Source organism: Perca flavescens, chromosome 2, assembly GCF_004354835.1.
Source record: "Perca flavescens isolate YP-PL-M2 chromosome 2, PFLA_1.0, whole genome shotgun sequence".
NCBI lineage: Eukaryota > Metazoa > Chordata > Actinopteri > Perciformes > Percidae > Perca > Perca flavescens.
Window position 1 is genome coordinate 3,923,275 of NC_041332.1, and position 72,089 is coordinate 3,995,363.

Genomic DNA, 72,089 nt, shown 5'->3' on the forward strand with positions numbered 1-72,089 from the left:
AACTGCTAACGTTGCCGGGAGGACCAGGCAAGCAGCACATGGCTGTTTACAGCGTGTAGCCTCTTCAGCGGCTGGAGCCGACAACGGTGAGTTATTTTAAGCCACGAGAGGGGGGCTGTAAATCGGAAAGAGAGGACTGTGAGTTTGCAGTGTGTTTAGCGATTGTTGCCGTAATTCTAAGCCAATGAAGTGTGTTCCGTCAGCAAGGTAGTGGTATTTTTAGCGTTTCGTATTGTAATTCTAAGCCGAGGAAGTGTGCCTGACTGGCGTGTGGAGAGGACAGTGAGGTTGTTGTGTTTTTAGCGGTTCATACTGTAATTTTAAGCCGAGAAAGTGTGTCTGCCAGTTGGTTACAGAGCTCCGCGTGAGCACGGGCTTTTATGACTGTCAATATAGCCAGCATCTACCGTTAGCTACTCTGCTGTGCTGTGGAGTAATGTCTGGCTATGTGAGAAAAGGGTCTAGCAACATTGTTGTGAATGCTGCGGTCTCAGCCTGGCAACCCCCGTGAACTTCGAGTCTGGGCAGTAGGGGGCGGGGGAAACGACTCTCCAGTATTTTGAATTGGTAGTGCAGTAACTATTTTAACCGCTAGCTGCCAGTATTACATACAATATTACATATTGCACCTTTAAATTGAATAAGGCAATGCCGAGAATTAACAGAGCATTTATGAATATTCTCTAACACATTAACCCATAACTTGTCACTTATCTCCACCCCCATTTCCTGCTCCCACTGTAATCTCATACCCTGTGTAGAAGGTGGAGTTTTGTATAGTAAAGTGTTATACAGCAGAAAAATCAAGTGACTGACCCCACATCCAAGCCCTAAAAGATCATCAAACTTTGCAGAAGAAGCCTCATCAAGACAAGGCAAATGCTTTCTTACATAGTCCCTGAGCTGCAAATATCGGAAAAAATTGTTTTTATGCAAACCGTATTTTGCCTGCAGCTGACTAAAGGAGGCAAAAGAACCATCAATGAATAGGTCACCAATATTTCGAATACCCAAGTCTCTCCACTTTGTGAAAGCAGAATCGATTGTAGAAGGAATAAATGATGGATATCCCCCAATTGGTAAGAGAAAAGACAAGGACTTTATTAAATTTTTTTATTTAATCTGCTTCCAGATGCGACTAGTACTATGGATTATACAATTATAATTGTAAGCCAATTTCCCTATCTTTGTAGGAGACAAGATCACTGCCCCAATATTATGGGCTACATGCTTCTCTTTCCATTTGGATCCAAGTGGAGTGTGCAAAATTGGGATCTAGCCACATTATAATAGTATGAAGAGCACTGGCAAAGTAATAAAGAGAGAAATTAGGGAGTGCCAATCCGCCTTCAGCTTTAGGCTTACAAAGATGCGCTTTACTTATTCGATGGGCTTTGTAATCCCATACAAAAGAAATAATAATTGAATCCAATTGCTTGAAAAAACTCTTTTAAAATATTGGGATGTTCTGAAAAAGATATAGAATTTGAGGAAGAAAAATCATTTTAATAATATTAACCCTACCTACCAAGGAAAGAGGAAGTGATCTCCAAAACTGAATATTATTTTTCAATTTAGATACTAGAGGGGGAAAGTTAGCCTTAAATAATAAATGAAAATCCTTTGTAACCTCAATTCCTAAATACATAAATTTTTGCTGTGTTATTTTAAAGGGGGAATATTGTATAACAGAAAAATCTCGAACCTTTATAGGCATTAATTCGCTCTTAGACCAGTTTATCCGGTACCCTGAAAATGTACCAAAATGAGAGATAATTTCCAAGATTCTAGCTATAGTAAAATGGGGCTTAGTAATATATAACAAGATGTCATCAGCATACAATTAGATTTTACTTAATGTATTCTCTGTGCTATATCCATGTATATTTGGGTCGGAACGAATAGTGTGTGCTAAAGGCTCGAGTGCCAGAGCAAAGAGTAAGGGAGATAAAGCGCAACCTTGTCTGGAACCTCTGTGTAGTAGAAACGTTGAAGAGAGCATCTTATTAGTCAGAATTCTCGCAGAGTGCTTACAGTAGAGAATCTTTTCCACTTTTCAAAACTATCACCAATATCAAACTTTCTTAAAACTTTAAACAGATAAGACCACTCCAATTGGTCAAATGCTTTCTCTGCGTCAAGAGAAACGATAACCAGGTCATCTGCATGTGCGTTGTGGGAGTAAATTATATTAAAAAGACGTCTAAGATTGGAAAAGGAGTGCCTATTTGGAATAAATCCTGTCTGATCGGGGTGAACAAGTTTATCAACTAATTTTTTGGTCACATGTTAAAAGTGATATTGGCCTATAGCTGTGATAGCGTTATTGAAGGCTAGCTGTAGCTCACGCTTGGAGCAGCTGCTTCATCTGCCTGTTGTCCCTGTGTCTGTCTGGTTCTTTACAACTCTTGTGAGTCTAGTTTTTCGTCTGTATACTCAGGTTTGAATTAATAAGGACGACCATCAAACTCAAAAAGCTCTTCCGTGTGTTGTATATCTGCTATATTCTCCATAGTTACATTACGCCAAGCTTCTTCCCTTGTGAACACCGCTCTTCACTCTTCACACTAAGCTTCGATCTGCACACTAGGCTACCTTTTCCTGCTACAACTGAATTCCCACGGGACAACGCAAGGCTACAGCTAGCCTTCAGTAACTCTATTACTGTGCAAGCCACAGACATCAATTATCCCGTTTCTATTACATTTTCACTGACATGGTCATAACCACTAAAGTGCTCAATTACCTATTTCTGACTGGGAAATGAACTACAATTTTTTCGCTGGGAAGGCATCATCTGTCCTCTGGAGGACATAACCAGAACACCGGGCTCTCTGTTGATTGTTATCAGCAGCAGGAGGCGAGGAAGGCAGGGACATAAGAGAAAGTGGAAGCAAGAATGCCGGTTTGGCTTGCTAGCCCGGCTAAGGGAACTACCACACAGATCGCCACTGCCAAGTCTCCTACTCACCAACGCCAGATCGATCGCACACACATCGTCCATGTTGCACAGACATTTTAATGGCATTTTGTGTCTGTTAAAAGGCACAAGGGCTAGCCATTTTAGCTAAGTGAGAGCTCTACACGTAGCTGCAGCAACTCTGTTGCTTGCACCTATCAAGATTAATGCAAAAATTGGCTGGAATTCTCCTTTAACTTAAAACTGTATTTTGAATATGATGATTTTCTTTTCTTTCACACTATGTTTAGATATGGCTGCTGCAAATTATCTGTCATCTGAAGATCAGTTTCTGTGCTCCATCTGTCTGGATGTGTTCACTGATCCTGTCGCCATACCATGTGGTCACAACTTCTGCAAGAACTGCATCACTGATCACTGGAATATTAGTGACTGGTGCCAGTGTCCCGTATGTAAAGAAGCCTTTACCAGAAGACCTGATTTGAGGGTCAACACTTTCATCTCTGAGATGGTCGCTCAGTTCAGACAGTCAGCTCAACAGAAAGCCAGTAGCAGCAGCTCAGATCAACAAGTGTCCAAACCAGGAGAAGTTCCCTGTGACGTCTGCACTGGAACCAAACTGAAGGCCCTGAAGTCCTGCCTGGTGTGTCTGGTCTCCTACTGTGAGACTCACCTGGAGCCTCATCTGACAATGTCAGGCCTGAAAAGACATCAGCTGATCGACCCTGTGGAGAACCTGGAAGGCAGGATGTGTACGAAGCACGATAAACCTCTGGAGCTGTTCTGTAAGACCGACCAGACATGTGTCTGCATGCTCTGCACTGTTTTAGACCACAAGACACATGATGTTGTTCCTCTGACAGAAGAATATGAAAGAAAGAAGGTCGAGCTGGGGAAGACAGAGGCTGAAATTCAGAAGATGATCCGGAAGAGACGACTGAAGATTCAGGAGATCAAACACTCAGTCGACCTCAGTGAGGAAGATGCAGACAGAGAGATAGCAGAAGGTGTTCAGGTCTTCACTTCTCTGAAGGAGTCTGTTGAGAGAGGCCTGAATGAGCTCATCAACACCATCAAAGAGAAGCAGAAAACAACAGAAAAACAGGCCGAAGCTTTCATCAAAGAGCTGGAACAGGAAATCTCTGAGCTGATGAAGAGGAGCACTGAGGTGGAGCAGCTCTCACACTCTGAAGACCACCTCCATGTTCTCCAGAGTGTCCAGTCCCTAAACATCCAACAACCTCCACCCACCAAGGACTGGACAGAGGTCAGCGTCCGTCCATCATCATATGAGGGGACTGTGGTGAAAGCTGTGGTTCAGCTGGAGGAGACACTCGTTAAACAGATGAAGAAGCAGCTCCCTGAGTTTGAGCTGAAGAGGGTCCAGCAGTATGCAGTTGATGTGACTCTTGATCCTGATACAGCACATCCTGAACTCATCCTGTCTGATGATGGGAAACAAGTGAATCATTGTGATGTATGGAAGACAATTCCAAACAGCAAAAAGAGATTTTCTTATCGTACTAGTGTTTTAGGAAAGCAGAGTTTCTCTTCAGGCAGATTTTACTTTGAGGTCCAAGTTAAAGAAAAACCTAAATGGACTTTAGGAGTGGCAAGAGAGTCAATCAACAGAAAGGGAGACATCACACTGAGCACTGAAGATGGTTACTGGACGATATGGTTGAGAAATGGAAATGAGTACAAAGCTTGTGCTGTCCCGCCAGTCCTTCTCTCTCTGAAGTCTCGGCCTCAGAAGGTGGGGGTGTTTGTGGATTATGAGGAGGGTCTGGTCTCCTTTTATGACGTAGATGCTGCAGCTCATATCTACTCCTTTACTGGCTGCTCCTTCACTGAGAAACTCTTCCCATTCTTCCATACTGGTAATAATGAAGGTGCTACAAACTCTGCCCCTCTGATCATCTCTCCTGTCAGAATAAACTAATCACTGATCTCATTTCAGGTATTGATTTATTTTCAATCAAGTGACCAAATGTACATATTCTTATATTTTACATCTTATTTTCTACAGAATCTGTTTCCTGTGGTGACTGATTTACACTTTATTCCATTTATTATCATATGGTTAAATGTGCAGCAATTCTTTGCAAACTGAATCAAACTTCACCTATACATATTGGGTGTCTTTAGAAACTGATTTCTTCTGGAAGTTATAATAAATTTCTGTGGGTTTAACAGAGGTTTAAATAAATATCGTCCACATAACGTGTGTCATGATGCATCAAATTACTGCGTTGATTATGTAATCAGATACACATTTATTTGTATTTTATGTGCAGCCACAGAAAACATAGTGCTGAAGATTTCATTGTGTCATGAAGCTTGATTTAAGAGTAAGGCCTATTACATCCCATAGTGTCTACAGAACACAGTATGTGTCATTATACCGGGTATAAACAGTTAATGGATCTAAAATGGAACGAAAAGTGTTTTGGACAATTACTGGTCACTTTGGCCATTTTTTATTTGTTTAATGAATTCTGTAAGATGGTTTATGAATCAAAGAAATCTGCAAATATGTGATTGTAGAATAAAAACTGTAAAATAAAGTAGTTGTTGAACACAAGGCCTGAGTAAGCAGTGACTTGAGCACTGGAAGAAATGCACAGTAAGCAGAGCTTTGTTAGCTTTGTTGTTTTTGCTGTTCTTTAAAGGTCCCATTGCATGTAAATTTCCCCCCCCAGTGGCTAGAAATGGTGATAGGTGTAAACTGAGCCCTGGGTATCCTGCTCTGCCTTTGAGAAAATGAAAGCTCAGATGGGCCAATCTGGAATCTTGCTCCTTATGACCTCATCAAGTCACAACTCATGTTGTGTTCCTCTGTTGAGAAATAAACTGCTCCAACATTGCCGATAGTGGGAGACATGGGATGGGAATCATGTGAGGCTCGTTAGAAGATATGTATGGCCCAGTTATGGAATCGTTTATTAGATATGGATGCAAGTACAGTAAGTTGACGAGGAAAATATTTCTCTGGGATAAACACATTCTTGGTTCTTATCTGAAGATAAATGCAAATTGTTGTGTAACTATTGGTTTGGTGAGTTTTTTCATAATAATATTGAACATTGGTTTATATAAAGAATCTGTTTGCTAAAGACAAAAAGCAGTGGGCCGACAATATATGGGCTAAGCCAAAATTGTGTATTTTGTGATGATAAAACCGGAATATGGCACAGAGAATGATGTTGTATATAATTTGTCAAAAAGGCAAAGATCTCTATGTGCTCAAGTGAGATCTGGGGTTTTACCTTTGACTATTGAACCAGGATGATATGTTAGTTTAGAAGAAGAAAAACGGATCTGTCCCATGTGTTGTTTGAATGATATAAAAAATGAGTTCCATTTTTTTTTCTACTGTCCATTTTATTATGAACAGCGTGACGTTTTCTTTCGTAAGATAAAAGAAGTGATTGATTTGGTAAATATGGATGATGCTCAAAGACTGAGATGGCTGTTCACATGTGAAACATATAAAGTAGCCAGTTATCTTGAGAAAGTCTGGTAGAAGAAAAAAGCTCTTTATCGAGATGATCTGTAGATGAGGATTTGTTGTTTGTATATACTGTGTGTGTGTGTGTGTGTGTGTGTGTGTGTGTGTGTGTGTGTGTGTGTGTGTGTGTGTGTGTGTATATATTTGTATTCATGTATTTCTCCAAATGATTTGTATATGTGACCGGAAGACGTTTTTTAAATAAATTTATGGTGTCTTGTAATAATGTGGGATGGGTCAAAAGGTTTGCCATGACACAGAAATAAAATATAACTAATTATAATTGTTTTGCAGAGTTTCTTCTTGCAGGTAACGTCTGACAATAGCAATAACGTTAGTTTTCTATGTTGTAAGTTGACATTACTGTTTAAAGCCACATTTCAATACTGACCACAAATGTTGCTGACAACAATAATTGATGAGTGCAGGGTATTAATTTAAACTCTGAACATTTCTTGAGAGCTGACAGCCTTCCAATGGAAAAAGGAGGACACACTGTCGGTCATGTACAAAATAATCACTCATGATGGACGAGGACACAACCAACAACCTCACGTATGTTTTCCTTCAGGAGGAGACCCCATCTCCTCCATCTTCACCAGTTTATAAAGAGAACATCTACTTGTTTCAAGAATTTTCTGGAAGTCTCATTTTCTTGATTCTCGTCTTGTTTTAACACAGAAGTTTATTTCTGAAAAATCCCTGAAACAAAGAAATCTGGTGAACTGGTAGAAGTAGAATTAATCCACATATTGTGTTCCTCTTTTGAGACATAAACTCAGTTGCCAGTTTATTAGGTACCCCTGCTAAAACTAATGACATACTACAGTAAATCAAACTAACATCAATGAGGGTAGACTAAATAACAGAAATAGGTCAGAACTATAGTAACTTATCTAAAACATTCTCATTTTACACATTACATTATATCACTTCTGTTACAATATAAAATACTATATCGCTGCTACAGAGGCAGATGTTTAAAACACCTTTATTTTCTATCTTCATTCATGCAAACTGTGTGGAAGAATAAAAGAATCCAGCAAAACACTTTACATACAACATTAGAGTAAACGCTATGAACGCTGAGCTGCCAGAGATCCCTGTTAGCTGCTTAGCACTTCAACTACAGGCTGCTGTGTTGCCGAGGCTAAAAATCCTGAGTATCGTAACCATTGCTGCACGCCTGTGTTGCCTTCACGGCTACTGGGCCAATGTCTGAGCCACCTGTTTTACATGAATGAATGTAGCTGAGGGTTTTGGCTCCCTACATTAATTTGGTTGATTTAGTTGTTTCTTTCTTTACTTTCTATCTATTTTTCAATTAAGTTAAAAGTTGTAGTCATATTTTGTTTTGTTTTCTTTTCTGAGTGTTCTACTTAAAGCTTGAGTTTCTTTGGTAATGTTAATGTGCTAATTATAATTAGTGTTTTGTTTCTTTTGAGTTTATTGGAAAGTCTTTTCTTTGGAATTCTTGTTTTGTACGGCCTCCTGGAGCCACTAGTGGTTCTGGCCTTTATATTGTATTTATATTGTCTCCAATTTCTTTCAATTTGTTTCTTTATAACCTTTTTATATTGATTTTTGATCTTCCTTTTGTGGAGCGAACCCCTTTAATTTTGTGTGTGTGGGTTTCCCATTTCTCTCCCCATTTTTGTTGCTGAGAGCCGAAGGTGGTGGTGTCTGGGTGGTGGTATCTCCTTCCCTGTGTGCTGTGTTTTCCCGTTTTCATTTGCTGTGTTCACTGTTGTGTTTTTGTGTGTTCACGGGTGACTTTCCCTGGGATCCCCCTTACCGCCCTCGTACCCCCTTTCTCCACCACTGGTAAGCCTCAGCACAATTATTTTCTCCCTTTTTGGTGTGAATGTGTTTTAAATTGATTGCTTTTAACTTTATTGATTCTTATTTAAATAAAACTGTATTCCTCGTCTTTGGCGCCTTTTTGTATACTGACCTGTGTGACCTTAAATATATCAATCTTGCAATTGGAAGTAAAATCATTCATTAGTAAGTTATCTCATTCTCTGGGTGAAATTCCCAGGGTGGCGTTGTCGGTGTTTTTGAGGTGGGCTTAATATAGAATACCATCTTTGTTCTATCAGCTCTCGTGCCGCCACATATAGTTAATGTGTAAGTATATATTTTATTTCTTGATATTCTGTCTTGTTGATGATACATATTATATTTTTTGTACGATTTGATGCAAAGTTGTCAATGTGTGTGACGTCTCTCTTTGTGTCCAATAAACTATAAACTAAACTCTTCTGGTTAAAATAAAGCTGAGGCACATTAACGTTGCAACACCCATAATAAGTTGTTAGTTATAGCATGACCATTGCTCCATATCAACCAGACAACACCCTGGTATTTCACGATAAGAGTGCACATGAGAGGGAGGAAACAAACCACAGAGCTGCAGTAAGAGGAGGAGCAACACTGTCAAGAGGACAGATACAACGTCACACTCCAGAAATGAAAGTGAAGTTTGTCAGTGTCAGCCACGCTGCAGTAGAAAAAAAGACTTTGTTTCTCTCTGAAAGAAAAGTCAAACTGACTTCATCAGGTCTTTCTCAACAACACAGCAGAGTCTCTGCCAAACACTGGTGAGTACAGCTGATCACATTTACACTTTCTACAACCAGGATTAACACTAAACTTGACCTCTACTCAAAAAGGAAGTTCCACTCTTTTGAATTACTTGTGAAATTGCTAACAATATAACTATGGCTGTTTGTCTGCAGGCTTACTATACAGTAGCCCACTTTTACAGCATTACTCTTTTTCTTTATATAATGGCTATGACAGCTACATACGAAAGGGGAAGACATGCAGGAACTTGTCACAGGTCGGACTCAAACCCTGGACCTTCTGCATCAAGGCATAAACCTCTGTATGTATGCGCCTGCTCTACCAACTGAGCTAAGCCGGCCACTTCAAGACCATTCTTACCAGCAGTGTTCCAAATTTGCGACCGTTAATAAAAGCATTTGAATATTGGTGCCAGATCAAGTGCATATACAGAAGCTAGAGTCTGCAGTTTGAGCTCCACCAGACCATCTGAGGTCTCCTGTCTTGTTTCCCCAGCTGCTGAGTGGAGTGACGGGGGGGTTAGCTCTGCAGACTCCAGACCCGCCTCCCCCTGTGCTGTCCGACCACAGCCTAAGCTACTGCAAGTTATTTTAATGAGTTTCTTTTTAGCCAAATACTCTGAGTAAATGTAATTCCCTCTGATAAACAGTGTAGCATATGTCAAGAGCTCTTATTTTGAAAGGTAAGAACAGAAAGTGTCTCTGGTAAACGCTGCCTTTGTCAAAGTTGAAAGCAACATTTGGACAGCAGCCTCTGTGTTTTTCTATTATGATCCTCATAAGTAAACAACACAACATGATTGGTTATGATGCTTATATTCGCAGTGTAAACTCAGAAAAACTGACCTTGTTCCATTCCATTCGAGTTGCATGAAAGTATTCATGACAAAACAACAGTTAAAAAAATACTGATTATTAATAGCACGAAAAAAACTTTCCCAGTGTGTAAAGACCTTAACTCATGGGTACAGTGTTTGATTATCCCAGAAATGCACAGCGACGATGACCAGCAGCTCATCAGTACCCCCGACATGCAGAAGTGTGCGAGGGCCTGTTCACTGCAGCTTAAATTAAAACTGTAATTTGAATATAATTTTTTTTTGCAAATTATCTGTCATCTGAAGATCATTTTCTGTGCTCCATCTGTCAGGATGTGTTCACTGATCATGTCACCATACCATGAGGTCACAACTTCTGCAAGAACTGCATCACTGATCACTGGAATATTAATGACCGGTGCCAGTGTCCCTTATGTAAAGAGGCCTTTACCACCAGAAGTGATTTGAGAGTCAACACTTTAATCTCTGAGATGGAGACAGTGAGCTATACAGAAGAGTTGTTGCAGAGTTTTTACTCTTGACATAACGTTATAACGTATAGCGTTAACCGTAACTTAACGTTAAGAGCAACGATAACGACCAATAAACGTTAAGAACAACGATAATGACCAATACCGTGGCTAGCAAAATTACCGACTCCCCGTTGCAGAAGCAGCTGCCGTGAGGTCAGAGTCTAGCGGATCAGGGTCTGGCTCTGCTTTGCGTTTTCCTGCAGTTTGTTTCCTTGCTGTTATGTTAAAAAACGCAGCAGTATCCCACCACGGGACACCGTCGTTATTGTAGCGTCACATCACTCTGACAGTCAATACTCGGGGTGACCTCGCCGTTCATTGTAACATTTGCAGTTTTTCGTTCAAATACTCTCTATTCTTTCAACCGCCCAAATCCGTCCCAAAATTAATTTTCATCGTACCCGACCCTTTTATTATTGGCCCCCGGGACGAGGGGAGGTCCTTAAGCTCAAGCCCTGGTATCACGTCAAAGAGCCACTTCAAAATGACATTAGGTCCAGCCCGCAGAGCAGCAGCAGGAGCTCTAACTGACTAAACTACACATAAATCACATCAACACAGCTCCTGTGTTGGCCAATGAGAGCTTCTGCTCTGATACATTTGTGTTTCAGTTTTCTTTCAGTTTGACAAAACTTTCGGATTTTAGCAGGAAGCCACGATGACGGCAGTGGACCTTTTTAACACTTTGGAGGATTTAAAAGAAGAGGAATTTAAGAAATTCAAATGGTGTCTGCAGCAAGACATCCTGGATGGCTACCAAAGCATCAAAGTGTCCAAGTTGGAGAACGCAGAAAGGCAGGACACGGTGGATGAGATGGTGAAAACCTATAAACTTCAAGGAGCTCTGAAGGTGACCAAGAAGGTTTTAGAGATGATCAACAGGAATGATCTGGTGCAGAGTCTGCCAGACACCAGCTCAGGACCAGAAGGTCAGTCAGCCTTTTTAATTTGTATTTTCAGGAAGAGAGGGTGGACATGAGAAACACAATACTTGTAAGGGAACAAGATTGTAAACAGATAAAAACCTATTTTATAGATTAAAAAAACATTAACATGTATGTCCGTGTAGTCTCTATTTGTTGTAACATTACTGTAAAGGAATTTCAAGCTCATGCTCTGTAAGTTGAGTTAGTGGTACCCAGGTCTCATTCAGGTCAGTGGCCAATATAACCTCATAACCTTTCCAGGTGGACAAGTACTTCAACTCTGTGTCTCTAACAGTAACAGCTGTATGATAAGACTGCCAAGGTCACGGAGGAAGTCAACACATAACACATTCTGCCTGTCTGTTTTAGGCACCCATACTATCTTTCAGGTCTTTAAATGCCTCCAGCATGAGTTTAAATAAACCTTCAGGAAGACAAGAACTTCCGAATGTTGGGATGGCAATAACACTGTAATGTGTAATCCTAAATTCTCCTCAATTGAGAATTCATTAAATACTTCTGTGTAAGTAATCAAAGTCTCCTCGAACCTCCTTCACGAATGGGAAAGGAGTTGTGCTGCGCCTGAATTTTTCTTTAACAGTTATGTTTGTATACCTTTAATTGTTTTTAAAATGAAATGTGTACACACCAGAGGTTAAAATGGGTCGGAACCTTGGATTATTGCCAGTTTCATCAGTGTTTCCTGTCCATTTAAAATAACGCCAAATATCCATTCCAGCGCACCGCTGTGAGTCCATAAACAAGGCAAGTGTCTGTGGTGAGTTCACACTGTAGTAAAAGCAGGACAGTTGCGTACTATCTGTCAGTTAAACAGGTGAATATCATGTTGCCGGTAGCCTACCGGTTACAAATAGGCTCGTTATCGACATGGTAACGTGTTGATAATATATATATAATGTGTCCCTCTTAAAAAATACAAAAGAACCCAGTCCATAAAGATGTAAAAAAATAATAATATATCCTTCTTACATGAGCTGTCGCTGGTTATACACAAGCCAGTCTCACAGCAGATCGTGAAATGGTCACGTTATTCACCCCGGAGGCCGAGCGTTTTGTTTCCCCGTTAACCGTCCCGTTATTGTCGCGCGTCCCCCACAGCTGTGTCCCGACATATGAGGCGTTCTCCCCTGGGGTGTGACGTTTACTTTCCCCGGTAATCTCCGTATAAACCATGTTGTGCTGGGTACCAAGAAAAAAATTAGAAAAACGTCCCTGTGAACATGAATCAATAGATTAAATATAACGTGACCATTTAAAGAACTGCCATGAGACTGTGTTGTTATACATGATGTGTAGGTGAACTAGCTGTTACCAAGATGTTAGGGTTCCCCCACCTGCCAGGTCCCACTAAAACGCAATAACAACTTTAAACCAATGGAGTGGTCAGTGCGCCTATCCAAGTGTCCAAAGGATAAACTACACAAAATAAAATAATAATACAAATAATAAAAATTTTCTTTTTATTACATGTATTTTTTTTCTCTCATACTGCATGCAGTTATGGCTGCTGCCAGAAATGTGCCATCTGAAGAAGTGTCCAAACCAGGAGAAGTTCCCTGTGATGTCTGCACTGGAACCAAACTGAAGGCCCTGAAGTCCTGCCTGGTGTGTCTGGTCTCCTACTGTGAGACTCACCTGGAGCCTCATCTGACAGCTTCACGTCTGAAAAGACATCAGCTGATCGACCCTGTGGAGAACCTGGAAGGCAGGATGTGTACGAAGCACGATAAACCTCTGGAGCTGTTCTGTAAGACCGACCAGACATGTGTCTGCACGTTCTGCCCTGGTATAGACCACAAAATGCATGATGTTGTTCCTCTGAAAGATGGATATGAAGGAAAGAAGGCAGAGCTGTGGAAGACAGAGGCTGAAATTGAGCAGATGATCCAGGAGAGACGACTGAAGATTCAGGAGATCAAACACTCAGTCGACCTCAGTGAGGAAGATGCAGACAGAGAGATAGCAGAAGGTGTTCAGGTCTTCACTTCTCTGAAGGAGTCTGTTGAGAGAGGCCTGAATGAACTCATTAAACAATCAAAGAGAAGCAGAAAACAACAGAAAAACAGGCCGAAGCTTTCATCAAAGAGCTGGAACAGGAAATCTCCGAGCTGATGAAGAGAAGCACTGAGGTGGAGCAGGTGTTACGCTCTGAAGACCACCTCCATCTTCTCCAGAGTGTCCAGTCCCTAAACATCCAACAACCTCCACCCACCAAGGACTGGACAGAGGTCAGCGTCCGTCCATCCTATGAGGGGACTGTGGTGAAAGCTGTGGTTCAGCTGGAGGAGACACTCAGTAAACAGATGAAGAAGCGGCTCGCTGAGTCTGAGCTGAAGAGGGTCCAGCAGTATGCAGTGGATGTGACTCTTGATCCTGATACAGCATATCCCTATCTCATCCTGTCTGATGATGGGAAAAAAGTGAATCACGGTGATGTGAAGAAGAATCTGCCAGACCACCGAAAGAGATTTTCTAACGATTCTTGTGTTTAGGAAAGCAGAGTTTCTCTTCAGGCAGATTTTACTTTGAGGTTCAAGTTAAAGGAAAGACTGATTGGGATTTAGGAGTGGCCAGAGATTCGATCGACAGGAAGGGAATCATCATACTGAGCCCTCAAAAAGGTTTCTGGACTATATGGTTGAGGAATGGGAATAAGTACGAAGCTAATGCTGGCCCTCCAGTCCTTCTCTCTCTGAAGTCTCCTCCTCAGAAGGTGGGGGTGTTTGTGGATTATGAGGAGGGTCTGGTCTCCTTTTATGACGTAGATGCTGCAGCTCTTATCTACTCCTTTACTTGCTGCTCCTTCACTGAGAAACTATTCCCATACTTCAGCCCCAGTAGTAATGACGATGGTAAAAACTCTGCCCCTCTGATCATCTCTCCTGTCAGAGTAAACTAATCTCTGACCTAATTTCAGGTATTGATTTATTTTTTTATCAAGGGAACAAATATATATATTTTACATCTTATGTTCTACAGAATCTGTTTCCTATGGTGATTGATTTACACTTTATTCCATTTTATTATCATATGCTTAAGTCAAACTTCATCTTGACATATTTGTTGTCTTTAGAAACTGATTTCTTCTGGAAGTTAAAATAAATGTCTGTGGGTTTAACAGAGGTTTAAATAAATATCATCCACAAAAAGTGTGTCATGATGCATTCAATTAATGTGTTGATTATGTAATCAGATACACATTTATTTGTATTTTATGTGCATCCACAGAAAACATATTGTTGAATATTTTCCCATAGTGTCCACAGAACACAGTATGTGTCGTTGTTCTACCGGGTATAAAAAGTTAATGGTATAAAAAGTTAATGGATGTTTCTATCTTGTGTGAAAAGTGTTTTGGATAATTACTGGTCACTTTGGCCATTCTTTTATACTGTAATACAGTTTTTGAGTCAAAGATATCTGTAAATATGTGATTGTACAATTCAAAACCGTAAAATAAAGCAGTTGTTGAACACAAGGCCTGAGTAAGCAGTGACTTGAGCACCAAACACTGAACAGAAAAGCAGGTTTACACACAAGTTGTATTTCAGTCGAGGATGATCTTTATTTATTTTTTGGAATTTCGAAAAAATTCATAATGGCGAGAATGAAGTTGAACTTTCAATATAAGTGCCAGGCATAAGAACAAAAGGTTTGTTTTTCATTTTCAGAATGAAGTCAAAATGTTGAAAAAGAATTTGAAGTGAAGTCTAAATCCCATTTCAAGAATAGGGTCTACATATTTTAGGAATAACTTTGAAATATGGAGAATAAAGTAAAAATGTTGAGGATAATGTTGAAAATTCTCAACATTTTGACTTTGTTTTCTAAATGCTAAAACCAATCTGAAGCTCTTCCTCCTCTGATGTTGTTCCCTTATGTCTGGTACTATGTGGGTAGTCATCTTAACATTTAATAGCTAGACTGGATATTTATTAGCCTGACGTGGTCATACTCAGATTCTAGTCAGAATGTGAGTCTGAAACCCCTCCATTGGGCTGTGATTATGGGGCGTGTTCCAACCGAACCAGGAAAAAAAATGCCTCTGCATTCATTGGATAGACCTCCAACCAATCAGAGCAACGGAACTCAACTCAACTGTCAACAGAACTCAACACTGTGTATCGTAACCACTCTTTGTACAATACATTCGTTCTAACTTCCGACTTTTAGACTTTTTTGAAGCTATATATATTTTTTTGCTTGTAAATATAAATGTGGATAACGTTAGTGATAGTGACATACTCGCTAGAGTCGCATTTCTAGAGATGGATCGGCGAAAACACGCTTTATTTCTCTGATTCACGGCTTTGTTCTAGCGCCGCTGGGCGCACCCTCTCTCCGGTCTCTCTCTATGTCTCTCCACCATATAACGCTCTCTCTCTCCAGTCTCTCTCTATGTCTCTCCACCATATAACACTCTCTCTCTTCAGTCTCTCTCTGTCTCTCCACCATATAACGCTCTCTCTCTCTTCAGTCTCTCTCTATGTCTCTCCACCATATAACACTCTCTCTCTTCAGTCTCTCTCTATGTCTCTCCACCATATAACACTCTCTCTCTATGTCTCCCCACCATATAACGCTCTCTCTCTTCAGTCTCTCTCTGTCTCTCCACCATATAACACTCTCTCTCTTCAGTCTCTCTCTATCTCTCTCCACCATATAACACTCTCTCTCTTCAGTCTCTCTCTATGTCTCTCCACCATATAACGCTCTCTCTCTCTTCAGTCTCTCTCTATGTCTCTCCACCATATAACGCTCTCTCTCTCTTTCAGTCTCTCTCTATGTCTCTCCACCATATAACGCTCTCTCTCTTCAGTCTCTCTCTGTCTCTCCACCATATAACACTCTCTCTCTTCAGTCTCTCTCTATGTCTCTCCACCATATAACACTCTCTCTCTATGTCTCTCCACCATATAACGCTCTCTCTCTCTTCAGTCTCTCTCTATGTCTCTCCACCATATAACGCTCTCTCTCTTCAGTCTCTCTCTGTCTCTCCACCATATAACACTCTCTCTCTTCAGTCTCTCTCTATCTCTCTCCACCATATAACACTCTCTCTCTTCAGTCTCTCTCTATGTCTCTCCACCATATAACGCTCTCTCTCTCTTCAGTCTCTCTCTATGTCTCTCCACCATATAACGCTCTCTCTCTTCAGTCTCTCTCTATGTCTCTCCACCATATAACACTCTCTCTCTTCAGTCTCTCTCTATGTCTCTCCACCATATAACACTCTCTCTCTTCAGTCTCTCTCTATGTCTCTCCACCATATAACACTCTCTCTCTTCAGTCTCTCTCTATGTCTCTCCACCATATAACACTCTCTCTCTTCAGTCTCTCTCTCTATGTCTCTCCACCATATAACGCTCTCTCTCTCTTCAGTCTCTCTCTATGTCTCTCCACCATATAACGCTCTCTCTCTCTTCAGTCTCTCTCTATGTCTCTCCACCATATAACACTCTCAATCTTCAGTCTCTCTCTCTCTCTCTCTCAACCATATAACGCTCTCTCTCTTCAGTCTCTCTCTATCTCTCTCCACCATATAACGCTACCGTGCTTTCGGGCAGTTGTTGAGGCTCCTCCGCTGAGGATTTTAAAATGAATGCGCTGTCGATATCATCTGTAACAGACACGATGGTGGAATCTACACATCTCAGTTCTCCAGCGGCAGCCACCTGTTGTAAACAAATTCAACCCAAGCGTTCTTTGGTGACGTGGTTGATTCAGTTACTGTTGATCATCTGTCTGACAATCTGATTGGCCCGAACAGATCCTGTTCGGGCAATAATTGCTTCTCAACGGAGCGAGTCCAGACCGAACTTCCCGACCTCGAATGTTGTTCGGCTGACATCCAGGCTAGATATTTATTGCAGATTGTATTTAAAGCTTTGTTAGCAGTGCTGTTCTTCAATAAAAACTGATCTACAAAACAGGATGTGGACATTTTCTAATAAAAACTATTGCAGATATCTAGAAAGTTATTTCTAACTAGGAAAAATTAAATACAGATATCTACAATAAATATCAAGTTTTGCTACTAAAGGGGGCTTTCAAACGTATTTTGTTTGGTCTGGACTTTCATACTTTTCAGTTTGATCTGAACCAAAATCTCAGGTGTGAAACAAACCCCGGACCACGGACCGGGACAAACAGCTGAAATTTGGTACGCCCAAAAGAGGTAATCAGTTGAAAAAACTACAACACAGAGAGAGGATATGAGAGAATGGGGAAGCCCGTCTACAAACCAATCAGTTACAAGAATCGGTAGACGTAGCTCACGTATGGGATATTTTTATCATGGATAGTTTTTTAGTGCGGTTGCATAACTGCAATGTGAAACCAAAACTTACCGGAAGAAAATGTTTGCATTGTAACAAAAACATGAACTTTGGTCCAGACCTTGGTTCGGACTTTAAGGTGTGAATGCCCTCTAAATGTTAAAATGGCCTTAAACCTTTTAAGAATGTAAATTTAGTTTTGACTAGTACAATCAAAGTTGTAGATGTCTTGAAAAACAATTGCTACAAGTAAGAATGTTATTGTGGATATCTTTAATTACCATTCTGACTAGTTAGAATATAATTTTGACTAGGAGAAATGCTATTATAAATATCTTAAATGTAATTACAGATAGGAGTGTGGTTCGATTAAATGTTAAAATGGCCTGCCATAGTACCTAAGACATTTTTCCTGTTTTCATCTATAGTTGTTCTGCAGAGCTTCTTCTTGCAGGTGTCTGACAATAACAATAACTTTAGTTTTCTATGTTGTAAGTTGACATTATTGTTTAAAATCACATTTCAATACTGACAACAAATGTAAATTCTCTCTGAAAGAGTCAAACAATAATTGATAAGTGCAGGGTATTAATTTAACTGAACATTTGAGAGCTGACAGCCTTCTTCTTATCCGAGTATGTCTCCATGACTCCCTGCTACACTGAAGCAGCAACAACAGGCCTCCATGTAGATCACTAACTGGTGTTGTGACACAGAACAACCACTAGATGGATCACAACACAAAGGAATGATGAGACAAAGTTACTGTACTGCTGCCACACTGACCACCAAACAAACAAAATCACAAGTTCATTAACCTTTTTTGTTTCTTCTTGTTTTTGGGCTTCAGTGTTTCTGCAGTTTAAAGTCTTTGGATGTCCCACCTGTAGTAAATTGGTAAGGTAGTCAGAAATGTGTTTTTATATGCATTTCATTAGGGCTTGACATTCCCCACTCTGGGTATTATTTAGTTAGTGACGCAGCATTTTTGCTAGCCACTATTTTGTGGGAAATTACATTATTATAAATATAGTTTTATTTGATTAGAGTTGACTGGGGTGTGCTACAATTCACTTAAACTAGAATTACAACCTTTTTAAATGTAAATGACCACCCAAATGTAGGCTGTAACAGTGATGAAATATTCAGCTGTGATAAGGTTGTGTTTAAAGCTCCTTATGTATGAAAACATGCAACTGATTAAGACATTAAAAGCATAGCTTCTCATTGCATAAGTTTTGTAGGGGTGGAGAAGATTAATTGTAGGAGGTTTGCAGCGTGTGCTTACATGTCTCTCAGCAGAGTCAGCAGCTGGCACATGTTCCCCTTAACGAGAAGTGAAGCACAGCAAAAGTTCTTTCCTACTGCGCGCAATCTCGACTTCTTTTACAATCGTCTTGTAAAAAGGTTTTTCTGCCACAAAAAACAACCCTTGGCACAGCAGCATATAATGCATATAATGCCGCTGCTGGCTGGTCTTGTGTGCAGGTCATTGGAATTTTTTTGGAAAAAGGAAGGCACTTTCAAAAAATACTTAGCAGGTGAAGTGGATGAAGCATCTCTCTATCACTCTATCATGGGAGCAGCGGTTGTTGTTGTAAATGTCCAATCGCCTCTCTGGGTTTAAACAATGCTCGTAGCTGCCATGGGCAGCGCTAAGCTCCAGACGCAGTGACGTTGGCTCTGCTAAATAGTCTCAGGAAGGAACTTGTTTTGGTGGAACATTTGCACCTGCAAAAGAAAACGCCTCATCCAACATTAAATGAAGTAAACTGTTCACACAATACAGTAACATAAGATATTTCAATTAGCTGGTTAAACCATAGTTTACCTTAGTTTAACCTGTAGTTTACCTTAGTTTAACCTGGAGCACCTGCTTGTTGTGTTTCCAGGTTGTTTAAGCGTGGCAGCAGTGCAGCTCTGAGCTCTCTGCCTGCCTGCCGGTTGCTGCTGTTCCAGCTCTCTAACTCAACACTCCCACATTGTTTTGATATTCAAACTTGTAGTCATCAGCCCCCCAATGACACTGACTCAAGTCACATGAGGCAATTTAATTCAAGACTTCACATAGCTCCCTCTAAAGCCATAAAAGGTTCTACAACTGTTTCCACATATGCAGGAGTACTCCCCAAAACCTGCAAGCAGACCTTGATGCGTAAAAGAGTTCCCCTTTAATGGACTAAGCATAATGCCGTAAACCATGAGATTTATGTTGAATGTCATGATTTATTGGAGCATGTCAACAATGTGGCTAGAATGATTGATGATGTGGATGTCAAAGGTCACCATGATGGACTGTAACCGCTGGTTAAATTAGTTAAAGTGAAACTAAGCAACTCTTCAGAGAAAGAAAAAAAAACAATTATTTTACTTTTACAAATGAAAAGCACAAATGATATGCAATAAAACACATCCTTTCTCAATTACAATACACTAAGGTGTTTTACTGATACTTTTCATGGTCTGTTATGACCAGTAGCTTATGGTGGCTAATGTTAGTGTTTTGGGCGCATGTCTGTGGGAAGTTGGGGGGTGGCCTGCTCACAAGTCACCCTTCAAACCTGCTGGTTTACCGTGCATAGAAACCTGCTGCATGAAGACGAAGGGTGAGTTGTTGTTTTAGGCTAACCATGTTTCTGTACATCTGGAAAAAGCTATACAGTATCATGTTTTCAAGTGCCTTAGCTTGTTAACACAAAGCTAACATTAGCTTACCAACAGTCCTTTTCTAATGACCAGTCCCAACGGGGTCAGTCAAAAACAAGAAATTCACACCTCACAGTGTGTTTCCCCTCAAAATTACCTCACATAGAAGTTACAGGTACAGTACAAACTTCACCTTAAGTTAAGCCAGGGGTAAATCTGTACTTTACTAAAGTAATAAAAACGTACAAGGAAACAAAACCTAACAACCAGTATTGGTCATTTTGCTTTAAAAAAGTAATTAGTTACAGTTATAAATTACTTCTCCCAAAAAATTAATTGAGTTAGTGACTCAGTTACCACATTGAAAAAGTAAGAAGTTACTCAGCAAAGTAACTGTGACGTTATTTTTTATGTTCTATAACGCTATTATGTTCTATAACATCTTTAACGTCAAAGCAAGAAAAATCGAGGCTCCGTCTCCTTCGCTGGAGCTCATGCTGGCTGCATTTGGGCTTGGGGGGGGTTTGGGTTAGCAGCAGCAACAAGTGTCCTGTTAGCATGTGTTGATGTGAGGTGCTTCATAAGATTGGAGTTGCTTGAGGCAGACGTGGATAAAGTCTTTTTTTTTTTTTTTGGGCGTAGCGTGCATGTTACATAAACATTCTTGTCTTTAATTTCAATGAGCGAGAAGTAGAGCCGGTACTTCCAGTTCGAGAACGCTACCTTTAAATGTCCCTGGCTCAGTCGCCATTGTCGCTGTCTTGTGTTTAGTGGTAGTCAGAGTATGCAGTGAGACCCCCCCCCCCCCCCCGCTCTCTCCAGGCAGCTGGTGTGCAGCCAAAGCCCGACAGCTCACGCTTCAACCAAATTGTAGTAATGCGCCAACGATAACGGTGTTGCAACGATGGGAAAAGTAATTAATTAGATTACTCCGTTACTGAAAAAATAACGCCGTTAGTAACGCCGTTATACTTAAACGCCGTTACTCCCAACACAACTATGTTTCTGTAATAAATCTGGATACATTAAAAAGCTATACAGTATCATGTATTCAAGTGCCTTAGCTTGCCAACACAAAGCTAACATTAGCTTACCAACAGTCCTTTTCTAATGACCAGTACCAACGGGGTCAGTCAAAAACAAGAAATTCACACCTCTCAGCTCAGTGTTTCCTCTCAAAATAATCTCACATAGAAGTTAGGTGCAGTACAGACTTCACCTTATGCTAAGCCAGGGAAAAATCTGTACGTAACTAAAGTCAGAAAAACGCACGAGGAAACAAAAACCTAACAACAGAGCTGCAGTAAGAGGCGAGCCAACGCTGGAAGGACAACATTCCTACTTCAGTTTCCTTGGAATGAAAATCGAGGTTTGTACATGTTGTTATGAGTTCAGAGTGTTCCTCCCACATTACATAATTAACCTGAAAACTGTCCAATCAGAGCGCTGACTGGCAGCCCTACAGGTGTGAGTGGGTCCTGCTCACATGTCATATGACACTTCTAGATATAAAGGTGTTAGGAGGAGTCAGATGAACTCAGACAGCAGCAGCATCTGTCAGAGTCTACAGACGACATCATCATCTGAACGGGACTTTAACAGCGGATTAGCCTGACAGGTAACATTACACACCTTTGATGAAGAAATGTCATTTGTGATATTTCGGGGCTACATAATATGATTTAAGATGACAGCAGTATTACATTCTTTCAGCACTATTGTAAACTGTTTCTGATTTTAAGTATCTCAGTAAGTATTCTATGATGTGTGACGTTTTGGCCAAAATGAGCCTTTTTATGTTCAGTTGAGTCAGATTTAATCATCACCAGGAAAGAAGTTAGATTTTAATCTCCGCTGACTTCACTGCTGAGATATGAGGGAGTGACAGAACATATCCATCAGCCTGAATACTTTATTCTCTGAAATTTGGATCAGCTGTTTGTTCTCTGACTCTACAAAACTACTCAGAACCATTTGTGAGGGCAGAGAGTCTCAAACTTCATCCCATCAAAAGTGTAAATCTGTCTTGGTTTTGATTTGTGGACACACGTCCTCAACAACAAGATAAAAGATATTTATTATTATTATTGTTGTTGTTGTTGTTGTTGTTGTTGTTGTTGTTGTTGTTGTTATTATTATTATTATCAGCAAAGGAGTCTTTTAATCCTGAAGTACAGACAGTAAAAATGCATCCAGAGGTTTCTGAAGGGACAAGTTGAAACTTGCAGTTTGTCTCTGTCAGTTACTGGAGCAGGATAATCCTAATTTTGGCAAAGATGGCGTGGCTAGTGTGTGACTGCCACATAAATAACTTCAGTCAAGAATCTGGCAAAATGACAGCTGGCAAACGGAGGGTTGTCTCAGTCAAGATCAGATGCTCCTGCCGTTGTGCCCTCAGGCCTCCGGGTACTGGTGCCATTTATCTGCATGTACGGCAGTACAGAAAATGGGCAGACTTTCCCTTAAATTACCAGCTAACGCTATTGCCAGCTAGCTAGCTTGGTTTACAAGGTGCTACGAAGGACATTTTAAAGTTTAAATAACATTAACAAAGTGAAAAACATACAGTGAGAGGGTCAAAGTTAAATTAAATCATTCAATAAAATTTTGTGTCTTTAAGGTCTTTAGATTGCACAGAATTTTTTTGAAGTTGATCAGAAATAATCTGTTGGAGGACTTTGTTTAAATGCAGCAACTAAAATATAAAACTTACTTCCTGTTGACAGCAGGGAACACTGCAGCAGCACCGCCACACCCTTTGATTAAAACTCAAACTTTGAATAACTTCATTGTTAAGGGTTAGATTGCACAGCAAAAATGTTGAAGTCGATTCAAATTAATCTAAAGGACTTTGTTAAAGTACGACTCCTGGAAATGGTGATAAGGGGAGAGTCTTTTTCAAAAATGAGTCTACAAGCTAACAGCAAAGCCTAATTTTACATTTGTTGTTATTGAACTAAGAGAAATGCTCTCCTCTCATCCTAAAATGGTCATAAACCTATTCCAAATGCAATGAATGAAATGCAGAGGAGGAAAAAGTGCCCTTCTCCCCAAAATCATCTTGAGTTAATGTTAATTTATTTGTAAATTAGAAGTTAACGCTGAGAAACGATCTCATTTATGGGTCGGAATCACTTTCTCACTTTGCTTGCCCAGGCTCAGAGCGCAACATCTCACCGTGACAACAACAGGACTGTTCTTTCTTAAGAACAAGATGGCCCTTTTGGGGGCCCTATGCAAAGGAAAAACAAGTTTTACACAGGGCCTCCAAAAAGCTAAGAACGGCCCTGCTAGCTGGTGTTTGTAAAAGTTGGAGGAGCAGATGCGTAGCGTGTTGCCAAGGATTAAATATAATGGAGAGATCTGTTCGCAGCCTTCAATCCCATAGGGGATGAAGAAGAGAAAGTAAGTAACGTTAAGTGTTAACGTCAGTGACATGATTTGAGCTGTTGCAGAGTTTTGACTCTAAACATGACATTATAACATTATCGTCAGCAGAGGCGTGGGAAGACATTTTTGGCAGGGAGTGCTGGGGTGCTGGGAGTAGGGGGGGAGTCCACGGTAAATGTTAAGTCTAAACAAACTTCGTTACACAGGCTCTGTGTATATATGTATCTGCCAGTATTCTGCTCCTTCACAACCGCGTCTGAGAGCAGGGCACTGATCGGTGTACTTCAGTGTACTTCGGTGTACTTCAATTCAGCACAGCAATTTTGTTCGCAGCTTCTAGGTGGAAGGATGACTTCTCGTAAATTTTTCTGTGGCTATACGCCAATTCTGCTAGATTTGTGTTTCAGTTTTCTTTCAGTTTGACAAAACTTTCTGATTTTAGCAGGAAGCCTCAATGACGGCATTGGACCTTTTCAACACTTTGGAGGATTTAAAAGAAGAGGAATTTAAGAAATTCAAATGGTGTCTGCAGCAAGACATCCTGGACGGCTACCAAAGCATCAAAGTGTCCAAGTTGGAGAACGCAGAAAGGCAGGACACGGTGGATGTGATGGTGAAAACCTATAAACATCAAGGAGCTCTGAAGGTGAGCAAGAAGGTTTTAGAGGAGATCAACAGGAATGATCTGGTGCAGAGACTGCCAGACACCAGCTCAGGACCAGAAGGTCAGTCACCCTTTTTAATTTGTATTTTCAGGAAGAAAGAGTGGGTGGACATAAGAAACACAATACTTGTAAGGGAACAGATTGTTATTAGTGACCTGCTGATACAACTTGTGCACTCGGCAGCAACACATTCTCCAGCTGTAAACAACGCCATGAACGATGCATCATTTAAGATTGTAAACAGATAAAAAAAACTCTTTTATAGAGAAAAAAAAAACATTAATTTCAGTGTAGTCTCTATTTCTTGTAACATTACTGTAGTGGAATTTCAAGCTCATGCTCTGTAAATTGAGTTAGTGGTACCCAGGTCTCATTCAGGTCAGCGGCTAATATAACCTCATAACCTTTCCAGGTGGACAAGTACTTCAACTCTGTGTCTCTAACAGTAACAGCTGTATGATAAGACTGCCAAGGAAATGGAGGAAGTCAACACATAACACATTCTGCCTGTCTGTTTTAGGCGCCCGTAATATCTTTCAGGTCTTTATAAATTAAACCTAATGCCTCCAGCATGAGTTTAAATAAACCTTCAGCAAGACAGGAACTCCAGATGGTTGGGATGGCACCTACACTGTACTGTGTAATCCTAAATTCATTGAGAAGGCATTTAAGGTTATATTTCACCACTGGAAAGATAAATATGTATTAAATTGGGTCATTGATGTAGTAGAAATGTGACATTTTTTAGAAGTTGGTGCCTTCTAGATGAAGAAAAGTCAGAAAATGTGTTTTTGGCTCATGTGGATGAACGACAACAACTCCCAGAATGCACTTGCTTTGCTTCCCTACGAGTCCACTCCCAAGCCATGCCTACCGGTTACAGACATAGACAGTGAGGCAGTCAAGTCAACTCAAGTGTGTTTTATTGTCATTTCAAACATATACACGAAACAACATTTCACCACGGCTCAAGTGGTGTTACACATTCAAAATATATAAAAACGACATTATATAAAAACGACATACGAAACAGGCTACATTTAGTGCATACAACTTATAGGCTCCGTAAAGTTCAGGTAACGCATTGGTAGCATTTAGCGCAGTCGTGAATTTGCGTGGAATGTGGAATGGTTGGCATTTAACAATCACAAACTCTACCAGCGGTTAGCAGTAGTTGGATAAAAAAACAAAACATTTCTGCACCAGTCTATGTCTGTGTTAACACAGCCCATCTCCACGTGTCTTACCCAACAGAGAAGGCTAGCAGGCCTGGTAGCTGGATAGTGGAGTCCGGTACACTGTTGTTCAGTCATGTTTCCACAAAAACAAAATCACAGCAGTCTCTGAACTCGCGTTGGGAGTTTCGTTGAAGTTGGATGTAGTCCAGTCTGTTGTCTAATGAGCGGACACTTGCAAGCAGGATGGATGGGACAGGTGCCTGGCTAGCGTTAGCTTTCGTCCGAACTGCACACCGCTTTCGATGTCCCGTTGCCCAGCTAGCGGCATCGAGCAACAACACAGGCTGAGGGGCTGGTCTCCGTAGTAGGCGAAGCTCGCGTAGTGTGTTGAGTATTCCGTCTGTAATAAAGTTTCCTGCATTCTCCAATCAGTACCAATGTATCCTGGTTGTAAAACATGTGTGGTAGTTTGAATGCACATAATTGTTTTGAAAGTTTGCTGCTGAAAGGGGAGAGCCTGTTATTAGCTTAGCGTCAAGATGGCTGACACGCAACTCGCATCGGGTAGTGACAGTCGCACCCCTTATGGGCGGGTTGAAAACATGCAGAACTAGCTAGCTGTAGTCCACAGCCTCAGAGGCTTTTTCCAGACCCACAATACAGAGAAATCTAGTCTCAGGGGGACATGAGAGAGGGAAGCACAGACCATCGAAAATACTCCCGGGTTTCTACTGATTCATCATTTTGCGTCCTGCTCAGGAAATAACAAGAGTAACAGATTTGCAGGGAATATGCCCTGTTATTCATGCTCATGTGATTTTCTTTTTAACTATGCTGAAACTCCTCTCTGAGGTGGTCTTCTGTTCGCCGATTGCAATTAGTTCAAAATGCAGCTGCACACCTGCTGACAGGGAAAAAGCGCTTTGACCACATTACCCCAGTACTATCGTCTCTCCACTGGTTGCCTGTCACCCTCAGAATCCATTTTAAGATTTTATTATTTGTTTTTAAATCTTGAAATGGATTGGCACCTTCCTATTTAGCGGACATGTTGATTTCACATACCTCAGTCAGAGCACTTAGGTCAAATGACCAGCTTCTTTTGGACTGTCCCAGATCCAGACTGAAAACCAGAGGGGACAGAGCTTTTCAGTTGCAGGTCCTAAGCTCTGGAATGCTCTCCCCCTCAATATTAAAGCAGCTAGCTCTATTGAGTCATTTAACTCACTTTTAAAAACTCATCTCTTCGAAATGGCTTTCAGCACAAGCTGAGCTGTGACATGGTTAATATTGTTTCTAATCATGTTTTTCATGTGTTTTAATTATTATTATTATTTCGGGGATACTATGTTTTTAATGGGTTTTTACTTTTTCTACTTGGCTAATTAATATGCTTTTATGCTGTTACTGGTATTAGTATCTGTACAGCACTTTGGGGCAGGAGTTACTGCTTGTAAATGTGCTATATAAATAAACTTGACCTCGACCTTGAGGAGGCATTGGTATGGGGAATGCAGAGGAATGCTTTCATCAGTCTAGACTGAAAATGAATAACAATGAATGGAAAATGAACAACTATGGAATAACAGATCTTCATCCTAACGTTACTGGTGCTACATTCGTATTCAAGTAAGCTATCATTAAATTTAGTGACAATCTCAAGATTATTCTCATCATCGTTCTTTTTCTGTTTTCATGTTGTTTGACTCATCACACTGTAGTCCAAATAGCAGATTTTGGCAGATGTTTGTGACCTCATCATCAAGCTCTGGAGCAATGGCACCTACAGTTACATTCAAAATAATAGCATTGTGTTGAAACAAGTGAATAAAGCTCAAAATCCTTATAGCTTTTTAATTCCATAATATCAATGCATTGGGAACAATGCACATTCAAGTCTAAATCAAAACATGACCAACATTGATCAAGTTTGTGTTATACCTTTACAGAAAGTGAAGAAAAAGGAATATTAGGCTGTTCAAAAAAATAGCAGTATTTGCATTTTTCTTTACAAACTCAAACATTTACTGTATAAACTGAAAAATGTCTCAAGGGTTTGCTTTACTTTGAATCGCTGCACTAACAATTAGTTGCATAACCATTATTTTTGAGAACTGCTTCACATCTGTGTTGCATGGAGTCGAACAACTTCTGCCACCTGTAAACAGGTATTCCAGCCCAGGACAATTGCACTGGAATGTCCACAATTCCTCTGCATTACTGGGTTTTGCCTCAGAAACAGCATTTTTGATGTCACCTGTGGGATTGAGGTCTGGGGATTGGGCTGGCCACTCCATAACATCAATCTTGTTCATCTGGAACAAAGACTTTGCTCGCTTACTGGTGTGTTTTGGGTCATTGTCTTCTTGAAAGACCCATTTCCATGATCCCTGTTATGCGATAAATAGTCCAAACACCACAGTATGACAAATATCCCCATAACATGATTTTTGCGCCACCATGCTTCACGGTCTTCACAGTACTGTGGCTTGAATTCAGTGCATGGGGGTCGTCGGAAAAACTGTCTGCGGCCCATAGACCCAAAAAGAACAATTTTGCTCTTATCAGTCCACAGAATTCTCCTTTGACCAGTCAATGTGTCCTTTGGCAAATTTCAACCTATTCAGTACATGTCTTTTTTACAGCAATGGGACTTTGCAGGGGCTTCTAGCTGATAGCTTTGCTTCACATAGCCTTCTTCTGATCATAACAGTACTCACAGGTAACTTTAAGTATTCTTTGATTTTCCTGGAGCTGATCATTGGTTGAGCCTTTGCCATTTTGGCTATTCTTTGATCCATTCGAATGGTAGTTGACCGTGTTTTCCCACGTCGTTCAGACTTCGGATGCCATTTCAAGGCATTTGAAATCATTTTGGCTGAGCAACCTATAGTTTTTTGCACTTCTTTATATGTTTTCCCCTATCCAATCCACTTTTTAATCAAAGTCCGCTGTTCCTCAGAGCAATGACTGGAACGACCCATTTTGCTTTGTATTTCAGTGTGAAATGCACTATAACCAGCATGCACAACATTTGCTTTCTACCATCCTTAAAATGGGCCATAATTGATGCCTGCGTCTTCACAGAATCAATCACCTCCCTAAGTGAACACAACACTGCTATTATTTTGAACATGCCCCTTTCAATTACAGATTCAATTACACAGAATGAGCAGCAGGCATGTCATGACTGTTGAGTCTGTTGGTTGTCTATGACTCTACAACACTTACTAGTACATTCTTTGCCATGTAGAAATATCACTTCTACCAAAAAATTGTATTTATGAGGTTAGTGATGTTGGACTGCTATTATTTTGAACACAACTGTTAATAATGTTGCCCGAGCTCAATGGGAAAGTGTTGCCCAGCAACATTGCCCAAAACGTTGCAGTATATCAACATCTTTCCTCTCAGAAGGCTAAAGTAAATCTAGCATTACTAATCAGATAAACTTACCCTTGATGAGGTAAGTGGTTTTGGTCCTTCCATAGGAATATTTTCTGCAGAATCAGGTAACATGCTTGCCAAACTCGCAGTGAAGTCGTCACAAAACGCAAAATGATTTTCTTTCTGTGCTACCAACATTGCCATCTGGAGTTCAGCTTGCATCACGTTTTCTGCCTCTGTCTGTCCTTTCGTGTTGAAGGATGAAATCTCCTGTGTGCCCTTATGTGCCTCCTATGCTCGATGGTGCCACTGTGTTTTAATGTGCTGGGTAATATAATTTTTCCCGCTGTGCGCTACGTTAAAATCAATGCGACACACCTTAACAAAAAGCGTGGAGGTTGTCAATATGCGCCCAACACTGTTGAAATTTACAGTTATATTTTGATTTTTTTACGGGAACACAGCCTTCACCTGCCATTTTTATTGGCTCGCTTTCGGGTCTGAACTTTCCACGAAGCTTGTGCAGGGATCAACTGATCAACTGAGTTACAGGTTGCCAGGTTGAGGGTTACAGGTTGCCAGGTTCAGGGTTATAGGTTGCCAGGTTGAGGTGACAAACGGGTTGAACATTGTATATGGTGTGTGGATTGTGTGAATAGGATGCGTTTCATACAAGCTCTGGCAACTGGTCAACATTACACAAACATATTGGTCCGATTATTTATAAAGGAGATTGGGCCATACAAATAATGGGAGTTTCCTGGGAGAAATAAACCGGGAGGCGTCCAGGAGATAGGGCTAAAAAAAAAGGGAGAAACCTGGGAAAAACGGTAGTGTTGGCAGGTATGGTATAGTCTGATATTCGGATCCAGCCTTAGTTTTTACCAGTTAATATGTTTTCCATCGATTTTGACAAGAAATTAATTGTTGACGCTCAAAAAGTTTTGGGGAAGACCCCCAGACACCTAGGTTAAAATGTGCCCCCCAATGTTTTAACAAAACGTACAGCCTTGGTAACAGGTGAACTAGCTGTTACTAAGATGTTAGGGTTCCCCCACCTGCCAGGTCCCACTTAACCCCTGGTACAAACGGAATAAAAACTTTAAACCAATGGATTGCTCAGTGCGCCTATCCAAGTGTCCAAAGGATAATCTACACATTTATTACACTCACAAAACATTTTAACCATGAAAGTCTAAATTGTGTGGCCTTTGTCCCATTATAATGCTACTATTTCATCATATACACTTAGCCACACACACACACACACACACACACACACACACACACACACACACAGCTCCGTAACGCCCACAAATGCACACATTTCTTTTTAAACAAATAATAATTTTAATAACTTTTTAATTACATGTATTATTTTTCTCTCACACTGCGTGTAGTTAAGGCTGCTGCCAGCAATGTGCCATCTGAAGAAGTGTCCAAGCCAGGAGAAGTTCCTTCTGTCGTCAGCACTGGAACCAAACTGAAGGCCCGGAAGTCCTTCCTGGTGAGTCTGGTCTCCTGCCTTGGAACTCAGCAGATCGACCCTGTGGAGACCCTGGAAGGCAGGATGTCTGAGCTGAAGAGGGTCCAGCAGTATGCAGTGGATGTGACTCTTGATCCTGATACAGCACATCCTAAACTCATCCTGTCTGATGATGGGAAAGAAGTGAATGAGAGTGATGTGAGGAAGAATCTCCCAGACAAACCAGAGAGATTTTCTCTTTACTGTATTGTTTTAGGAAAACAGAGTTTTTCTTCAGGCAGATTTTATTTTGAGGTTAAAGTTAAAGGAAAGAGTAATTGGGATTTAGGAGTGGCCAGAGAGTCGATCGACAGGAAGGGAAGAATCACAACGAGCCCTCGGTATGGTAACTGGACTCTATTGTTGAGAAATAAAAATGAGTACATAGCTGCTGCTGACCCTCAAGTCCGTCTCTCTCTGAAGTATTCTCCTAAGAAGGTGGGGGTGTTTGTGGATTATGAGGAGGGTCTGGTCTCCTTTTATGATGTAGATGCTGCAGCTCTTATCTACTCCTTTACTGGCTGCTCCTTCACTGAGAAACTCTTCCCATACTTTTGCCCCTGTAATAATGATCGTGGTAAAAACTCTGCTCCTCTGATCATCTCTCCTGTCAGAGTAAACTAATCACTGATCTCATTTCAGGTATTCATTTATTTCTTATCAAGGGAACACATGTACACCATTGGTCAAAGGTTTTAGAACACCCCAATTTGTCCAGGTTTTTATTATAGAACAAATGAACAATTTAAGTTAAAAAAGAAATCAAGGAATCAATTTATAAACCAAAATGTATTCTAAATTTTTGACTAATCAAAGTAGCCCCCTTTGGCAGATATAACAGCTCAACACACTTGTGGCATTCTTTCTACAATGGAAATCAAATATTCTTCAGAAAGTTCTTCCCAACTCTGTTGCAGAAGTTCCCATAAATGTGTGGCACTTGTAGGTTGCTTTGCTTTCACTTTGCTGTCCAGTTCATCCCAAACCAGCTCAATGGGGTTTAAGTCAGGTTGACTGTGCTAGCCACTCCATGTTTTTAAGCTTTTTTGCTATGGTAGTTCTGGCATAGCTTGGACTTATGTTTTGGGTCATTATCTTGCTGTAGGATGAACCCCTGACCAACTAGGCGCATACCAGAGGGTACTGCATGGCGCTGCAAAATGCTGTGGTAGTGTGACAGTTGATGTCACACACTGAGGAACCATCCTTTCGCCTACTCGTCGGCACACAAAAATCCTGCATGATGAACCAAAGATTTAAAATTTTGATTCATCAGTCCATAACACCTTCTTCCAGTCTTCAGTAGTCCATTGGCAGTGTTTCTTGGCCCAGGCAAGCCTCTTTTTCTTATTCTGATGTCTTAGCAATGGCTTTCTTTCTGCAACTCGACCTATCAAACCTGCAGCTTGAAGTCTTCTCTTTACAGTTGAAACTTAGACTTGCTTATTATGATTACTATTAAGTTGTGCTTGAAGCTGTTGTCCTGTGAGCTGCCTATCACGCAAGCTGTTGACTCTCAGAAACTTGTCTTCTGATTCTGTTGTGGCTTTGGGTCTGCCAGACCTCTTCTTGTCAGAGTTTCCCCCAGTTTCTAAGTGCCTTTTGATGGTGAAGAATACTGTACTCACTGACACCTTGACTTTCTTCGCAATTTCTCTGTAGGAAAGACCACCAACATTCTTAAGTGTTATGAAGGTCTGTCTCTCTTCCATTGTTAATTGCCTTTTTCCTGCCATTTTTATGGCAACACACTACTTTCTGCAGTACAATACTGTTCATTTAATGCTCACAAGGGTATGGTACCAGTGTGTTCCAACAATACTTTTATACAAACAGAGGGGTTTGTAAGTAATCCAGACAAGTTGGAACACCTGTGGGAATTGGTAGCACCAACTTTCAAAGCTTGATAAACCTCCTTTGCTGCAGAACAGCTTTATTTTGTTTACCCATTTCTTGTTCCCTGAAAAAGGCCTTTTTCTAAAATTCTCAGTTTTGGGTAACCTTGCTTTTTTTTAACCTCAGGCAGTTCACCACTTACCTTTTTACCATCTCAAGCTATTAATTGGACTTGAACTGCTAAAATGTCAATAACAAACAAAAAAATTGGGGTGTTCTAAAACCTTTGTGCAGTAGTGTACATATACATATATTTTACATCGTATTTCCTACAGAATATGTTTCCTGTGGTGACTGATTTACACTTTATTCCATGTATTATCATATGGTTAAAGTTAAAGCAGCAATTCTTTGCAAATTTTTCCAAATTCCAAAAAGTTCCAATATGTAATACTGACAGCTAGTGTTTAAAAAAGTTACTGCAGTACAAATTAAAAATACTGGAGAGAGTTGTCTCCCCCGACCCTCCTGCCCAGATTCAAAGTTCACGGAGGTTGCCAGGCTGAGACCGCAGCTTCCACAACAATGTTGCTAGACAATTGTCTCACATAGTCAGACATTACCTCACAGTCATAAAAGCCCGTGCTCACGCGGAGCTCTGTACCCAACTGACAGACACACTTTTTTGGCTTAGAATTACAATAGAAACCGCTGAAAACACCACAACCTCATTGTCCTCTCCACACGCCACACAGGCACACTTTCTTGGCTTAGAATTACAATAGGACCCGCTAAAATTACCACTACCTTGCCGACTGAACACACTTAATTGGCTTAGAATTACGGCAACAATCGCTAAACACACTGCAAACTCACAGTCCTCTCTTCCCGATTTACAGCCCCCCTCTCGTGGTTTAAAATAACTCACTGTTGTCGGCTCCGGTAACGTTAGCAGTTAGCAGGGTTAGCATGGCAGCGTTAGCCAGGACTAGCCAAGACCAGTTGGGATCACTTTACTGGCTGTGTCTCAATTGTTTTTGCGAGTAACCAACTCGGGTACTCTGGCTATATAATTCAATGTGAGTACACAAATGTTGAAATGACATAAAATGCCCGTCCCTAGTGTCTGTGATAAATTAGCCTGTAGCTAATGCTTACCTGTTTAGGAAGAAATTATCCAACTCTGCGTCCTTTTGGGCTCAAAGCTGTCTCCATATTTCAAATACATCTCCAATATTTACCCGGGGTTTGTTACGTCTCTGGTCACGCAACTGTTAGAAACATGCTGTTTTTTGAGGTCGGGTAGAATCTATCTCCATTGATCCTGTTCATTTGTTTTACCCCTGCCCCGACACACAACACACACACACACACACACAGACACATATTCTTTACAGTTTTTTTCAATTGCTTAAGCACAATTTTGAAAACAGGGACAGTCTTTTTCAAAACACTACACACAATTAGCACAACCACACACCCAATTAGCACAACACCTCAGACTCTTTGCAAAATGAAACTTTCTTGCAAAAACTATACATTCATTTATAAAAAAAACATATTTTGTTACCATATGAAACATACACGTTTCATTTGACTTAATTATGTTTGAACCAGATACACACTGCTGTTGCTAACCTAAAACACTTACATCAATTCTACTTCTCAGTGATTAGATTACTGTAAATGAAGTACACAGAGAAAGTGCAAATTTACAATAATTTCACCAAACACTACACAAGACCAATGCTGCAGACTGAGGAAAATATTATATATTTTTCTCAACATGGAGAATCAACAACAAAACATGTCCCAGTTTTCATGCTACTACAGTAGTGTGACTAACACTGTTAGCTCAGCAAACAACAGACAAACATAATATACTGTATCCAGTACAGGTAACAATCACAAAAAAAAAAAAAAAAAAATGATCTGAAAAAGTACAGAAAATACTAGACATAATCTCTTCGCCTATCTGGATCAGGCCAGAGAATTTCATCAACATCCCAGGCAATATCCTCATTGGCAAGACAACCTTCTTGAATGTTGAATCCATCCTTGCACAGCTGCGGTGACGACTTGGTCACAGGAGTCCTCAATGGCCTCAATGAGGGGTATCTGAGACTGGGGCCGGAGATCGTAAACCCTTGCTTGAATATGGGCCCCCTTCCTCCTTGTCGTTTTCGACTCTCAATCCTCAAATGTCACAGAGAGGGTTATCAAAAGTGCTGATATGGTGCATACAATGAACAGCTGATTACTGTAACTGTAGACAGATTTTCTTTTACCTGTTTCCTTGTCGAAATGTCCTTATGAGAGATGCCGCTGTATATCTAAGATTTGGCTGACTCTTAGTCCAGCTTCCCTCAGCGTCAGTCCGTGGTTCACATCATGGTCCACTAGTGTTGCACGACTTTCACTGGATAAATTTGGTCCTCTTCTTCTTTGAGCATATTCTCTGGTTTCAGGTCTTCCTCTCCCTCTCCCTCTTCCTCTACCTCCACTCGGCCTCTACCTCTGGTTGGGCCTCTTCCTCTACCTCCTTCTCCTCCTCTGTGGATTCCCCCTCTCACTCTCAGTCTTCTTCTTCTGACTCCTTCCATTTTGGTTGAAGGCAGGTGAACTTACCTGCTGCATTTTATATAGTGCTTAAACCTGATTGGTGTGTCTACAATTAAGCAATCATGTGTTTGCATACCTGGTGGCTGTGTTTAACCAATTGGTTCATGGGTGTGTTCATTTGAAAGCCTTTGATATGAAATTGCAAGGAAATGACATCATGATAAATTTCTGTGTCAAATGCATACAAGTGTGTTTAGTGTTTTGCAAATCACTGTGTGTAATGTTTTGCAAAAAGTGTGAAGCTGGCAATGTGCTTACAGTTGTGCAAATCTAGGCCAGTGTTTTGCTCATTGAGTGTAAGGTTTTGCTAATTGTTGTAAAGTTTTAATTTTAGTGTGTAAGCCTATGAAAGACAAAAGAGCTTTAGATTTAGAACAACAGTGTGTACATGGTATATGCAAAATTTACTATTATGAAAAAAGTGTTCATTTTGAGATGTATTTATGGTATTTTGAATGCAGTGTTTCATTTTGAATTTGTGAAGCATTTTGCATTTTGTGTTGGCAGTTTTAGGAATTGTGTGTAGAGTTTTGAAAAAAGGAGACATAGTTTTGAAAACATGTGTAAGCAGTTGGAAAAAACTGTAACATGTTTCCTTAATATCTGATGAGGCATTGGTGTCATTTTTGGATTTATTACAGTACATATATTACATATTGGACCTTTAAACTTCAGCTTGACATATTTGGTGTCTTTAGAAACTGATTTCTTCTGGAAGTTATAGTAAATGTCTGTGCGTTAAACAGAGGTTTTAATAGATGTCATCCACATAATGTTTGTCATGATGCATCAAACTAATGTGTTGATTATGTAATTGGATACACATTTATTTGTATTTGATTTGCAGCCACAGAAAACATAATATTGCTGAATATTTCATTGCATCATGAAGCTAAATTTAAGAGTAAGGCTATTACATCCCATAGTGTCTACAGAACACAGTATGTGTCATTGTTATACAGAGTATAAAAAGTTAGTGGATGTTTCTATCTTGTGTGAAAAGTGTTTTGGATAATTACTGGTCACTTTGGCCATTTTTTGTTTCACGAATTCTGTAAAATGGTTTATGAGTCAAATAAATCTGTAAATATGTGGTTGTAAAATAAAAACTGTAAAATAAAGCAGTTGTTGAAAACAATGCCTGAGTAAACAGTGACTTGAGCACCAAACACTGAACAGAAAAGCTGTTTTTCAGTCATGGGTGAGCTTAGTTAATTTTTTGGGTACTTTCAGTATTATTTCCAGGTATAAGAAAAGAATAAATCTGAGATTTTTTAATTTTTTTTAATTTTGAGAATAAAGTCGAAATGTTGAAAGAAAAATTTAATGTTGAAAAAACAAGTCTACATATCATTTTGAGAACAGGGTCCAAATATCAAGAATAACATTGAAATATGGAGAATAAAGTATAAATGTCGAGGATGACGTTGAAAATTCTCAACATTTTGACTTTATTTTCAAAAAGCTAAGACCAATCTGAAGATCTTCCTCCTCTGATGTTGTTCCCTTATGTCTGGTACTATGGGGCAAGTTGTCTTAACATTTAATAGCTAGACTGGATATTTATTGCAGATTGTATTTAAATGCTTCCGATCCAGGATCAACATTCTAGAATACTGCAATAGGATTCTTGCTAGGAAGAACTCCAGTTTCAGATATCTACAATCCAGTTGTTACGAGTCATCATTTTAATTTCAGATATCATAAATGTCATTTTGAATAAAGTACACTTTGACTACACATGTAATTATGGATAACCACAGTTGGCAATATGACAATATGCAAATTCAGATATCTAAAAATATTTTGTGGATATCTGTTTTTAATTTCGGATTTCTGAAATTAAAATGATGACTAGTAACAACTGGATTATAGATATCTGAAATTGGCCTGGTCTAACCCGGACACTGTCCAACTTCCGACTTACTATCAAAATGGTTTTGTCACCTCTCAAATTAATACCCATCTCTCTTCCAATAACCTGTTTGAACCATTTTAATTCTGAGCTGATTCTGAGCCTCCTCCTGCAATCGTCTCGGAGAAATCCTTGGTCCGGCTCGGGGCTAAGCCAAAAGCCCTGGTCAGCTCAACTCTCTCTCTTGCCATCAAAAAATCAATCCTAGAAGAAGGGCACAAGCTGAGGCAACCGAAGTCAGTTCATGCAACACTTCCACGCCCTCAATGACGATGCCAATATCTTCAGGTGGCTCCTGCAGCCCTTCCCCCTCCTTCCGAATCACAAACACTGCCATGGTGAGCTGCTCCAGGTCTCTCTGAGCATCATCTGCTCCAGAGTCCTACAGAGGGGTACAGGACACAAACATAAATCATCATTGGCCTCACTTCTTACTGCGATGAACTTATTGTGTGTTGTACCAATGTGTGTTATGTGCTGGGCTATTTCTTTGCGTGTTCTCACACACCACAAACAGCAGATGTCATCAATCTGACCATCTAACTATAAGCAAGAAAAATAAGATTTCCCAAAATGTCAAACTATTCCTTTGAACTTGTAAAATCAACTAAACCAGGCAAACCCTTCTTACTAAAAAAAATATTTGATCCAATATGTTGTGTATGGTTGCTGGGAATTACATTATGTCCAATATGACCACGATAATAAATACAACATGTCAGCAATCCAACCATGGTTCAGGTGTTGACATGGTTGTTCTGGAAAAAATCTTTTACAGTACACTAAATCTAGGAGAAGACAAGAGATGGAGAGGGGGGAGGAGAAGAGAGAAGGAAAAGAGGACAAGGAGAGAGGAGAAGAAGAGGGGAGGTGGAAGAGAACAGGAGACAATGAGAAGAGAGAAAGCAAAGAGAGGAGAAGAAGAGGAGACAAGGAGGAGAGGGGAGGAGAAATATGTAGGGCTGCAACAACGAATCAATAAAATTCGATTACTAAAAAAGTTGGCAACGAATTTCATTATCGATTCGTTGTGTCACGCAACTATTACGCCACTCAGTCGCGGAGATAAAAAAAAAATTTAGTTGAGCACGGAGCAGCGCAGAGCGGAGCGGAGCAGCGCAGAGCGGCGCGGAGCGAAAGAAAAGAAAAAAGAGCAGAACGGGGGTAGAGGAAATACGGAGAGAGACCGGAGAGACCCGTAACGTTGTTCTGAAACACTCGGCGGAGGAGAGAAATCAGTACGACCCGAGTCATCCGAGGTGTGGGAGCATTTCACACTAAATGAATCAGAAACGTGTTAATTGCAAAATAAACAAAAGCGACACGGCATGGCACGGGCGCACCGCGGTGATGAGTCAGCACCTAAAACGTAAACATGTTGGAGTCCTTGATGAGGAGGAGGAGAGTTCAACAGCAGGGTATTTATTTTTCAATCTGTTGTCATGTATATATTATGTGCTTTGTCCCATATCAGTTATTGTTGACAAATATATTAGTGTGTGGTGTATAAATGAACTTAACTTGCACTTACTACAATGATGGTAATAATTTAATGAATAAGTGTGTGTGTTTGTGTGTGTGTGTCTGTGTGTGTGTCTTGTCTGTATCTGCTATTTGGGTTACTTACTTTTACACAACTATTAACTAAAACAACAAGTATGTATGTATTGAGTTGATGTAAATTAATGCTTTGTTTTTTTATCCGATTCATCGATTAATCGAAAAAATAATCGACAGATTAATCGATTATTAAAATAATCGTTAGTTGCAGCCCTAGAAATATGGCCATGATAATAAAATACATGTCCGCAACCCAACCATTTGTGTCCCTTTGACAAGATGTGCTGACATACAAACTTACAAGATATTCCTTGATCAGGTCATGTGCATCTTCTCCCAGGAAGACAGCGAGGGCTTTCAGCACACATTCCCTCCGAAGATTAATGTCCACAGTCTAGAACAACAAACGTATTTTCATTTTATTGTTCTAATTTTCATAAGACAGACATCCTTACTCTTATCTTACACTTACTTTATTTAAAAACAGTCATTTACAAGCCCAGATATTCACTATAGAAAGAAAAAGGGATGCGCTCAGTGGTGTAGTTTGAGTCGCTAAAAATATTTATCCATCTGAAAGCTATGATCAGCATTGCCCTGCCCATATTAATGTATTTATGAAGGATACAGATATATTGTGACAGCCCTCAGTTATGAAGGGTCTTGTTTGATGGTACAGATTTACCTGGTCCAATGTGTCCATGATGTTCGCAGTCTTTTGGCGTGTTGCTCCTCCTTTGGCACGGATGACTTTGATCAGCTGACTTGAGTGCATGTCTAACTGGGCCATGAACTTGTCTTCAAGAGGAACAGCCATGAGCCTCTGGAATTCTGTATTAACCTAAAAAAAAAATCCTGTATAAACACGCAAGTAACCCTTGAAGCATACCTGCCAAAATATCAATACCCCAAAAAGTATAACATGTGGAAATTAAAAATGTAAATGCCTTTAAGTTCAGTGTTATACAATCTCAACCACATCAAGTTATGACCAATTCATGAAAGCTCACTGAAATAAATCCTGAAGCATAAAAGACTTTGATCACTTCAGTTCCATACTTGCCTCCTTCTGTGCGAAGAGTGCAGGCCATCTGTCCTTGAAATCCTGAATGCTTGGTTCTTGGTTTACCACCTCATGTCGTCTGTAGGCAAACGTGTTAGCCATTTTGTCTGCGATGACCCTTTCGTTGTTCCTTATCCCGATCTCTGTCAGAAGTTCTAGTCTCACTTTTTCCAGGCTGTCCAAAGTCTCACCAATAGGAAAGGATGGATAAAAGTTGGCTTCAGACCGTTTTGGCTTCTTCACTTTTTTAGCAGGCAAAGCATCTGCAGTAGCTTTAGATTTCAGGGAGTTTACACACAGCTCTGGACACCCCTGTAATTTGAGCTGAGTCCTGTAGTTTCCCATTTTGTACTTCAGTCGCTGTTTCCAACCGTAGCTGCCATTGAATGATCCAGGTTCTTTTAAACACGGGTGCTTTTTGATTAGGGCCTCTGCAGCTGCGCAGAAATGTGCTTCCTCTGGGTAGGCCTTGTAACGGTAAATTTCTTCTGCTACTCTTTTCAGGATATCAGACAGCATTCGGGAGCTGACAGTCAACATTTTCTGGCTCACACGGTACTCAGTATTCCCCTTCTCTAGCTGTAACTCTGTGTCATAGGAAAATTGGGGAATTGCAAAATCCGCTGGCCACTGTTGTGTTCGCGATGACACAGACTCAGGGGATGAGAGGATAATTGTGTCATTTGATGCCAACGAAGCACTGTCATCAGACTCAAATGAAAGAGAAAGAGATGAAGTGGACTGAGTGTCACTGATCAAAGGTGGATTTGTTTGCTGGTGGATCACCTTGATTGTCCCCAAATCCTGAAGTTCAGTGGTAGAACTCAGATTGAAGAAGTCGTTGCCAAAATCTCGGTCCATGTATTGCAGTCTGAGGTTACCCTTTAACCCAAAGGTAGTCTTTATCGTGCTGAGAAGGTCATCTAGTGACTCTGGGATGCCATTTGGAAGAGTCAGTTTTTCAATGTTGTTCTCCCCTAAAATCATCTTCAGTCTTGCAGGTGTTGAACCAGCCATGGTGGTCTGAAAAGAGAGCACAAGTTAGTAAGGATCAACATGTGAAGCAAATCCCCTCTGGGGTACCACTGACTTATTTCCGATTAGGAGAATTTACTGTCAAACTAGAGGAGAAGAGAGAAGGCAAAGAGGAAGAAAGGGGAGGAGAAGAAGAATGAGACAAGGAGAATAGAGAAGGCAAAAAGAGGAGATGGGAGGAGAAGGAGGTGAGGTGGAGAAGAGGGGGGGGGGACAACAAGGAGGAGAAGAGACGAGAAGAGAGAAGGCAAAGAGGGGAGAAGAAGAGGAGAAGAAAGAAGGAAAAGAGAATGAGAGGGGAGGAGGAGAAGAGGAGACGAGAGAGAGGGGAGGAGAAGAAGAGAGGTGGAGGAGAAGAGAGGAGACAATGAGGAGGAGCAGAGAGAAGGCAAAGAGAAAGAGCAGAGGATAAGCATTCACTGACTGGAATCCAGAAACTTACATTAACAAAAAAAAAAAAATGATATATGCCTAAATAACATAATGCCTACCCCAGAGCTGCAACTATTTGGTATTAACCGATTAGCTGCCAATGACATCACACCAATTTGGCTTATAGTATAAAATAAATGTTTTGAGAACACAATAGTATTGTATGAGTCTGGCTTTTGTTTTCCCACTTAAAATAACTTATCACATTCAGAGGCCTCACCCTTTAAACATGGACATATCTTTTCAAAGTGACAAGACGCAGCCCTCTAATTTTGTAGTCTGCCAGTGGGTAGGTATCATGTAGTTCTTGTGGCTCAACAAGTTCCACTTCCTTGCTTGGGGATGTTTTGAGATCATAAGCTCTGTAGTGATCCATATACCATCCACTAAGCTTTTTCACAATGAAGATTAGTTTGTCCTGCAGTATCACCATTTGGATGATTTCGCCAAACTCTGGCAGTCCTCCCAGTGAGCCATGGATCAAGATCATCCCACACTTGTAGTGTAGTCCATTATATGCTACACTTTTAGCCAAGCACACATTGTCCATATCTGGAGACTTCTGTCTCAGTGCATCTGAGATGTCCTTGTTAAGAACATCAATGTGAACAGTGGAAACATGGGTTACTTCCAGTGGGGGTTTGGTAAAGCTACTTGCATGCAAATGATGCGCAATCTGATACTGATGTCTTTGTGAAAGGGAAAGAAGAACATTTTTGAAGCATCTGATATTCCTCGCAACTCTTTTAAAAAAGCTATGCTTTGCTTCAAAACGCATAGTCCATAGGGCAACTAGTGGCCCAAACTTACGGATCAAGTATGGATAATGTTCCAAGAAATGGTGCTTTGGTTTAAGATCACAGTCTGGGAAAACCTCTTGAAACCTAATTCTGTGCTCAGAGATTTTAAAACCAAGATATGCAATGGAGTCCTCTGTATGAACAGGACAGACAACAAGATCAACAATGTCCTTCAGGTCTGTTAAGATCTGCCAAGCAGGCTCCTCACATGGAACACTTTGCCCAATGAACAAAGGCAAAAATCTGATTAGACTCCAGTTCTCATGTGCATTTCCCCAACAGTTTTTTGGATGCAAAACTGAGAGCCACAGGATGAGGTCGATTTGTTTTGTCAGCCCACTTAAAGTTGAAAGATGATATGGCTTCATTCAATGTACATAATGTGAAATACTTTTTTTGATTAACAAACTGAGGCAAAGTGCAAGTTCAAAAGGAACAATTCCTTCAAAAGATCATGTACAATGTCTGGTGGAAACCCAGTGGTAACATCAAAATATGAGAGGTGCTCTGACAAAATACACTTTGATTTCACACCATAATAACTGGGCAATTTGTTTTCCTCAAGGATTCGTAAATGATCTGCATGAATGTCTTTTGTTCTTAAAGTAAAGACTTTACTTCTGACTTCTTCAGTCTGGAACTCTGATCTTGTTGCTGTGCAAAATCTACATATGTATGTCCCTGAGAAATTTTCAACAAATCCAGCAATACTGTGTGCACCAAGGTTGTCAGCGACCACACACTGCACTGTGCCTTTTACTGTTCTGCCCAACTTTGTCAGAAATATCCCACTGTTCCAAAATTACAAGATCATTAATTAAAGGTTTTAACACTTTGTGATACCCATAGCACTTCAGATCATTACTTTTGATTAAAGCAGCCAAATAGATGGAGGATAAAGCAGAATTACAGCCTGGTGGCAAATTACCCAGAATCCAGTACAAACCACAAATTTTATGCTTCCTCCTGGATGTACCAAGGGGATTACATATTTCAAATTCATCAATGTATAATATCAATGAAATGCTTTCCTGCTTAGACAACAGTCCATTTTCATTGAAGAATGCACCATCAAAGATAGTTTTGTATAAGTCCACGCAAGTTTTCTGAGGCTGATTATCTACAGTATTCAAATTAACAGCCTGATCCAAGATTGTCTGGCAGTCAAGAATATGCTGCAAAGACTTTAAAATTGAAATATATTGGAATGACTTATGATTCTTTTGGTCAAGTATATATTCCACTGGTTCCACTACATTAAAGTGGCTCTTATAGTAAGCTTTTCGCCTCCAAGCGCTGGAAAGTGGACCTTTATCTCCAATTGCTTTTTTTACAGGGTTTGCCTCACAGAGTACACTGGCTAGCTTTTCAACAACTGACTGGTCAAATTGGCATCCATTGTCTTGTAATACTTGTCGAATAGTCTTTTGGGTAATCGGCAGAGAAAGAGAACCAATCAAATAGTTTAACTCCTGCAAAAGCTCATCTACAGCTGCATGAGACACAAGGAAGATGTGTTCCAACTTAAGGACCACTGAAGCAATTTTAAGTTCAATATCCTTCTCCAAGTTATCATAATCCCCATTGTCAAAAGCAGAATTTAAATTTACATTACTCTCTATAATTTCCCCATCTGAAATATCACTGGCAACACTGGCACAAGATTCTTCAACAGAACTTATCCCAGGCTTGAAGGTGTTCACTGTACCAGAGTGTTTTCTGTATTTATGACTTTTGAAGTTCTCATAGACATTGGTTTTATATTCACAGTTTTGGAACACACATGTTACAGTCTCCTTATTTTTAAGATGCTGATAGATATGTTGAAAATATTCCCTTTCTGTGGAGAGTTGATTATGGCCACAAATAGAGCATGTGAATGTGGACACAGCTTTGGTGACTGCTTGTTGGGCAGGGTGATTTCTTGATAGATGACTCAGTAGAGCATTCCAAGTCTTGAACCTACATGCACAATTTAAATAAGTGCATGGATATGAGTGGCCCCTGTCCGTAATGCCTATGAATCAGTTTGTAGTGCTTGAGCAGTTCAGATCTTTTTGTTAATGCCGTCCCACAGTCCTTGCATCTCCACATGAAGCACAACACTGGAGAAACACAGAGATGCGCTTTACTGAGCGTATATATAAATAATTTTGGAAAAACGCAGAGTAGGGTTGGGCAATATTACAATATATCAGACTAGATGTCATCTCAGCTTTTGGATATCATGATTAAGATTGTGATGTGATGTTTTGCCACATCACCCAACGCAAAGCGAATCACTTAAACACAAAATCCATTCATCAAATGTAATCAGCCCTCTTTAATTAGATTTTAAGAGATTTACAACTTACCTTTGGTAGTCCAAATGAGTTGTATCCTGGCTTGAAGTAACCACCGCCAGTCATGAAAAAAAAAAAAAAAAAACTAGGAATTAATTAATATTAAAGAAAAGGACATTTTCATTCCAGTGTTTATTTTTATTTGTGTACGAGTTTAATCTGCGAGCAGCAGCGCGTCAATTTACACAGAGCACCTTGAGCGGGTGAAAGCCAGGCACAGAAACCGCTAAGAGAATCCGTGGATTTTCAAAATAAAATACCCCGAGCAAACTGCTGGTCGTTGTTTAGAAGAACATACTAACGTGAAAATGGCCAAATCTGAGCAAGTAAACGTAAAAGTTTGGCGGGCTAAACCCTTGCTTCTGAAACGCTCCCAGTAGAGTCTTAAGTTGCATACAGGACGGACTAAATGGCGGGCGCGTCACGCCGAGGCGTGTGCAGTGGGGTTTTGCACCTGTAACGGATTTAGGACAGAGAAGACAGCAGACAACTCTTCACACAGTAAACATTTAACACCACTGCCTCGATAATATCTAGCGTAAATACGAAGGCAGCCCTGCCACCGAGGCACCGCACACCATCTACTCCCTCTCCCACAGCCGATGCGTGCGTGTATCTCCTTTCCCTCTTAACTTCAAGTACATTGAAAACGACGCATGTGGTAGCAAATTCACGATTCCCGGAGCTCCACAGTTTAAGCATAATTAACATTACCTTCCACATCACTCATGGCCGTGACCGCATGAAGTGAGCGCGCCGACAGGCATGTGAACCAATACTCGTGTATAAATGCGCGCGCCCAAGGGAAGTCTGAAGAGAACCGCGACCCAGCTTGTTGGGATAATGGGCTAATGCTAATAAATAACTAACACTAAGCCAACACCAATACACTGCATGGATACACAACTGTAAACTAACGTTACGGTATTAATCCAACAGAGTCCCGCCCGCAAACTACTGGTGAAGCCCCATGCAGCAGAGTAGGATAGCTAGCTAGTTGCTAGCCCCACTAGCTGTCCCGGATGCTAGCGGCGGATGCTACCCGACTCTACTTTTCACAACACAGTTGGACAATTTTCTATCTTAAATATGAAATTATTGGTTTTACCTCTGACTTACCTTCAAAAACGATGGAGACAGTGGTAATTCAGTATCTAGCTATCTTCTTCCCAGTTGTCTGAGCCGAGAAAATGGCGGTTCAAGTGCAGGTAGAAAGTTCTGGAGAAGGCGGAGACGTCATGACGTCAGGCGCACAGCGTCCGAAAAAATCTAATTGATGCAGGTTCACTCAAATGACAATAGCAAGTTACATGTGTGCTGAGGGAACAATATGTAATTCCAAGTTGAAATACTCCACAAATGTAGATTGCCTCCACTAAAGCAAAAATCTGAATGAAACTCACTCAGAACTTTACACTACTTCAACTACTGCTGAGATACACTTTTTAGAGTGTAGGGTCTTACGAAGCTAACACTTTTCTCAGATTTTCATGCATTTTTGTGAATTTGAGAGGTCTCGTTAGGATTCCTATGAACCCAGAAATGGTGACTTTGCGCTGGGTATGGAACGCCGCGGGCTTCCGACCGTGACGGGGCTCCATCCAGCTGACAGAGGGGTCTGTGAAGGAGGACAGGCTGGGCGGCCAGGAAGCAACCCAGGCAACACCGGCCGCTGTCACGTAGACTGCGGAGCTCCTGAAGTCGTACACAGTCAAAAAGAAATTTAATTAGCCATCAATTTTCATAAAACGGCACATATTTGACCTCTACATAGTTGATTTCTCGCATAAAAAAGTCTCAGAAGTGAATTAAGTTACAAAATAGCAGACAAATATGTATAAAATTTCTGTGCAGTGTGTGTGACGTGGTGTGCATGGAGCGGCACGGAGGGGAGGGGCTGTGTGTGTGTGTGTGTGTGTATGTGTGTATGTGTGTGTCTGTGTATGTGTGTATGTGTGTGTGTATGTTTGTCTCTATGTGTGTCTCTGTGTGTGTGTCCGTGTGAGTGTGTGTGGCTATGTGCGTGTACGTTTGTCTCTGTGTGTGTGTGTGTGTCTGTGTGTGCAGGTCTTTGTGTGTGTGTGTGTGTGTATTGTGATGGAAGTTTTCCTTTGAAAGCAGCAGCGTTTAGAAATATCAATGATCAAATGAAAACGAATAACGACTGTTTGAGAATTAAACCAAAGTTTGGTCTTTGAATATTTATTTATATTTGCAAATGGAGAAAACACAGTTTCAAAGGTACACGCAGCACAACTGAAAATGTCTTTCCTAACTAGAAACCTAAAAATCAAAACATCTTATAGTGAAGAAACTCTCGTTAAGCCACCCCTCTTCAAATATCTTTAGCATGCTGCCACTTTTCTAAAAAATACCATAGACAGTCAGATGATTTTACAACCTTCCATTCTGCTCCTGTGTCTCCTACATTAGACTAAACACCTGCTTATCTCAGGAGAGATCTGAGAGAAACAAACAAATGAGGAGCTGCAATTTCTTTAGCGAAAATAACTTATGCTATTGCTCACAGTCTACAAGGCCAGCTCTCTCACTGGTGCCTTTAAGTCTACAGGAAGGAACAGGATTATGTGGAGGTTTAAAACAATCTTTAGATAAATGGTCAATATCATTAAACAAATGGTTAAAATAAAATTTGCCACCACAGTATGTATATGACCGGTTAAGGCCGTTATATGGTCCTGGGCAAGCTCCACGCAGAGCTTTCGCTGTAGCCTACGTAAGTGGCCTGATGTTTATACTTGTGCGCTGGTGTGGTCGAGCCGGCATGTGTGTGTGTGTGTGTGCGTGTGGGGAGTGTGTGGTAGAGCCAGGGAGAAGTGAGAGCATGACGGCGATTAGCTTTGGAGTGAGTATCGACTCTAGAGTCATATTGAGAGAAACAGCGTCTCCCCTGTGTTTTCTGACCACAGTGGGTAATCCATAGCAGGAATAGTTAACCCTCTCCTTGATTGTATGTTGTTTATGGAGAAGGAGAACCAGGAAACGAGTCAGGGGAAGTGCAACGCTACCACCATGGCCGGGCGACGTGCATCGCTGTGACGTTTAGTAGTTAAGGAGGGAGAGATCAATTAATATTTACTTTAATCTCCTAAATATTCCTATCATACACCCTAAAAAATGCTGGGTTATTTCATCTACCCAACCGCTGGGTTATGAAATGTTTTAACCATTATGGGTTATTTATATGGAAGTTGGGTTATTTTGTGCAACTCATGCATTGAGTCAAAATCCATCAACCCAACATACATCGGTTGACCCAGCACTTGGGTTGTTTGTGCTTCGAACGTCATCAGATCATCACCAGAGTCCACACACCGAGCGCTTGTCACAGCAGAGAACCAGTCTGGTCATCCAACGAGGCAAATACATAATACAAGGTTTGTGTACACTAGCTACATGTCTAATTCACATTGTCTGTGTTGCGTTACCTATTAAAGTACTATCTTTATATTGTGAGGCTAGTTGGTTAGTTTGGCTAACAACGTAGCTAGCTAACGTTAACCATTTAGCCGTTATCATGGAAGCATGGATAGCCTACAGCTTATCCGTTTGGTCTGAATTATATTAATGAAACAAGTTCATAATGCCTATGGGCATATGGTCATGTTTATTGAGTTCACCAGGCTAATTTGCCAGCTAGTTTCAAGCTAGCCAGGTGATTCGCCAGTTAACAAACTATCTAGCTAGCTAGGTAGCTAGCTAGATAGTTTACTAGCCAACAGGCTGTCAGTTAGTTGCTTTGCTAGCTATATTATTTTAACTGGCTATAAATGAAAGCGCTTGTTTTTCCTGAAGCTTTTAATGTGAAATGTGAAGGCATAACAGTGTATGACTTATTTAAGTATGTAAAAACAGTGAGATAACCTGATATGTCTGACTAAATGCATTTATGTGCATTTATTTAAGTAATGTGGTGACCCACAATAGATAAGAACAAATGCTTATTTAAAATGGCGGCCTGGCAAACGACAAGGGCCACTTGAGTTAAGGGTTAAGAAATTTTGGGAACCACTGCTGTACTGTTGCACTGACACTCGTGCCCTGAAGGCTATGCTTTGAGCAGCCACAAATATTCTTGTAAAAAGGTAAAAACAATTCACATGCATGCAATTTGTCATATGAATTGTATAGATAGAGAGGGAGGATTGTGATGCTAAATAAAATGGCTGTTATCTTCACATTGGATTACATTCTGCTGTTAGTCTGCATTGCTTTTACATGGTGATATCTGAATAGTTAATACAATAGCAATTGTATCTTTGCTTAAGCTCTTTTTGTGTTTGTTTCAGATCAATGGATAGCTTTGTCATTAACACTTTGACAGAATGCCAAACCTTGTCGAAAGATTTAAAAGTTAAGAAATATGTTTTCCCATCCACAGCATATCAAGTCTGCATTGCTACTAAAGCCCTTTTCAGACATGAATTCTTATGAAAAATAATTTCCTCTTTTTTTCAATAGCTTCCATGTAATATGTCAAAGTGACTCCAATAGATGAATAGAGCCGGCCACTGGATTCCTGGAGGAAAGGCTGCGGAACGTCAGGAAGCGGCTGAGATCAACCAGCAGGTCGCGGAGCACGGCACAGACACCACCACAAACGCCAGATGATGGCGCTCTTGCAAGGGCTCTCATACCAGGTAATTATTAAACTGAAAAATTATTTGATGAAGCAAAACATAGCCAGATAGAGACCTACATGCCGAACACAGCAGTCTACAGGGCCAAGTGGATTAGGGACAACAATTGGACCATCGATCAGATCCTCGAAGAGTTCCCTCACCTAATGACCAAAGGCATGGTAGGTATAGGATGCATTGTTTATAATGTTTTATTAGTGTGCCACATTGAATTGGTGTGAAATGTGTTTTCCATTTTATAGATTGCACAGGCTTGTCCTGCATGGGGATGCTGCATCAAAGTTGTTTGAAACTTGGTCACGTGAAATGCCAGGGGGGGAGTTTAAAGTTTATTCAAAGTAGAATACTTGCTTGCAAGTAGAGCTCATGGCTCTTAATAGCAGCTTTTTAATAGGAATTTGAATTTGTTCAGTATAGACCTGTTGAATGTTCAGCCAGTTCATTCGTAATTGTTGTTTTGCTCTGAATGTTTTCCTACCTGAGTGATATGAACTGCACCAGTTCCACTATATTGTTGATATAATAACATTTTTTTAAAGATTCCATTATGTTGTTTTGTTTTTGTATTGTTTAAGTGTTTATTAAATAATATATGTATACATCTAGCATGTATTCTGTTCTAGGTTTGAAGTTTAACAGTTTTATTGCAATTTATTTTCTTAAATTGTACTGTAATGTGTTAGAATTAATCTGGCATATGCGTTAATTTTGCCCAGCATTCGGGTAAACTATATAACAAATATGTAGTTGAATCAACCCAGAATTATAATTAACAGATGGATCGCTTCGCATTTGCTCGGCATATCCATCTGGGAACTTTCCGTTGGAGAACTTTTGGGAAGGGGCGGAAATACTGGTTGGATGAACCATCTGTCTATCACCTATGTTAGTGATAGACGGGCCAAATCAACCAATCAGATCCACGAAGCGTATGAAAATACAACCACAAGCCCGCCCCTGCTGCTGCAGGCAAAGCATAGCTCGTAAGCTCAGCATGCAAGCAACATGTCGGTAAAGGAGATTTGCCGTTTGTGTAACGAGAATTTAGGAATAAAAGAATAAAAGGCCCCATTTCAGGTTCCCGGACCATATTCCAAAAGAAGGATCCAAGAGAAAAAAAGCATTAGCGAGCGGCTAACAGAATTAGGACTACCGCTGGTGTGTGTGTGTGCATGTCTGTGTGTGTGTGTGTGTGTGTGTGTGTGTGTGTGTGTTTTGTTTATGTATGTTTGTGTGTGTGTGTGTGTGTGTGTGTGTGTGTGTGTGTGTGTGTGTGTGTGTGTGTGTGTGTGTGTATGGGCATGTGTTTGTATGTCTGTCTCTGTGTGTGAATGTGTGAGTCTGTTTATGTGTGTGTGAGTGTGTACATGTATGTGTATAGTTGTCTGTGTGTTTGTATGTGTGTGTGAGACTGTCTGTGTGAGTCTGTGTGTGTGTTTGTTTGTGTGTTTGTGTGTGTGTTTTATTGGTGTTTGTGTGTGTGTGTGTGTGTGTGTGTGTGTTTGTGTGTGTGTGTGTGTGTGTGTGTGTGTGTGTGTGTGTGTGTGTGTGTGTGTGTGTGTGTGTGTGTCTGTGTCTGTGTGTCCTGCAGCATTCCTCCTGTTCAGACTGCTGGCGTCTCCTAACGTTAGAGCTGAATAATAGAAACGCCTCTATCTTTTGTATCAGCCTGTATATTCATTCCAATCTCTCCTACGTCATGTATTCACTGGAAGATTATTATCTTTCCTGTGTAACGTGTGTGTGTGTGTGTGTGAGAATGTGTGTGTGTGTGTGTGTGTGTGTGTGTATGTCTGTATGTGTGTGTGTCTGTCTGTCTGTGTGAATCTGTGTGTGTGTGTGTGTGTGTGTGTGTGTGTGTGTGTGTGTGTGTGTGAGAATGTGTGTATGTGTGTGTGTGTGTGTATGTCTGTATGTGTGTGTGTCTGTCTGTCTGTGAATCTGTGTGTGTGTGTGTGTGTGTGTGTGTGTGTGTGTGTGTGTGTGTGTGTGAATGTGTGTGTGTGTGTGAGAATGTGTGTATGTGTGTGTGTGTGTGTGTGTGTGTGTGTGTGTGTGTGTGTGTGTGTGTGTGTCTGTATGTGTGTGTGTGTCTGTCTGTCTGTGTGTGTGTGTGTGTGTGTGTGTGTGTGAGAATGTGTGTGTGTTTGTGTGAGAATGTGTGTATGTGTGTGTGTGTGTGTGTGTGTGTGTGTGTGTGTGTGTATGTGTATGTCTGTATGTGTGTGTGTCTGTCTGTCTGTGTGAATGTGTGTGTGTGTGTGTGTGTGTGTGTGTGAGAATGTGTGTGTGTTTGTGAGAATGTGTGTGTGTGTGTGTGTGTGTGTGTGTGTGAGAATGTGTGTGTGTGTGTGTGTGTCTGTATGTGTGTGTCTGTCTGTCTGTGTGAATCTGTGTGTGTGTGTGTGAGAATGTGTGTATGTGTGTATGTGTGTGTGTGTGTGTGTGTGTGTGTGTGTATGTGTGTGTATGTATGTGTGTGTATATGTCTGTGTTTGTGTATGTCTTGCGTAAATATGTTATTTATGTAAATAACATGCAAATGAGGTACCCACCAACAATGTTAACTCGGTTTTTTTACAAGTCCCTATATAAGATGGTCAAGTCATTACTTTATCAATTCAGATGTTTGAAGTTGTGCATGAGCTAATAAGGCTATGGTGAGTATACCTGATTTTTTTCACACCTCTAGCACCTTTAGAAAGGTCGGTCCCCACAAGTGATTGTTTTAAAGTTGGTCCTCATACAACTTATAAACCAGTATGTGCATGTCTGTGTGCGTGTATGTTTGTCTGTGTGTGTGTGTGTCTGTGTGTGTATGTGTCTGTGTGTGTGCGTGTGTGTCTGTGTGTGTTAGGGTTAAGCTGTTTTTTTTAATATGAACTTCTTCCTTAAACTCCTGCCAACAACACTAACAGTCTTTTGCGGGTGTGGTTTCTAAAGAAGTGAACACGCTCTCTCCCACGGTTGTTAAAACTTACTTTTTTTTTTTATTTCTTTTCGTTAAAATATTAATCACTGCATTACAACATTGGTAGGAGCTACTTATATATAAAAAAATCACCTTGCCTAAAGTTTTATTTTAAAAAGTTGTTAAAACCACAGATATGACAAAATTATTTTCGTAATTTCTAGCTAGCGATCTACCTAGCAAGTCGCCATTTTGGAGTGACGTCACAGCCTACGTAACGGGGTTGGTTGGTTCTGTTGGCGAGTGAAGAGAGTGAAGCGTTCCTGGACCGTACTGAATACGCACTTGATTTTAAATGGAGGAAGACGAACTTGAAAGACCTGTTGAGTCCGTGTGTCCCATTGCGTACACATTTGAGCCGATACGGCGTGGGAACCCGAGCGGTGGTACGTTGATTTGTCGAACAGCCGGTGGTGGTTTGGGGCGAAGAGCGGGTTGGCAACGCTACCTGGTGTCAGTGTGGCTGTTGTACTGCGATGCCCACCGTGTCGGAGTCCATCTGCTGTCAAGAGGCTGATCTTGACCATGTATTGCATGGTCAATCCTGCATCACTATGGCGCGCACATTTGCCAGGATGTCAGAGCGGAGACACTGGAGCGTCCCATCAATAGCTGGTAAGTCAAGCTAGCTTTAACCGCGGAACGCTAACGTCGGACGGACCGCTAGCTAGCTGTTCAGCTCATTCTCTGTAAGCGATGCAGCATAAAAGCATAGCGGAACCAGCAAGCCGGTGTTAGTTAGCGAACGTTAGCTTGCTAACTCCGCCTTAACGTTACCCTCTCACCACATCGTTAACAGAAAACAAGCCGAAAAAAGCCGTCACTCGTGGCGATGGCAGTGTGCTTTGTGTGGAGGAAGCATGAAGTTAATTTGACTCATTTAGCAGCTGGCTTTCTGCCTCGTAACGTTACTACTCCACTGCTCGTTTTTCCGTCAAGTTATTGTAAAACCTCAGCTCCGCAACTTGCCGGATTAAATATCAGGTAATAATCAACTGTAAAGTAGCTACACCTTTTAAAGGATCCCTTGGTAAATCAGCCTCTGCCGGGTATAAAGTGAAATTGTAGAAAAGTGACTTTTGTGCATGGACAATTGAAACGTAAATGTACAAGTACAATGTACAAGTGCCTCAAGAAGTTAATGTCGAGCCCTGACTAAGTTAGCATGAGTTAGTTCATGCTTACAGCTGTTAACTAATAATAACTGTACCTAACGTTAGTTGTTTGATGTCGGGATATTCCTACATTCAGCCAGGTTTATTGTCAATAACTTTTGACTGAGATCATCACTAACGCAGCCATATTCTGTTATCTGACAGAAATTATTCACCCTCTTGTAATTGATAGCAGATACAAATAATACATAATGTAATGTGCTAGATTACATCACCAACGTTATTCTGCAGTGCAAAACCCATACAGACAAACAGTATTGAACAGAATTCTGTGGCCCTGTGGTCAAAACAACAATCGGCAGACCTCCCCTGGTAACTGACAACCAGATTTAAAAAAACATTTTATGAACTAAATCATGTGGAACTGCATGAATAGCTAACAGTTCTGGAGAGTAAATGTATGAATACATGTAGTTACACTAAACTACTAAATAAATGTGTACATATACATTACAAAATAAGTGTTTTATAAGGCCATGAAATGTACAAAAAAATATTATTTGAAACCTAACCAATACATTTCTTTCTTTTCATCAGTCTATTTAGGTTGACTGCATTCCGGCAATTTACCCTTTGGGCCAGAGGGCATTTGGGGAAGAAGAACCGGATTCGGATTCCAGCCTGTGTTGTTGGCTCCATCAGGGAGTTTTTCCATCCCTGGAATATCATGGTTTTGAATATGCATATGATAAATTTTAAGTTGCATTTAATGTTTGCCATTAAAGAGGATTTATTGTAATATTTCATCAAGTGGTTTAATGGGCATTTAAATTATATTTAGTAGTTTTGAGAAGGAATGTGAATATTTAACAGCAATGCAGGTAAGTCAAGCCAGGTGGTTGAGGTACTGGCTCAGTATACTGTGACCATGGATGTAAAGCCTTGTATGTTTAAACAATCACTCTAATAGAGTAAAGACTCTAATACACATTTGAAAGTTTAACATCAAATAATTATTTTATAGGCATAGTGATTAAATGGCAACAGCTTGTCTGACACTGAACTGAGCTCAGACTTGCACAAATAATGTACTTTAAATAATGGGAAATTTACAATGTAAATCCATGTAACTCATTTAGAAAAAAAATGCTCTAAATTAATTCTAATATACAGTGTAATCATGGAACAATTAAGGAAATTAACAATCAAGGAAAAAAACAATTTTGACAAGGATAGTGTTAGTCGCTTTAACATGTTACTAAACTTTGTGTTGTTCTTTCTGCTCTTCCTCAGTCAGGGTTTGTTACTCTGTTACGGGACTGTGAGGATGCGAATCTGCTCAGATGTATATCAGCCAAAATGACAACGAAATTCAAAATAAACAACCATTAGAAACACCTGAAAGCATTCATCTACAACTCGTGTCCTAATTTGATTCACTAGAGAAGGTCAACACAGTTGATGGAAACCTCGAAGAAATATTTCTTACCGTGACTCCAACTTTCTTTTATATATACATATATATATATATATACATATATATATATATATATATATATATATATATATAAAAAAAACAGAGGACAGCGGACATCAGCCAATCAAAAAGGCTTATTTTGTTGCGAGCCAATTCAGGGGTGGTAAAACCTGGAGTCTGGAGTGAAGTGTAAGCCTGACTGCTATGGAAAGTTGGAGTCACGGTAAGAAATATTTCTTTGAGGTTTCCATCAACTGTGTTGACCTTCTCTAGTGAATCAAATTAGGACACGAGTTGTAGATGAATGCTTTCAGGTGTTTCTAATGGTTGTTTATTTTGAATTTCGTTGTCATTTTGGCTGTTATTAATACATCAGATAAATCATATGCTGCTATGGAAATATTTAGGCAAGGGGACGTGTTTTGGGTTGGGAGGGGTAATTTAACAGGTGTTTATGAGAGCTGCTGTTTGGACTGAGAGATGCTCATGATGATCATACGTTTAATAGATATTGGTGAACATTGTTTATTTGATTTTGATGCTGACTCCTGTGGGTCGCTGAATGCCCTGCCTGTCTCTTCCCTGCCTGGCTGGTGCGTTTTAGTGCCCTGTCCCTACGGCGGACTGATGCCTCTGTCTTGCTGTTGTTGGAGTATGTTGGGCGGTCAGTAGAGCACACATTATAGGCAGTGAAATTGAAGAAAGAAGGAGCAACTTCAGGCTTTAGTCTGTTGGTCCGGCGAACAACTAGTTTACCAAACTCAAAGGTCTTCTCCTCAATGTAATCCTCCTCCAGAAAATGTTCACTGCAAACCCTAGAGTCAGCGCCCATCGGAGGGCTCTTTCTCTTCAGAGGCGTTAGCCAGCGCAGCAGTACAGTTTTCCGTTTCAGCGGAGGTTTATGAAAATGGACTGTTTTGTCCTTGGCTTTGACCCTGTAAAAATCGTTTTTACATCCAGGAGCAATACAATAGTGGCCTCCCTTTCGTATTCTTCTGTCCTGTGGCTCCTCAGTCTCCATCTTCCACTAAGCTTAGTTACCTGTATTTCACTGTCTCTTCCACTAACTGAACGTTAGCTCTGTCGCCCCCTACACTTTAACCACGCCCACTTACTCAGACCACTCCCTTTCCTAACATTTGAACCGTTTAAGGTAGAGTCTTGTGTGAAGTGTCATTGAACTCAGCAGAGAGTTCCTTTTCATTGGTGACGATTTGCGGTGTCTGAGTGCCACGCAAATGCACGGTCGCATGGAGCGGCATCCGCCAGTAACCCCAACGCGTGAAGAGGCGCCCAGAAGGGCCCATCCAACACTGCTTACAGCTTTAATTATCTGTTGTTATACGTGTATTCTTTGTTTCGTTACTTTACTTACATACTCCCCAAAACCTGCAAGCAGACCTGGATGTATAAAAGAGTTCTCCTTTAATGGACTAAGCATAACGCAGTAAACCCTAAGATTTCTGTTGAATGTCATGATTTATTGGAGCATGTCAACAATGTGGCTAGAATGATTTTGGTTTGGACAGCTCGACTGTGGATGTCAAAGTTCACCTTGATGGACTGTGAGTGCTGGTTAAATTATTTAAAGTGAAACTAAGTAACTCTTTAGAGTCTTTTTACAAATGAAAAGCACAAATGATAAGCAATGAAACACATCCTTTCTCAATTACAATACACTAAGGGGTTTTACTGATGCAACCTTTCTTGGTCTGTTATGACCAGTAGCTTATGGTGGCTAATGTTAGTGCTTTGGGCGCATGTCTGTGGGAAGTTGGGGGGTGGCCTGCTCACAGGTCGCCCTTCAAACCTGCTGGTTTACCGTGCATAGAAACCTGCTGTATAAAGACGAAGGGTGAGTTGTTGTTTTAGACTAACTATGTTTCTGTAATTAATCTGGATACATTAAAAAGCTATACAGTATCATGTATTCAAGTGCCTTAGCTTGCCAACACAAAGCTAACATTAGCTTAAAAACAGTCCTTTTCTAATGACCAGTACCAACGGGGTCAGTCAAAAACAAGAAATTCACACCTCTCAGCTCAGTGTTTCCTTTCAAAATAATCTCACATAGAAGTTAGGTGCAGTACAGACTTCACCTTATGCTAAGCCAGGGAAAAATCTGTACGTAACTAAAGTAAGAAAAACGTACGAGGAAACAAAAACCTAACAACAGAGCTGCAGTAAGAGGCGAGCCAACGCTGGAAGGACAACATCCCAACTTCAGTTTCCTTGGAATCAAACTTGAGGTTTGTACATGTTGTTACGAGTTCAGAGTGTTCCTCCCACATTACATAATTAACCTGAAAACTGTCCAATTAGAGCACTGACTGGCAGCCCTACAGGTGTGAGTGGTCCCACGACACTTCTAGAAATAAGGTGTGAGGAGGAGTCAGATGAACACAAACAGCAGCAGCAGTAGGATCTGTCAGAGTCTACAGACGAATTTACGATGTCCATTGACCTCATTTGAACGTGACTTTAACAGCGGAACAACCTGACAGGTAACATTACACACCTTTGATGAAGAAACTCAACTATCATTTGTGATATTTTGGGGCTACATAATATGATTTAAGATGAGAGCAGTGATGCATTCTTTCAGCATTGTAAACTGTTTGTAGATCTGAAGTAACTCAGTAATTAGTCTATGAAGTGTGATGTTTTGGCCAAAATGAGCCTTTTTATGTTCAGTTGAGTTAGATTTAATCAGCACCAGGAAACAAATTTTTTTAACGGTTGATGTCGAGGAGTAGTCGTGAGCAGGTGTAAATACTCGGGATGAGTCGGCGATGAAGTTTACAAGATAGGATTTTTATTGTTTTCCCAAATAAAGGCACGGAGTCAAAATAGTGGCACAAATTAACAAAATTATGGAAAGCAAAAAAAAATATATACTTTCAAAAAAGTAAAGTAAATTGACTTGGGAGTCAAAACAATCACATAATATAAATATACAACTATTCACTAATTGACCTTAAATCAAGTCAGCACTCTGAGGACATCCTACAGACTTACGTCCTATTCCCTCAGGTGTTCTGCCAGCTCTGTCACGAGCAAATACAACCACTACTCTGTATAACCTGAAGCCCGCCCCTCAAATTGGAACATACCAACACAATACAATGCATTGGTGACTCAGGTGAACAGACAGTAAAGGCTTAAAACAGCCAAAATTAATACATTAGGCTAGAAATCTACCAAAGATTATTTACATGATTCACAGAAACATTTAATAAAGCCACAAGATACCTTGACGGCTAATAAAATAATGACTTGTTAATTAATTACTGTTACCCCGGAAGTCCTAACCTTATTTACAGTTTTTTCCAACAGCTTACACACATTTTCAAAACTATGTCTCCTTTTTCAAAACTCTACACACAATTCCTAAAACTGCCCACACAAAATGCAAAATGCTTCACATCTCCTTCAAAATGAAACACTGCATTCAAAATACCATAAACACATCTCAAAATGAAGCATTTGCATCAAATGGCAAACACTTTTTTCATAATAGTACATTTTTGGATATACCATGTACACACTGTTGTTCTAAATCTTACAATGTTCTAGAGAGAAAGTAAATCTGCTGAAAGTGGTTGAAAAGTGCACTGTAAAAAACAATGTAATGTTACAGTAAAAGAGAAAATACTTATTGGTCAAAACATTATGTTTGTAAGAGTAGCACCGTGCTGTATACAGTAGCATGAAACATGAAAACAGAAGTACAAACATATGTAAACCAAAGGTATCATTTTTAGAATAAAGAATATATGTGTGTGTGTTTGTGTGTGTGTATGTGTGTGTGCGTGTGCGTGTGTGTGTGTGTGAGGGGGGGGGTTGTAATTGTATGCAGAAAGTCTGACTGATTTGTAATGCTGAAATAGTCATTAGATTGTTGCATGCAGTATGGACGCCATTGTAAAGCTACTCAAGATGGGCTTCTCTCATTGGTCAATCCGTGATTGATGACATAATGAATAAGTGTGGCCCTGATCTCATCAGAGATGGCGCTCCTTCTTCCTCTTCTTTCCTGCTCCTCCTTCTCCTCCTCCTCGTTGTCCCCTGTCTCTCCCTCCTCCTCTCCTTGCTCTCTGCCTATTGTTGGCATCCATTGTTCAAAACAGGTAATCTGATCTTTGACTTCGTATAGGCCTATACTAATGCAGGGATTGGTTAGTGTTCAGTTATGACATAATGTGTTTGCACATGTAAGGAATGTGTGTGCCTTGGTAAATAAGTGTAGCATTTTGACTGGTTGTGTTTAGAAAAGGAAAGCAAGTCACTTCCTGTTAGATTTTCTGATGTCTTAGGTAGAGAATTGTGTGTAATGTTTTCAAAAAAGGGTTTTATGCTATTGAAAACTGAGTGAAAAGCTGAGAAATAGCTTATGGTTTTGGAGATTTGCTGGGTAGTTTTGAGTGAGAGGTTTCAAAAACCGGGTGACATGAAAAGATTTCGTGTGGAAGCAGTTGGAAAAAACTGTAAACCTGAGGATTGCGGCAAACTTTCCTTTATACAACAAAGAGAGCACATGCTGGTAATTATGCTGTAAAACATCCTGCAGTTAATTAAGGTGTCTATTATATCATTAGTAAATGCAATATTAAGCCTTGACCTTACTGTTAATAACTGTTAACTAAGGTGTCTATTCTACTATTAGTTAATATAGTAAAAAGCCTGCACAAACTGTTAGTAACAGTTAACTAAGGTGTATATTTTACCATTAGTTAATGTACTAAAAAGGCTAAACCGTAAATAACAGCTGAGTGTTTAACCATCATTTACAAATGTTAATCTTAACAAACTCTTGATAACAAGTAAAGCCTTAGTTGATGTTAATTAAGCTATTTCCTAATGTAAGATGAGATTTATTTTATGACTATTTAGTTAACAGATGACCTTTGTCGGGTTACTGAAATAAGTCACATATTTCCATTAATTGTAGCTTCATAGTGTATTCTGTTCCTTGAGTTAACAAGGGAGCTATCTAGCATGTAATACCCTGCCTGTAATTCAGTAACAGTTATGTTGGCGGAGGGATATGATGCTGTCAGCTGCTGAGACTCAGGGAAGCGGTGGGTCAGCTACAAAGGCTCAAGGACGAACAGCCCTGGAGAATGGGAATCCAAATTCCTGCTCCGTAGCCTGCCAGCGCACCTCCATAAGGTGCCTAGCAAAGGCGGAGTCCTTCTCATGAAGAGAGTGATAAAAATGTATCATCAGCTCACCATCTGAGTCCATAGGGTGAAGGAGAGGCTCAAACTCTGCTGGGTCCATTTGAGGTCAGGTCATTCTGTCATGGCTACAGAGAATGAGTTGGATCCAAATGCAGAGACTGACAGATAGTGTAGGGTTGCCACAAGATTTAATAAATAAATCGCAGTCCATACCAAACAAAAGGTGTCCTGATTACAGCAGGCAGACTCCACAAACTGGAACAGGCTGAATCACAAAAACAGGAATAACAAAATACCAGGAACACCAAGACCAAAAGGGGTAAATGACATACTAACAACAAACACTAACCTCGCCATTCATTGTAACATTTGCAGATTTTCTTTTTCTTTCAACTACTCTCTATTCTTTCAACTGCCCAAATTCATCCAAAAATTAATTTTCATCGTGCCCAATCTTATTTAAGCTCCTTAAGCTCGAGCCCTGGTGTCACATCAACAAGACACTTCAAAATGACATTAGGTCCAGCCCCCAAAACAGCAGCAGGAGCTCTAACTGACTAAACTACACATAAATCACATCAACACAGCTCCTGTGTTGGCCAATGAGAACTTCTGGTCCGATACATTTGTGTTTCAGTTTTCTTTCAGTTTGACAAAACTTTCTGATTTTAGCAGGAAGCCACGATGACGGCAGTGGACCTTTCCAAGACTTTGGCGAAATTAAAAGAAGAGGAATTTAATGATTTCAAATGGAATCTCCAGCAGCAAGACATCCTTGGAGACTACCAAACTATCCCAGTGTCCAAGTTAGAGAACGCAAAAAGGCGGGACACGGTTGATGTGATGGTGAATACCTATCAACTTCAAGGAGCTCTGAAGGTGACCAAGAAGGTCTTAGCGATGATCGACAGGAATGATCTGGTGCAGAGTCTGACAGACACCAGCTCAGGACCAGCAGGTCAGTCACCCTTTTTAATTTGTATTTTCAGGAAGAAAGAGTATGGGTGGACGTGAGAAACCCAATACTTGTAAGGGAACAGATTGTTATTTGTGACCTGCTACGTATACATACATACTACACAACTTGTGCACTCGGCAGCAACACATTCTCCAGCTGTAAAAGACACCATGAACGATGCATCATTTAAGATTGTAAACAGATACAAAACATTTTTATAGATAAAAAACATTAACATTTATTTCAGTGTAGTCTCTATTTGTTGTAATATTACTGTAGTGGAATTTCAAATTCATGCTCTGTGAGTTAGTGGTACCCAGGTCTCAATCAGGTCAGTGGCCAATATAACCTCATAATAAGTACTTCAACTTGGTGTCTCTAACAGTAACAGCTGTATGATAAGACTGCCAAGGTCATTGAGGAAGTCAGTCTGGTTTAGGAGCCTGTTATATCTTTCAGGTCTTCATATGGTTCAGCTAAAACTAATGCGTCCAGCATGAGTTTAAATAAACCTTCAGGAAGACAGGAACTTCAGAATCTTGGGATGGTACCTAGACTGTACTGTGAAATCCTAAATTCTCATGAATGGGAAAGGAGTTGTGGTGCTCCTGAATTTTTCTTTAACAGTTATGTTTGTATACATATAAATGTGTATAAAATAAAATGTGTACAAACCAGGGGTTAAAATGGGTCGGAACGATCCGGAATGAAGTTCCGGCCCATTAGATTATTGCCAGTTTTATACACAGTTTCGTTTAAAATAATGCCAAATATCACCACTGTGAGTCAATGAACAAGGCAAGTGTCTGTGGTGAGTTCACACTGTAATAAAGCAGGACAGTCACGTGCTATCTGTCACTTAAACAGGTGAAGATCAGGTTGCCAGGTAGCCTACCGGTTACAAATAGGCTCGTTATCGGCATGGTAACGTGCTGCAGGTCTGTTGTTTTTAGCTGAGGTAGAAAGAGAATATTCGGTTAAAACAGATCGGTGATGCTGTTCTGCCGTGATCTCCATAAAGCATGTAGCTGCGGTTTTATGTGGACTGACTGTGTCAGACTCAATTCAATATTTTGGCCTTTGCAATGTGGTAACTTAGGAGGCAATTTGGCCTTGTGTCTATCGATCCATCCATCTTCATCCGCGGTCGGGTTGCAGGGGCAGCAACTCCAGTAGGGGACCCCAAACTTCCCTTTCCCAAGCCACATTAACCAGCTCTGACTGGGGGATCTTGAGGCATTCCCAGGCCAGGGTGGAGAACTTCACTTGGGTTAAGGACTCATTCCCTACCCAGAGTAGGTAATCCATCAGTTTCCTGCTGAGAACCATGGCCTCAGATATAGAGGTGCTGATGCTCATCCCAGCCGATTCACACTCGGCTGGGAACCAATCCAGTGAGTGCTGAAGGTCACAGGCCGATGATGCCATCATGACCACATAATCTGCAAAGAGCAGCAATGAGAACCCCAGCCCACCAAACTGCAACCCCTCCCCACCCCGACTACGCCTCGATATGCTGTCCATAAATATTACAAACAGGATTGGTGACAAAGCGCAGCCCTGACGGAGGCCAACCCTCACCTGAAACGAGTCCGACTAACTGCCGAGAATCTGGACGCACCTCTCGCTTTGGTCATACAGATATTGGATGGCCCTGAGAAGAGACAAGATCCTTGCGAGAGTGAAGAGCTGGTCCATTGTTCCATGACCAGGACGGAATCTGTATTGTTCCTCTTCAACCCAAAGTTTGACGGACGAACGACTATCGGAAGAACCCTCCTTTCCAGCACCTTGGAGTAGACTTTACCAGGGAGGCTGAGAAGTGTGATAACCCTGTAATTGGCACACACCCTCTGGTCCCCCTTTTTGTGTCAGGGGAACCAACACCCCGGTCTGCCACTCCATTGGCACTGTCCCAGACTTCCACGCAATGTTGAATGTTGAATTTGGCCTTGTGTGCTCTGGTTAATTTGGCATGCAGTTATCACACCAGTCATTATTTATTTAGTTTTAATAAAAACTCAACTTCTGGCTGTTTTGGAAGAAGAAAATAACAAGAGTAACAGGCAAAGGCATAGATTTGAACAAATGTTTTGCGGATATCTGTTTTTCATTTTGGATTTCTGAAATTAAAATGATGACTAGTAACAACTGGATTATAGATATCTGAAATTGGAGTTCTTCCTAGTAAGAAATCTATTGCAGATATCTAAATTTTATTCTGGACTTAGGTACTGTTTCCTGATTGCGTCCTACACACTGCTTCCTCTAATTCCTCTGGCTGTTTCACAATAAAAGCTTTTCCCCAGATAACCAGTGGGAGGCTTTTAATATGAAGCAGCTGTGTTGTGACACATAACAACCACTAGATGGATCACAACACAAAGGAATGATTAGACAAATGGCGTTTTTCCATTACATTGTACCCGCTCGACTCACCTCTCTCAACTCGCCTTTTTTATTTTTCTATTATGAAAAAAGGTCCCTGGTACCTGCCAACAGGTATTTTTTGTAGTATCACCTCCATTCGAGGTTTCAAGTGAGCTGAGGTGATACCAAAAAGTTACAACAAGATATTTTTTAATTGTGTATCTCTTCAGGCAGATTTTACTTTGAGGTTCAAGTTAAAGGAAAGACTAAATGGATTTAAGGAGTGTCCAGAGAGTCGATCAGCAGGAAGGGAGCAATCACACTGAACCCTCAGAAAGGTTTATTATCATATGGTTAAATGTGCAGCAATTCTTTGCAAATTGAATAAAAATTCATCTTGACATATTTGGTATGCGAGAATCTGAAATAACGCTATATCAACAGATTGATACAAACCTAGCGGGCATGAGATATAAAATATAAATGTCTGTCTTTTGAATTCTGATTACTTCTTAAAGGATAACACAAACTGACAAAGTATTTTCCCCGGTAATCTTCCAGGTCCAAGTGGGCCAAATCCATGGACGAATGACCGAGCAGAGGACGGCGAAAAAAGGCTGTTCCAAGTTCGGACACAGTTTGTAGAGAGAGTGTCTGATCCTGTTCTGGACCAGCTTCTGGATAAACTCCTTGATCGTGGTTTTATAAATTATGGTGAAATGGAGTCAGTCAGAACAAAAGTCAAGAGAGTAGACAAAGCACGAGACGTGATCGATACGGTGAGAAGAAAAGGAAGTGAAGCCAGCTCAGTTCTGATCGCTGTTCTCCGTGAGGAGGATCCAGCCCTTTCAAGAGAGCTGGGATTAATCTAAAGTGCACTTTGACTACAAATGTAATTTCAGACAACCACCGTTTGCATTATGACTGGTAAATATGCAAATCCAGACATCTACAATTAAAATTATGACTAACAAAGCATTAGCAAAACATTTGTGGATATCCATTTTTCATTTTGGAATCTGAAATTAAAATTAAAGCTAAATGGCAAATTTAATGGGACAATCAGGGTCTAGGATATTTACAATCTAATCTAATTATATTGAATCTGATGTAAATACAGAAATATTCCTCTGATTATACACATAAAATGTGTTTACGATTTTTAAGAAGAGCAAATTCTGATTTCTTAAATTTTTTGTTATAAGTATTGTTTAAGTTTTTTGTTTGATGTTTGTTTTTTTTGGTTTGTTTTCCTCAATTATGAGACAAGAAAGAAAAAATCTGAATCATTGTGGCATAATAACATTAATAAAGTCTGCAAAGACCAAGATAAGTCAAAATGCTGAAATAAAGTTGAAATGTCAAGACTGTGTGTATATATATATATATATATATATATATATATTCAATCAGCTCATGTAGCCAATCAGCTCATATAGTGTCATTTTGGGACACTACCCTGACACTGTCCCTCTTTGGCTAATGTATTATAAAGATGGAGGTATTTCCATCTTTGGTTAATGTATTTTAAAGATGGAGGTATGGCCCTCTTTGCCTAATGTATTATAAAGATGGAGGTATGGCCCTCCCTGATTAATGTATTATAAAGATGGAGGTATGTCCATCTTTGGTTAATGTATTTTAGAGATGGAGGTATGGCCCTCTTTGGCTAATGTATTATAAAGATGGAGGTATGTCCCTCTTTGGCTAATGTATTTTAAAGATGGAGGTATGGCCCTCTTTGGCTAATGTATTATAAAGATGGAGGTATGGCCCTCTTTGCCTAATGTATTATAAAGATGGAGGTATGGCCCTCCCTGATTAATGTATTATAAAGATGGAGGTATGTCCATCTTTGGCTAATGTATTATAAAGATGGAGGTATGTCCCTCTTTGGCTAATGTATTATAAAGATGGAGGTATGGCCCTCTTTGCCTAATGTATTATAAAGATGGAGGTATGGCCCTCCCTGATTAATGTATTATAAAGATGGAGGTATGTCCATCTTTGGCTAATGTATTATAAAGATGGAGGTATGTCCCTCTTTGGCTAATGTATTATAAAGATGGAGGTATGTCCCTCTTTGGCTAATGTATTTTAAAGATGGAGGTATGGCCCTCTTTGGCTAATGTATTATAAAGATGGAGGTATGTCCCTCTTTGGTTAATATAAGATGGAGGTATGTCCCTCTTTGGCTAATGTATTATAAAGATGGAGGTATGTCCCTCTTTGGTTAATATAAGATGGAGGTATGTCCCTCTTTGGCTAATGTATTATAAAGATGGAGGTATGTCCCTCTGTAAGTCATCAGGAAAATGTAGTTAAAGTATTAAAAGTAAAGAACAATCCTCCCACTTTAGAAAGTATAAAGGATCCAAACAGTTGTGTGTTGAATGGTACACACACACACACACACACACACACACACACACACACACAGTAACTAAAGTAACTAGTAACTAAAGCTGTAACAGATGAATGTAGTGGAGTAACTAAAGTAACTAGTAACTAAAGCTGTAACAGATGAATGTAGCGGAGTAACTAAAGTAACTAAACTAAAGCTGTAACAGATGAATGTAAGTAACTAAAGTAACTAGTAACTAAAGCTGTAACAGATGAATGTAGCGGATTAACTAAAGTAACTAGTAACTAAAGCTGTAACAGATGAATGTAGTGGAGTAACTAAAGTAACTAGTAACTAAAGCTGTAACAGATGAATGTAGCGGAGTAACTAAAGTAACTAGTAACTAAAGCTGGAACAGATGAATGTAGCGGAGTAACTAAAGTAACTAGTAACTAAAGCTGTAACAGATGAATGTAGCGGAGTAACTAAAGTAACTAGTAACTAAAGCTGTAACAGATGAATGTAGCGGAGTAACTAAAGTAACTAGTAACTAAAGCTGGAACAGATGAATGTAGTGGAGTAACTAAAGTAACTAGTAACTAAAGCTGGAACAGATGAATGTAGTGGAGTAACTAAAGTAACTAGTAACTAAAGCTGGAACAGATGAATGTAGTGGAGTAAAAAGTACAATATTTAGTAGAAAGTGGCACGAAAAGAAAAGACTCAAGTAAAGTACAAGTACCTCAACATTTGGACTAAAAAACTAAGTAAATGTACTTAGTTATGATCCACCACTGCTTCAGACATTAGTCACTCAGACACCAATGCATGGGAAATAAAAGGGCAGAAATACTCTTCAACATGAAATAAACTCAAAAAACAACTTCGGTTTGTTCAAATGTTTTATTTGTATTTCCCTAAAGAGGGCCGTCATCTTTAAAATGAACTAAACATTTCATCACTTTGTAAAAATGGTTTCCACGCGGATCGAGAGAGCGAACAAACCGAAAAGACGACTGATAACAACAATAAATACTTTTTTTTTTTTTTTTTTTGAGCAGAGACAAGACTCTACGACTGATATCGTAGTAACCGCGGAGACCGCGGTGCTGTCGAGGGGAAGCAGCGGATTCATGCGATCGCCGCACGGAATCTGCGGGAGTTTTTTTGCAGACTTTCAGCAGGTTTTAAACAAATAAAAACAATTAAAATGAAAAACAGAACGAGAGTGTTAACACTAGAGATGTCCAGATACTGCCTCCGATAACGCCTAAAATGCTGGTATCGGTATCAGCGAGTACTGGAGTTCATGCACCGATCAGATATGTAATCCTAACCTGATGGATCGCTTCCCATTTGCTCGGCATATCCATCTGGGAACTTTCAGTTGGAGAACTTTTGGGAAGGGGGGAAAATCAGTCAGCTGATTGGATGAACTATCTGTCTATCACCAGCTATAGTTGGTGATAGACGAGCCAAATCAACCAATCAGATCAAACTCTTGCCGAAACCAGTCGGGAGAAGAGCAGAAACATCTTTTCCTCCGATTAAAGCCTCCAGTGCCGTTTCTGTTGCTCTTCTTTCAATGAAGGAATACTTTCTAATTCGGATAAAACTTGCTGCGATAGCTACGCTCATCTCATCCGTGGTTGTTTAGACTGAACAGTCGCTTCTCGTTGGGTCACACCTAAACCCGCCTCAGAAGCAACACTGATTGGTCGGTTGTTTAGCAAACGGCTCCAAATGTTCTCCATGATCTGCGAGTGGAGAACTGGAGCTCAGGACGGTCTCAGGAGGCTAATGTAATCTAGCTCAGAAGAAAATCTACTTTAAAGTAGTTTAATATTTCTGTTCTTTTTCCCCCCGTTATGACTCGCTGTCAAACTGCATAGGGCCAACGCACTGCAACTTAATGAATAACACACAACAAATAGACAAAAAACAAGCAAATTAAGAAAACGTCTTCATAAATTTGACAACACATGTGCAGCATTCAGCAAACGCGCTGCAAATGCACACAACACAACCAAAAACATAAATGCGCTGCAGATACAGAAACGATGCGGAAAGCACACAATCCCCGAAAACAAATGCAACGGGGGAGAAAGAGCGCTCTGCCTTTTTATTACCACGAGTTTCCAGACACGTCTCTGCTGATTGGGTATCACGCTGTGACCTGAGCCAATGAACTAGAGACACACCCACCAAACGAGAGAAAACATATCTCAGACATACTTAATATTTACGGTCTAAGGTTCTCAAAGCAGTTGCACACCGTTTCACAAGCGTTCTGAGATTGAACGTGCCCTGGCTCTCTCTCAATCTCGCATCAAATTTATGAAGAGGTTCGGATGGCATCGGACCATCTCTAGTGTTAACATATCTCCAGCCCCAAACAGAGAAACAGTCCGCTAAAAATCTGCAGATTTTCATTTAGGATCTCTGCGGATTGCTTTGGTTGTGGTGATCGACCAGTACCGAATGACGTCGGGAGTGGGGGGGAGTGGGGGAGGAGGGCGGGCTCTTTGTATGTCTCTGCCTAGTTATGATACCCCAAAAAAACGGGTCATTTAAGTAAAAAAAACAAACAAACAAAAAACCTACAAACTATCAAACCGACTTGTCGGATAAACCAGGAATTAAAAATACTAGATTCTCGTTAGGGCGCCTTGATGTGGGAAGTGATGCGCGTCGGGCCTGGAGCGATGGAGGCCGAGGCGTTTTTTTTGCAGGTCGTCATGGAGACACGAGGGAAGGAGGAAGAAAGAGGAGTCGATTCCTCTCGATCCTCTCATTCTATATCGTCCTCGCTCAGACTCTGTGCACTCACGATACGCTGCAGGAAACAAGAGAAAGAGGTGGAGAAAAAAAAACACATGAAAGAAAGATTTGTCTCTCCAACATCACAGATTCCAAGAAGCAAACATTTCATTAGCGGTGGCTTTAATGTCACGTGGCAGAAATGATTATTATTTTTAATTTTTTTTTAAGTTAGACTAGCTGTGTCTCATTCCTCGTACTCCCGTCAGTACGCCGCTAACGTGCACTGACCACTTCCTGCCGTAGTGCCACTTTGGATGGTTAGGATTGTCCCGAAAGGAACGCTTACCGGAAATTACGAGAGGGATGAGCGTGACGAACGCAACGCATTGCAGCTGATTGGACGAACGCGTCACGTGGGTTTTGGCTGCTCCCGAATTTCCAAACAGACCGTTAATGGGCGGCTCGTTCAGAACACGATCTCATATTGTACGTGACGCGTTTCTGCAAACATTTGAAGAGAGAAACAGGCCGTGCAGTTGCTGAATCTGTGTTTTTGTTTTTAATCAACAAAAGGTCGGTTTAAATGATTGGTCAGATTTTGAGGAGGCGCAGAGCCGAGCCGGCCGCTCCTCATTTGCATAAAGTAGCCTGGATTCAACTTGCCGATGTCCCCGGTCCCGCCCCTTTCACTTTGTAGTCAAGATGGCGCCCGTTTAGTGCGAGTAGGGTCCATGGTTCCACGCTGAACTTTTTGACTGTTTTTTGGCATTTCTGCCTTTATTTGATAGGTAGGGCTGTCCTCGTTTTAAGAACTCCTTAGTCGACTAACACTTATAGGACTTTGTCGACTAATCGATTAGTTGATTTAATCGACAGAGCTGTGAGCTTTGAGAGGTGGTTAAGACTAGAAAAGCACAATATAAATGTAGTTAATTAACCATCTGTAAAACTGAGTTTCTCCACAATTAATCCTGCAAAAGCACCACTTTAGATCTTGTGTTTACCATAAATGTGCTCAGAAGTTTCTTGGAAATGAGTAATTAAGCATGAATAAGCATAAAAAATGACTAATCGACTAAAGAAATCTTAGTCGACTAAGACCAAAAGGACCGATTAGTCGACTAATCGACTAAGAGGTGGCTATTGCTAGGAAAGCTGAGATATGAAACGGGACAGAGAGATCGGGGGGGAGACATGCAGAAAAACCATCACAGGTCGGACTCAAACCCCCGGACCTACTGCGTCGAGGAACAAACCTGTGCATATGTGCACCCGCTCTACCAACTGAGCTAACCGGCCACCACCTGGGTACTTTCAGTTAGAGCTGGGCAATATATCGATATTATATCGATATCGTGATATGAGACTACATATCGTCTTACATTTTGGATATTGTAATAAGTGTCTTCTCCTGGTTCTAAAGGCTGTATTACAGTAAAGTGATGCCATTTTCTGAACTTACCAGACTGTTGTAACTCTCTGTGGTATCGATATCGAGTTATTTGGTCAAAGATATCGTTATATTTGATTTTCTCCATATCGCCCAGCCCTACTTTCAGTGCACTGACTTTTTTGCGTTCATCTACTCTAAGTGTGCAAGTGGGCAGTTTGAGACACAGCCTGAATGACCTTTGAGTCCTGTCTGCAGGAGAAAGAGTGGAGTGTGTCCGTGTTGTTGTGTTGCTGAGTTGTGTTGCTGTGTTGTTGTGTTGCTGTGTTGTTGTGTTGCTGTGTTGTTGTGTTGCTGTGTTGTTGTGTTGCTGTTGTGTTGTGTTGTTGTTGCTGTGTTGTTGTGTTGCTGAGTTGTGTTGCTGTGTTGTTGTGTTGCTGTGTTGTGTTGCTGTGTTGTTGTGTTGCTGTGTTGTTGTGTTGCTGTGTTGTTGTGTTGCTGTGTTGTTGTGTTGCTGAGTTGTGTTGCTGTGTTGTTGTGTTGCTGAGTTGTGTTGCTGTGTTGTTGTGTTGCTGTGTTGTGTTGCCGTATGGTGTCTCCCCCTGCTGGTCATTCACGGTCAGTGCAGCAACACCAGGAGGGAAAAACCGAAAACAACAAGCTGGATTATTGGCTCACTTTAGCACGTTTTTGGTTGATATGGTGCATTTATGTCGTTACACACAATTCTGAGACGTGTATTTACATGAAATTAAGATGTTTACAGTTTGATTTATGTGAAATAAATATGATTTCCACATATTTTCAGACTCAACTTGGCTTTTATTTGTTTTAATATAAGCGCTGTTGGGGTTTTATTATTTATTTTTGATTTTAGTTTAGTTTATTAGACATTTTTATACCTTTGACACCTTTCTAAACATTTTTTTGTCACTTTTTTTTAACCTTTTGTTTCATTCATGGTCAGTAAACCTAATTCAAATGACATTATACTTCATTTTTGAGTTTGGGGAAAAAAAGCTGAACTTATGAACTAATTGGACTAATAGTTAAGTTCAGAGGATGTTGAGTGGATCACAGGCTGGTTCATATCAAAGTTTAGTCAGGAGACGGTTTTTAAAACCATTTAAATTCTGGGTAGCTTCAGCCTTTCAGCGTACAGCATTCACACAACGCAATTTCTTTACAAATCCCACTCTGTAGTTCCCACATGTGAAGTACCTTCCCTTCCTGTCAGATCTGTATATATTGGCCTGGATCTGTTGCCTCTGTGTGTGTGTGTGTGTGTGTGTGTGTGTGTGTGTGTGTGTGTGTGTGTGTGTGTGTGTGTGTGTGTGTGTGTGTGTGTGTGTACCTGGCTGATGCTGGGCAGTTTGGTGAGCAGCATCTGGAAGACGGGCGGAGGCAGAGTCTGCTGCAGCACCTGCAGCAGCTGCTGAGGCTGACCGCACACCGCGATGGCGTTGGTCAGGTGGTCCACGCCTTTCTCGTAGTCTCCTGCGGAGCCGAAGCACAAAACACCAGAGACATAAAGTGTTTTTATTAGGGGTCCGAGCCCGAGGGGGCATGGGAACTGCGTGTTGCTAGGCAACGCGGTTCACGTCTCCAGCGGAGCGTGGAACCCTTTCGTTTTTCTACTTATTATTATTATTATTCTGCTTCTTCTTCTCCGCCTAAAACTCCGACGGCAGCCTAAACCGTACATGGTGGGGGGTTGCAATTTTCAAGGACCTCAGGCGCAAAAATGGACCCATTTCCACCACTAGGTGGCGCTATAGCAGACAAAAACGCGTTTGGCCTATAACTCCCACACCGTACATCCGACAGTCAAAAACCATACATCCACGCGTTCCCTGGATCCAACTGAATCACGTGATATAGTGACTTTTATGCGTGAAAAATCGCAATTTATCAAAAACCTATTTTTTCGAACTCCTCCTAGACCGTGCGACCGATCTGCATGAAACTTGGAACCTAGCATCCCCAGACAGACCTGACAAAAAGTTATAAAAGGATTTTTTGTACGATAAAAATTGCGCGTATAACGCACAAACTAATTTGTGTAGCTAACTATGAAAACACCAACTTTGCCATATCTCAGCCAAAATAAATGCTATCAACACCAAACTTTAGATCATTCTTTGCCATGCCCCTCTGGAGGTGCCCCATGCGTTTTACAAAAATTGGTCACTAGGGGGCGCTACAACTACAAAAGGTTTATATCTCATGAACGGCTCATCCGATTTATACAAAATTTGATGGGTACCATGAAGGGTCAATCCTGAGGCCAACCCTAAAGTGGGGTACTGAGGCGTCGAAGTGGGCGTGGCCTGTGGGACCAAATGTGACCCAAGTCTAGATTCACCACTTACACTAATGTGAACAACTTTAAATTTACAGGGTAGATGGATAATGGGCCATGGACCGCACCTACCAAAAATTACACTTGTGGACCACTAGGTGGCGCTGTAATGTTTTTTTGTCTTTAACTCTCACAATACACATCACACATTAGACATTTTTACATCCACTTGTTCCTTTAATCAAGCTGAATTACCTGATATAGGCCAACCCCATTTCCGCGCAAAGGTTTTTTCGCAATATCGCGCAATGTGCAAAACCAACTTTTTCGAACTCGTCCTAGGCCATGCGACCGATCTGCATGAAACCTGGTAGATAGCATCTCCAGATGGACATGACAAAAAGTTATTGAAGGAATTTTGCTACGTTAAAGTATGCGCATTTGACAACAAAACAAATTTTCCTGGCTATCTACCACACACATATCATATCATATCATATCTCGGCCAAATTAAATGTTATCAGCAAATAACTTGAGGTGCTTGTTCAACATCTGACGTCACAG

At 40.6% G+C, this 72,089-nt stretch overlaps 3 protein-coding genes and 1 pseudogene across 3 annotated transcripts in view; 2 read left to right on the forward strand and 2 right to left on the reverse strand.

The window, feature by feature from the left end:
* Window positions 1–5,504, forward strand: part of LOC114545466 (E3 ubiquitin-protein ligase TRIM39-like) — an 8,236-nt gene extending 2,732 nt beyond the window's left edge. Inside the window, exon 2 of the mRNA XM_028563742.1 lies at window positions 3,211–5,504. Coding sequence (XP_028419543.1) covers window positions 3,213–4,862 — 1,650 coding nt within the window. The 5' untranslated portion in view covers window positions 3,211–3,212 and the 3' untranslated portion in view covers window positions 4,863–5,504. The remainder of the gene's footprint in view (window positions 1–3,210) is intronic.
* Window positions 5,505–8,915: 3,411 nt separating this feature from the next.
* LOC114571157 (E3 ubiquitin-protein ligase TRIM21-like) lies at window positions 8,916–14,643 on the forward strand (annotated as a pseudogene).
* A 22,306-nt stretch (window positions 14,644–36,949) lies between these two features.
* LOC114572921 (uncharacterized) lies at window positions 36,950–45,089 on the reverse strand. Its single transcript, XM_028604704.1, has 6 exons — window positions 44,706–45,089; window positions 44,004–44,029; window positions 39,383–40,405; window positions 39,005–39,160; window positions 38,621–38,713; window positions 36,950–37,141 (listed from the first exon to the last, which is right to left on the reverse strand). Exons 1-6 carry the CDS (start codon window positions 44,719–44,721, stop codon window positions 36,950–36,952), a joined length of 1,506 nt encoding a protein of 501 aa, XP_028460505.1. The 5' UTR covers window positions 44,722–45,089.
* A 22,701-nt stretch (window positions 45,090–67,790) lies between these two features.
* The window catches only part of tomm20b (translocase of outer mitochondrial membrane 20b), a 9,277-nt gene continuing 4,978 nt past the window's right edge, over window positions 67,791–72,089 (reverse strand). The window contains exons 4-5 of the mRNA XM_028600202.1: window positions 70,578–70,720; window positions 67,791–67,906 (exon numbers count right to left, since the gene is read on the reverse strand). Coding sequence (XP_028456003.1) covers window positions 67,862–67,906; window positions 70,578–70,720 — 188 coding nt within the window. The 3' untranslated portion in view covers window positions 67,791–67,861. The remainder of the gene's footprint in view (window positions 67,907–70,577; window positions 70,721–72,089) is intronic.

Bases quoted from the DNA above. Each gene is read 5' to 3' on its own strand.
- LOC114572921 (XM_028604704.1), bottom strand. The intron at 40,406-44,003 runs GTAAGTTGTAAA...CTCTCTTTTCAG, and splicing joins ACTCATTTGGACTACCAAAG to ACCACCATGGCTGGTTCAAC. The intron at 38,714-39,004 runs GTAAATCTGTAC...TTGTTGTTCTAG, and splicing joins TCATGGACACATTGGACCAG to ACTGTGGACATTAATCTTCG.